Source organism: Ipomoea nil, unplaced genomic scaffold, assembly GCF_001879475.1.
Source record: "Ipomoea nil cultivar Tokyo-kokei standard unplaced genomic scaffold, Asagao_1.1 scaffold2975, whole genome shotgun sequence".
NCBI classification, from domain to species: Eukaryota; Viridiplantae; Streptophyta; class Magnoliopsida; order Solanales; family Convolvulaceae; genus Ipomoea; species Ipomoea nil.
This window is the reverse complement of record NW_017619403.1, coordinates 307,851-379,939: the sequence shown is the minus strand read 5'-3', so window position 1 is coordinate 379,939 and position 72,089 is coordinate 307,851. Positions and strand designations below refer to the sequence as shown.

The 72,089-nt window shown below is 37.7% G+C and overlaps 5 protein-coding genes and 1 long non-coding RNA gene across 6 annotated transcripts; 4 read left to right on the top strand and 2 right to left on the bottom strand.

Annotated features, from left to right (window-relative positions):
* The first annotated feature begins 32,133 nt into the window (after positions 1-32,133).
* Positions 32,134-33,362, top strand: LOC109163145 (mitogen-activated protein kinase kinase 9-like). Its single transcript, XM_019311889.1, has one exon. The coding sequence runs from the start codon at positions 32,205-32,207 to the stop codon at positions 33,189-33,191; it is 987 nt and encodes a 328-aa protein (XP_019167434.1). The 5' UTR covers positions 32,134-32,204; the 3' UTR covers positions 33,192-33,362.
* Positions 33,363-43,495: 10,133 nt separating this feature from the next.
* LOC109163024 (zinc finger BED domain-containing protein RICESLEEPER 2-like) lies at positions 43,496-44,862 on the top strand. Its single transcript, XM_019311746.1, has 2 exons — positions 43,496-44,749; positions 44,845-44,862. The coding sequence occupies exons 1-2, from the start codon at positions 43,496-43,498 to the stop codon at positions 44,860-44,862; spliced, it is 1,272 nt and encodes a 423-aa protein (XP_019167291.1).
* Positions 44,863-44,952: 90 nt separating this feature from the next.
* LOC109163146 (zinc finger BED domain-containing protein RICESLEEPER 2-like) lies at positions 44,953-45,842 on the top strand. Its single transcript, XM_019311890.1, has 2 exons — positions 44,953-45,547; positions 45,672-45,842. Exons 1-2 carry the CDS (start codon positions 44,957-44,959, stop codon positions 45,708-45,710), a joined length of 630 nt encoding a protein of 209 aa, XP_019167435.1. The 5' UTR covers positions 44,953-44,956; the 3' UTR covers positions 45,711-45,842.
* A 10,348-nt stretch (positions 45,843-56,190) lies between these two features.
* LOC109163147 (zinc finger BED domain-containing protein RICESLEEPER 2-like) lies at positions 56,191-57,088 on the top strand. The gene is made up of 2 exons (XM_019311891.1): positions 56,191-56,793; positions 56,918-57,088. Exons 1-2 carry the CDS (start codon positions 56,203-56,205, stop codon positions 56,954-56,956), a joined length of 630 nt encoding a protein of 209 aa, XP_019167436.1. The 5' UTR covers positions 56,191-56,202; the 3' UTR covers positions 56,957-57,088.
* A 1,306-nt stretch (positions 57,089-58,394) lies between these two features.
* Positions 58,395-61,382, bottom strand: LOC109163023 (probable leucine-rich repeat receptor-like protein kinase At1g35710). Its single transcript, XM_019311745.1, has 2 exons — positions 58,736-61,382; positions 58,395-58,634 (listed from the first exon to the last, which is right to left on the bottom strand). Exon 1 carries the CDS (start codon positions 61,380-61,382, stop codon positions 58,749-58,751), a length of 2,634 nt encoding a protein of 877 aa, XP_019167290.1. The 3' UTR covers positions 58,395-58,634; positions 58,736-58,748.
* Positions 61,383-67,557: 6,175 nt separating this feature from the next.
* On the bottom strand, positions 67,558-70,032 carry LOC109163148. Its single transcript, XR_002051204.1, has 3 exons — positions 69,958-70,032; positions 69,681-69,683; positions 67,558-67,570 (listed from the first exon to the last, which is right to left on the bottom strand). It is a non-coding gene; the product is annotated as an uncharacterized LOC109163148 (long non-coding RNA).
* Positions 70,033-72,089: the final 2,057 nt, after the last annotated feature.

Below are 72,089 nucleotides of genomic sequence, written 5' to 3'. Positions count from 1 at the left end.
CCTCAATCATGGTTTCAGGTATAGTTATTTGTCTCTTATGATCAGCACTTGAATTGCTAAACTTGAACCAACCATAACTGCAAATTAAGTTTGGTAGAAAACTAAAAAGATTAAGTACACCGATCACACTACAATATATATACCCCAGCCTATTGTTTGGGAGGCCCAACAGCCTGAACAAGGCAAATTATGCTGTGGAACCGTGTCCACCGCGGTTCCAAAACGGCGTCATTTTGGTGGAAAATGACGTCGTGTCAATAAAAAAAAAATATGTTTTTTTTTGTCGTTAACGGCGTTTGTCATCAGGTAGTCTATGTTCATAATTACTGAATTTTATGTGCATAATTTTTGAACTCCATATTCACAATTATTAAACTTTATATTCACAACTAGTATTTTTTTATCCGCGATGCGCAAAAAATAGGTGCCCAATATTAATACATTATATTAAAATTTTAAATTTATTTAGATTTTAGATTTTTAAATTATTCTAAATAATAATAATAATAATGTAAATCATTTTTATAAATTTGATATTTATATTTTAGGTAATAATTAACATATAACTCAAATATATAATGTGTATATATTATTATTAATGAAGAAGATAAGAAAATATATGGTGGATGAATGTGCATGGTAACAATAAACGGAAGTTATAACGGTAGGGGTATGTTTGTCCAAAATATTTTAATGTACAACCTTTATAACATAATGTACAAAAATACTTAACGGAAAAAACGGACATAAATGAGGGGTATAACTTTCATTCACACTTATTATGTTTTTAGATTACAGAACTCTTATGTTATAATTATAGAACTCTATGTTCATAATTTTATAACTCTATATTCATTATTCTTGATCTATATATTCACAACGTTTTGCTGAGTTGTTTTGACAAAAAAAAAAAAAAAAAAAAAAAAAAAAAAAATTTGATTGGTAGAGGAAAACGGTGGGGGTAGAGGAAAACGGTGTCACTTTCGGCACCGTTACTCCAAAAATACTAAACGGCGTCGTATTGGAACTGTGTCCATCTTGCAAAGTGGACATGGTTCCACGACATAACAATTGCCTGAACAAATACATATATACAATAGCCCAAGAGGTTGACACACCAATCATTATTGTGTGGATCATGGTCCACATAGCTATGTAGACTATACTATCAAATAATGTATATTCAGTACACAAATAATGTACTTTTAGTATATTAAAAATGTACATTATATTCAGGAAAAGTACATTATTTCGTATAATGTACATTCAGTACACGAATAATGTACTTTTAGTATATTAAAAATGTACTTTTTATTATGGTCCATACAACACTGTGTGAACCAATAATTTGCCGTTGACACACAATTGTTATACCATGGATCATGATCTACTTTGCATTATAGACCTTGGTTCAAAAATTATGTGTTTATAAATAAACTGAACATATAATATGTTAATTGCATATTATATGTCTGCAATTAACATATTATGTGCTTGTTAATGTGTCTGTAGTTGACATCTACATACAAAACTAATAAGAGTCAAAATTAATCACAAAATGGATTGAAAATTTCATTTTACCTTTTTTTTTTTTTTTTTTTTTTTTACATATTTATAAAAATGTCACGATACTTTTTAATTAAAACTTTATGGATTTTCAAAATAATACTTTTTCTACAAAACTATGTTATTCTTCACCTATTTTTTGTTTGAAACACTCACAATTATTTACAAAGTAGTATTTGTTCTATACTTTTTCAATTTTTTTCAGCCTAAATAATCAATGCCCCTACCACCAGAGTCCGATTAAACTTCTAAATTATTCAGCCCTTAAATTTTTTTTTTTGGAATAATCTTTTTTTTTTCAATTAAACCTGTATGGTTTAAAAAAAAAAAAACATTTTACCCTAAATAATTTTTCAAAATAATGTTTTTTATCCCCTAAAACTATATTGTTTTCTCTTGAATGATACGACGAAAATTTGATATATATTACATTTTTATTCAAGTATATTTTTCATCCATTTACTGTTTATATTGGACATTGGACAAGCGAGTTTAATTCATAATCCTTATTGATGGATATATTATACCCACGACCCGACCCGGGATAGCAACATGGACCCGGGGTACCATGGTGGAGCTCAAGAGCAACACGGATCCGGGGCACCACGGATGTGCCCAAGAGCAACACGGACCCGGGGCACCATGGAGGTGCCCGAGAGCAACGCGGACCCGGGGCACCACGGAGGTGCCCAAGAGCAACAAGGACCCGGGGCACCACAGAGGTGCCCAAGAGCAACACGGACCCGGGGCACCATGGAGGTGCCTGAGAGCAACGCGGACCCGGAGCACCATGGAAGTGCCCAAGACCAACATGGACCCGGAGCACCATGGAGGTGCCCCGACCCGAGCCGACCTACATGGAGCTCGGGTCGGGGAGCTCGGTCCTACCCGAGCTCGGCACCACCCGAGCTCAGGACCCGACCCGGTCCGCCCGAGCCCGGTCAAAGTGAGATCTAACCACCCCCCGATTTAGGGGGAGGCGGTTGGGGGGTTAGTTTGTATAAAAAACCCCTCCTTGTCCTAACAAAGGGCAATTCATTCTATGTTATACGATTATTACACACTTTGTCTATCGAATCTCTGTAATAGCCAAATACAACGACAATTAATATAATATACGGTCCCTAGCGACATTTACGACATCGTTCTATATTTCATTTATTATTTATTATATTACATTCTTATCATGATTTATTGATTCAGGTCCACCTCAGGTTAATTAAATCCATCATTGGTGCTCTTGTTGAGAGCTGCTGTACAAGCTTAAGCGCTCTCCCCATTATCATTCATCCACAGCGATGAAGAGATCGAGATCCAACTCTCACCACACCAACGGTTCCCGCGACACCCAGCTCGTCGCGAACGGGAACGGCCCCAACGGGGCCCCCGCCCTCAGCATCCAACCGGCCGCCGCCACCAGGTCGGAGGGAGATCTGAGGGCCCAGCTCACCAACCCCCGCAGTGGCGGAGCTCCACCGCCCGCCCCCCCTGTTCAGGACCTGGACCTTATCCGGGAGGGGATGGCGGTTTTCGAACAAGCATCCACAGGGTTGGCCCGAGTCGTGGCGGACCTCCGGGCGCGTATACCTGCCCAGGCGTCAACCGAAGGTTGCTTGCACCTCCCCAACCTCCCCTCCCACCTGGGGGCGCAGCGGTCTAAGCACCCGACCGCCCCAGGCACCTGTCACCCAGGGGGAGGTCAATTCACCCCGCCGGACGAACACACGGGGAGGAGGGGACTCACGACGCGACCGACGTCAGGAGGACGACGGAAGGAGGTCAAACCAGACCAGGCCCGCCACGGAGAGGTTGGGCAGCCAGGTGCCAGCCCGAGAGAGGTTGGGCCCGAGGCCTGCCGCTAATGAGCCTCCACCAGCAGAATCTTGCTCACGCAGGCAGGCACGACGACAATCAGCCTCCCGGAGGTCACCAGGACGGGGGACCCGAGTACCACCTCGACGTGCACAGGCCTCCCGGGTCGAACGATCAGGGGAAACGAATGGTAGAGCTCCGAGCTCCCATCGGGCAGAGGTCGAGCAGCTGCGGAGGAGGATGGATGATCTCCAAAAGAAAGTCGACGAGAGGGACGGATCTCCAGAGCCCCAGGATGTGTTGTCCTCTGATGTAGCAAAAATAAGATGTGAGCTCGGGTGTGTTATGTCGTCCTCAGGGGATTGGGGGTTATGGCACGCAATATGCAATCACAAGAAACTAGACACTAGCATAAGGAAATCAACAAGAAGCTAAACAAATCATAGCGAGATTGAGGCTACGGTAACTAAACAAAGTAACACAAACACATATTAACAAGATGTAAACACGAAATAAAGAAATAGGACTCAAGCTAGGGAGCATTATCATCTAGATGCTTTAACAACCTAAGGGATTAGGGAGAACAAGTAACCAAGGAATCAAGCGGGAATGCACGTAGGTATCCTAGTCTACGAACCATTCTCATGATTAATAAACAAGGATTAGAACAAGGAATTGCCCCACTTTCGTGGTGAATCAATTCCAAGTCCATCAAGCACACAAAGCATCTAAAGCCCCCAATTTCCCCTATTTTCGTAGGAAGAAATCGGGTCTATGCAAGGGGTGGCTTGGATTCATCACCCAACTCTCGTTGAGGCAAGGAATCCTCCAAAAACAAGCTAATGGATGTGTACATCAAACATTAACAAGATATAAATACAAAACATTCACAAACACATGAACCCTAGGTCGGTGTTCTTCCCCTTTTTTGCAATAATCACAAATCAAGTATCAAGATAGATAATACAACCCTAACTCAAGTCCAAAAACTAACTACTCATGATTAAATAGCATAAAGAACTCAAAAACATAAGCATGAAACATAAATCTTGCAAAATAAAGAGATAAAAGGAAGAAGAACTTATGTATTGAAAATGGAAGAAGAATCTTCAAATGTTGGAATCCAAGCTTCAAATCCAAGATTACAAGCTTCAAAAGTGTTAGGAAACATAAATCTAAGCCTAATCTAACCTAAAAATATGAAGGAGAATGAAAGGGAGAAGCTAGGGCTCAACCATGGGTCAAAAACCGAGCTAAAATGAGTGAAAAACGCAGTATATAAAGTTGCAGAGGGCTGGCCACGGGTGTGGCCACGCCCTTGGCCACACCTGTGGCCAGAAAGGCAGTTTACACTGCCCAGTGGCCACGGGTGTGGCCACGGGCGTGGCCAGACCCGTGGCCACAAGGCAGTGTGCACTGCCTGTGCACTGAGTCTGTCTTCTAGGTCATTTTTTACCTTCTAAATGTTTGAATTAGCATTTGGTGCTTGAATAAAAGTTGTAGCCCTTCAAGTTATATTTCCAATGGCGCAAGAATCACTTCATTTGGACATTCCTAGGCTGATATATGGTCCAAAAAACCAAACAGTGGTCAGTTTTGAATTGTAAGTTTGGAACTTCAACTTCAAGGATAATTTCGACCCCTGTGGCTTCCTTTTTAGGCTTTGATGTCTGAATATGAGTTGTAGCTCTTTGAGTATTCTTGTCCCATCTTTCCAATGGGACAAGAATCACATAAATTGGATATTTCTAGACCGAGATATGCCCCAAAAACAGAACAGTGGCCAAACCATGCGAGAATTTCAACTTGTTGACACTTGTTCCACTTTTTCCTTTGGTTTAATTTGTCCATATGATCAACACCATTGAAAACATCACTCTTTGGCTCCTTTGGAAGTGTTGCATCCATCTCCTTAGCTTCACATTGGCTCCCCTTGACTCCAAATGCATCCAACATGATCTAAAATCCTTCATTTCTACTCAAAGATAATGAATTGTGCATAATGGATCAAATGAACAAATAAAGATCATTTTGAACAACATTGTGACACTTCATAAGAAAAACAAGGCTAAATATGGGGTAGACATGGGTATAAATATGAACAATTATGCACTTATCATCCTCCCCGTTCGCAAACGCCATCATGGAGGAGCCCTTACCTCGAGATTTTCGTTTTCTCACCATTAAAGCGTACTCGGGGACCACAGACCCACGGGCACACCTGACTAGGTACAGAGCCGCCATGATGATCACCGAGGCAACGGACGCCATCCTGTGTAGGGGGTCTTCGCCACCTTGGACGGGCAGGCGCATGATTGGTTCGGATCCCTCCCGGCGGGGTCCATCTCCACCTTTGCGGACCTCTCCCGGCAGTTCCTATCCCATTTCGCCACCAGCATATAGCAGAAGAAGCAAATTGCCGACCTGTGTGATTTGAAGCAGGGGAGCTCGGAATCACTAGCCGAGTACCTCAGCAAGTGGAAAAAAGAGGCCATGGGGGCGACTTTGATGCGAAGTCGGCCATGGTAATTTTCCAGAACAACTTGAGGTCGGGCGCTTTTCACCAGGACCTCATCAGGTACCCCCCCCCCCCCCAGGACCTACACCGACCTGATGGACAAGGCAGCGAGGTACGCTGACGCCGAGGCTGCCGAGAAGAGGAAGAAGGAGCAGGAAGAAGGAAGAGGTTGAAAAGACAAGGCACCCCAGGAGGAGCGCAAGGTGCCCCGACCACACCGACGTGAGTACGCTGAGAGGCCCAAGATGAACCCCACACGCTATCTCACCCGCTGACACAATCTGTGGGTACTATCTTGGCGCACGCGGAGGACCAGGGAATCGTGGTATTCCCGAAGGAGGAGTGCATGAAGATATCGGCGAGGGGGGACCCCAACAAGTACGTGAGGTTCCACCGGCAGAAAGGACACGATACAGACGAATGCATCCTCCTAAAAAGACAAATCGAGCAGCTCATCCAAATGGGCTACCTTGGCCAATTCATTAAGAAGCCCGGCCAGGCACAGGAACAGGCCCAGGGCCAGAAGCAGGGCAACGTATGGCGGAAGGGGAGTGGCCAGGCGCCATCCACCTCGGCTCCTCCCCGCAAGAGGGACCACCACGACCACAGCTCCGAGGAGGAGGAGAAGACGACGGAGGACTCCCAGCCCCCGAAGAAACGGGCCATCTACGTCATCTTAAGGGGGCCCAAGGGAGGGGACTCGCCAGCCGAGCGGAAGAGGTGGGCGAGGAGCTTGTACGTGGGGGAGGTCACACGTTCCCCCCACGAGAAGAAGCCAAAGAGGGAGCCCATCACGTTCACCGACGCCGACCTTCCAGATGGGTCCCTCCCCCACCGAGACGCCCTGGTGGTCAAGCTGGACATCAACAACGTGGTGGTGCACCGGGTGCTCGTAGACACGGGTAGCTCGGTGAACGTCATGTACTACGACACTTTCACCCAGCTAGGACTCTCAAGAGAACAGCTGGAGCAGATACGGACCCCCCTGTCTGGGTTCACGAGGGACTCAATTGAAACGGAGGGGTCGATCAATTTGGAGGTGGAGATAGGCACCCCTCCTCACACCAGGAGGTGGGAAGTCGAGTTCTTAGTCGTGAAAATCAGCTGCGCCCACAACATCATACTCGGTCGACCCGCCCTAGAAGACCTCAGGTGCGTAATTTCCATGGAGCACCTGTGCCGCAGCTGCTACTTGAAGGCGTGCCGCCAGATTGTTCAAAAGGACCTCCAGGTACATACCATCGCCGAGAAGGCATTTCGAGAGGAGGAAGGTCGACCTCGGGCCGAGCCCGTGGTCGAGACAGAGGAGGTCATCCTCGACCTCAGCCGACCCGACCGGGTCGTGAAGGTAGGGGTCGGCCTCCCGACCAAGTTCCGGGCACGGATAATCAACACCATCAGGAGCTACAAGGAGGTCTTTACATGGGGTCCCGATGATATGCCGGGCCTCAGCCGAGACATGATCACACACAAGTTGGTCGTCGACCCCGCGGTCAGGCCAATCCAGCAGTGCAAAAGGTACCTCTCCGCCGAGAGGAGGGAGCTCGTCAAAAAGGAGGTCGACACACTGCTGAAAATTGGTCATGTTAGGGAGGTCACATACCCCACTTGGCTGGCCAACGTAGTCCTCGCCCCAAAGCCGCCCACCTGGAGGATGTGCGTGGACTACACGGACCTCAACAAGGCCTGCCCCATAGACCCCTTTCCCCTCCCCAACATCGATTAGCTGGTGGACGAGACTGCAGGTTGTGCCCTTATGAGCTTCCTAGATGCGTTCAGGGGGTACCACCAAATTTTTATGGAGGAAGCCGACAAGGAGAAGACGGCCTTCACCACGCCAGAGGGGGTCTATTGCTACAAGGTCATGGCTTTCGGGCTGAAAAATTCGGGTACCACCTACACCCGGATGGTGGCCAAGGTGTTCAAGCAGGTCCTCGGCCGCAACCTCCAGGCCTACGTCGACGACATGATCGTCAAGAGCACCGACGCCGACCTCCACACAGATGACCTTACCGAGGTATTTTCAATTATGCAACGCTTCAATTTACGGTTGAACCCCAAAAAGTGTACCTTCGGGGTGCACGGGGGAAAATTTTTGGGGTACATGGTCTCGAAGAGGGGCATTGAGCCCAACCCCGACAAGGTCAAAGCCATCCTGGACATGGAACCTCCGAGGTCCCTCCGGGAGGTCCAACGCCTCAACGAGCGGTTGGCAGCCCTGGGCCGTTTCCTTTCGAGGTCGGCCGAGAAGTCCTTGCCGTTCTTTGGAGTCCTCAAAAAGACTAATAAGGGCTTTGAGTGGCCCGAAGAGTGCCAGAAGGCGTTCGAAGACCTCAAGACGTACCTGATGTCGCTTCCCCCCCTGGCCAAACCCGTTAAAGGGGAGGTCCTATATCTATACCTGGGCATCTCGCAGGCCGCGGTCAGCTCCGTGCTGGTCCGGGACGACAAGGGGGTCCAGCGGCCCGTATATTACACGAGTCGAGCTCTACGGGGAGCGGAAATCAGGTACACACCCGTGGAAAAGGCCATTTTCACGGTAGATGTGACGGCAAAGAAGCTGAACCACTACTTCCAGGCCCACCCCGTGCAGGTCCTCACCAACCAACCGCTAGACGCAATACTGAGGGCCTCGAGGTCGGCCAGCAGGTTGGTCAGGTGGGCCATGCGGCTGAGCCAGTTCGACATTCAGTTCAAGCCCCGACCCGCCATTAAGGGGCAGGCGCTGGCTGACTTTATAGTTGAGTGCACTGCCCGGGAAGCAACGGAGCGGGTCCGGGATGAAGACGAGGAGTGGTGGACCCTCTCAACGGACGGGTCCTCCAACACTAAAAGCTGCGGGGGTGGAGTCGTCCTCATAACACCGGAGGGGTTTCGAGCCTACTACGCCCTCCGCTTCGCGTTCAAATTGTCCAAAAACGAGGCCGAGTATGAGGCACTCCTGGGGGGGCTCCGCCTCGCACTAAATATGAGGGTGGAGAAGCTCAAAATCCGATGTGACTCTAGACTCGTGGTGGGACAGGTTACAGGTGAATTTGAAGCAAGTGATGAAAGAATGAGGAGGTACCGGGACGTGGTGCTCCAGCTACTGGGGCAGCTGATCAATTACGAGGTCTTACAGGTACCCCGAGACCAGAACACAGATGCTGACATGTTATCCAAGCTCGCCCAAGGGGCCCCGGAACATATCTAAAAAATAGCCCGAATTGAAGATTTCAAGAGGTCGAGCCTGGACGCCTAGCCAGTCCTACATGTGCAGACCCAACCTCCCTGCTGGTTAGACCACCTCAAGGAGTACAAGAGGACAGGTGCGCTACCTCCCGACGAGGTCGACGCCAAGCTGGTGAAACGACGAGCCCCCACGTACGTGATCATTGGGGACACACTCTACAAGAGGTCCTATAACGGCGCCATGCTGCGCTGCTTGTACCCAGACGAAGCCAGGTCAGTCATGGAAGAAATCCACGAAGGGACCTGTTCAGCCCACCAGGGGGCCCGCCATGTCCCGGAGGGCCATCTTACGGGGGTACTTTTGGCCCAAAATGGCCAAGGAGTGCGCCGACTACGCCCGGAGTTGCAAGACCTGCCAGCACTTCCAAGTCGCCCCCGGCCGGCCGGCCACGAGCTACACCCCCATCAGCTCGGTCATCCCCTTCTCCAGGTGGGGAGTAGACCTAGTAGGAGCTCTGCCCATGGGGTCGGGAAAAAGGAAGTACCTCATAGTAGCAGTGGACTACTTCACCAAGTGAGTAGAGGCGGAACCGCTGGCAACCATAACAAGTGCCCGTTGCAAGCACTTTGTGTACAAAAATATTTTGTGCCGTTTTGGGGTCCCGATGCAACTCATCACCGACAACGGACGCCAATTCGAGGGGCAAGAGTTCGAGGGGTTCTGTGCAGAATGGCACATTACTCACAGCCGGGTGGCCGTGTGCTACCCTCAAGCAAATGGCCAGGTGGAAAATGCCAATCGCACCATTGTGGGCGGCCTGAAAAAGAAACTGGAGTCCGAGGGGGGAGCGTGGGTGGAGGTGCTCGACGCCATTCTTTGGGCCTACCGCACCACCCCCCGGAGGGCTACTGGGGAGACACCTTTTTCCTTAGCCTACGGTTTCGAAGCCCGAGCTCTAGCAGAGGTAGTCATACCTTCCCGGCGGGAGGAGGACTACGACCCTGACACGAACGAGGAGCACCATAGAATTGACCTCCACCTGATTGATGACAGGCGCGAAGCAGCTGTGATCCGAGCCGAAAACTACCAGAGGCAGACCAAGGCATACCACGATAAGCGGGTCCGGCCCCGCTATTTTCAAGTAGGTGACTATGTGCTCAGGCGAAGGGAGGCGAGCCAGCCCCAAGCCGGGGGAAAGTTTGCCGCTAATTGGGAGGGCCCGTACATTATAGCAGCCGTGGTCCGCCCGGGCAGCTACAAGCTCAAAACTCCCAAAGGAAAGATGATAGCCAGGGTCTGGAACTCAGAGCACCTGCTGAAATTCTACCAGTAGACCTACCACGTGAGAGGTGGGTCTTTGCGTTGTTATTCTAGGAGGACGACCATTCCCCTCCTCCAATAATTTCTTAGTGAGCGGCAGTAGTCGGAATAAAATCGCATGTTACGGAACACAGTGTGCGCAGGACCTTTTTGTTACAAAGTTGGTTCTCATGCATTTTCTTTCCTTAAAAAAAAAATTATGAAACAGGGGGGAACGAGCGCTCACTCATGTCTCTCCCCCCCCCCTGCGGACCCTAAGGGGGCACGAGGTCCGGCCCCGCGTACTAACCCCGACGGAGGACGCGCCCTAAGGGGGCACGAGGGCCGACCTCGCGTACCAACCCCGACGGAAGAGCCCGGTGGCACAGTCCTGTCGGACTGTGCCCGAGCAGCTAACGCGCACCCTAAGGGGGGGCACGAGGTCTAACCTCGCGTACAAACCCCGACGGAGGAGCCCGGTGGTTTGGTCCGACAGGACTGGGCCCAAGTGGTTTGGCGCACCCTAAGGGGGCACGAGGCCCGACCTCGCGTACAAACCCCGACGGAAGAGCCCGGTGGCGTAGTCCGGAAAGACTTAGCCCAAGCGGCTAACGTACCCTAAGGGGGCACGAGGTCCGACCTCGCGTACCAACCCCAACGGGAGAGCCCGATGGCATAGTCTCATAGGACTTTGTTGAAGAGGCTAAGACATGGGCACATAGCCAAAAAAAAAAAAAATAAAATAAAATTTAGGCCTAAGCTCCCAGCTCGGCACGCTGCCGAGGTCGACCTCGGCAAGTTGCCAAGGCCCACCTCGGCGAGTTGTCGAGGTCCACCCCGGCTGGTGCCGAGGTCCACCTCGGCTGGTGCCGGGGTGGCCAAAAAAAAAAAAAAAACACAAGTATTTCAAAGGAGGGCAGTAGCAAGTAAAAGGTGGCACCCATCACCGAGGCAAAGGCGCAACAGTCATAACATCCAAGTCTAGTACATCACCAAAGGAGAACAAGGTCGGCTACTTTGAGCTCGGGCCACGTGCGTGAGGAGGGTCGGGGCGCGGAGCAAACCGACCCGGGGGGAGCGGAGCAAGGAGGTGGAGTGGCCCAAGACGTCTCACCTTGGCCCAAGACACCTCGACTCAAGACGCCTCGGCACAAGGCACCTCGGCCGTGGTGAGTTCGGCTACATTCGCACATGGAGGTCGGGTCCGGATGTTTACTCTCATTCGTTGACTCCTACTCGCAACGAAGAGAGTGGGGGACTCATGATGGATATATTATACCCACGACCCGACCCGGGGCACCACGGAGGTGCCCAAGAGCATCACGGACCCGGGGCACCATGGAGGTGCCCGAGAGCAACGTGGACCCGGGGCACCACGGAGGTGCCCAAGAGCAATACGGACCCGGGGCACCATGGAGGTGCCTGAGAGCAACGCGGACCCGGAGCACCATGGAGGTGCCCAAGACCAACGCGGACCCGGAGCACCATGGAGGTGCCCCGACCCGAGCCGACTTACGTGGAGCTCGGGTCGGGGAGCTCGGTCCCACCCGAGCTCGGCACCACCCGAGCTCGGGACCCGGCCCGGCCCGCCCGGGCCCGGTCAAAGTGAGATCTAACCACCCCCTGATTTAGGGGGAGGCGGTTGGGTGTTAGCTTGTATAAAAACCCCCTCTCCTTGTCCTAACAAAGGGCAATTCATTCTATGTGATACGATTATTACACACTTTGTCTATCGAATCTCTGTAATAGCCAAATACTACGGCAATTAATATAATATACGGTCCCCAACGACCTTTACGACATCGTTCTATATTTCATTTATTATTTATTATATTACATTCTTATCCGGATTTATTGATTCGGGTGCACCCCGGATTAATTAAATTCATCACTTATATTGTCATTTTTTAAGTAGTAGTGATTCGGTTGCAATGTAGTATTGCGAGGTCTTTAAAAAAAATTGTAATTTCTATATTTTTAAATTTCGTGAATCAAACGCGATTGGGATAATTTCGTGCTTTAAGGAGAAAGTGCAAGTGCGCAACAGAAACGAAAATCAAAATTAGAAAATTAGAAAAAAATAAATAAATAATTTATCATCACGTGATCACCGAATCAAAGCTGTACAGCAAATAACGTCATGACTCATGAGCTTTGGCTCACCGACTATTTCTGGTGAGCACCGAACCTCTTATCACTATTATTTAAAAAAAAAAAATTAAAAATTATTTAATATTTATTTTCATATTATTGATTACACACATATATATTTTTAATAATTATATTTATTTATACGGAGTATTCAACTCTTAGCTCATAGTATGGGAAAACATTATTGTATATTCTACTTCTAGAACTTTTCGGATATGCATGATTTCATTGATGTGTAGTACTGTTCATTTATATTATTATATTTTATATTTATTTTAGTTGAACTTTATGTTTTTCTTTTGGGTTTTTAAGATTCATTTTCAATTTTTTTTTACAATAAATTACATTATTTAATTTATTTTGAACGAACTTTATATTCATTTTATTTCAATTGATTTGCATTTGTACTTGATGGTTTTTTGTTTAAGAATATTTTTTATTACACAATTATTGTGACTCAGGTATTATATGGTTTGATCTAATAAAAACTACTCGTAATAGGTACGCAAATTATGCTGTGGATTCGTGTCTACAATGCATTGTAGACACGAGTCCAAAACAACGTCGTTTTTAGGAAAAACGCGGTATTTCAATTTAAAAAAAAAAAATTGAATTGGTTCTCGCCGTTAACGGCGTTAACGACAGTATTCGTTTATGGAATTATGAATGTACAGTTATGGAATTATGAAATTTTGAACACAGAGCTCTGACATTATGAACTTACAATTATGAACATATAGTGATAAAATTATGAACATAGAGCTCTAAAATTGTGGACATAGAGCTTCAAAAATTATGAATTTACAGTTATTGAATTACGAATGTACAGTTATAGAAGTATGAATGTACAGTTATGGAATTATGAACATATAGTGCTTCGAAATTTTTTTTTTTTTTTTTGAATGCTACTAGCTCTATTACATTGTAGTAGCATTCACTAAGGCTTGAACTCACAACCTTCCAAATGGAAGTCCAACCCAGGTACCATTAGACCGCATAGTCCTGGTGAGCTTCAAAAATTATGAATTTGTAGTTGTTGAATTATGAATGTACAGTTACGGAAGTATGAATGTACAGTTATGGAATTATGAATACAGAGCTCTGACATTATGAACTTACAATTATGAACATATAGTGATAAAATTATGAACATATGCTCCTATAATGAAGTGGTCTGAAAAAAAAACTGAAAGATAATGATGCCACTAACGATACCGTTACCATGTCTACAATGCATGCTGGACACGGGTCCATAGCATAACGATTGTAATGGGTAATAAAGTAAGCCTAGCTAGGCTTGGGTTTTTCGTTCCCCTCCCTCTGGTTTTTGATATAATTAATGTGATAATTAAACTCTCAAATTTGTCATATATTTTGATGCATTTAGACCCAATAACTAATTATCCACTTAGAATAATCGGTTATAGGTTTCAGCGATCAGCGATAAGCTAACGGTTGCCGGTGCCATTGTTAGTAAAGAAGGCAACCGTTAGTCGCCTTCTCTACTGGAAAAGGCGCACCTTCAAGAAAGGCACCGGTCACCTTGCCAGTCGTGGAGAATATGATCGGTACGTAGTCACTTGTTGGTAAACGAAGGCAGCCAAATGTGAACTTAATATGTTATTGGTTTGGATATATTTCTAGTTAAGTTATATACATATATAAATTTGATTCGAATATCAAATGTAAAAGTCTTACATATTGGACTTAAAAGTAAAAATTATATTTATTCTATTTAAAGTTTAAACGAAATATATTTTAAAATATTTTAAATATAAGGTCTAAAAATCACCGGAAATTTATTAATTTTATTGCTTTAATCTAAAAAGGATAAATTTGAAAAAGTAAATATTAGTAAACAAGTTTTCTAAACAAAAAAATAAAGAATGAAAACTGAAAATTTTGGAAAATTGATTGCACCTTTCTCCACCTTGCACATACACTCCATTGACTCAATCGCTTCATTGTCTACGCCAACCAAGCATCGGGACCATTGGCTTTGACCCTATTATTCACTGAGCCCTCAATCAATGTAATACACCATCAGGCCAACCCAACAGGTCAAGGCTAAAGTAAAAACAAGAACCCTTAATATGGTCGTTAATGAACCAAACATTTGCAAACGGAGGTTGCTTGTGTTCGTTTATTAAGATTTTTAGAGTTTTCGTGTTTGTGATTGTTTGTTAAGGTTTTAAAAATCATGTTGTGTTCGTTTGTTACGTGTTTATACTGCTCATTAACGTTTGTGAATACGTTCACGAACGTGTTCGTTAACGTTTGCGAATACGTTCACGAACGTGTTCATTATGTGAACATGTTCCTTCATGTTCATGGACGCTTAATAACCAAACAGAAGCTCATGATCAAGATCACAACTCGTTCGTGATCAAGAAATAATCTATGTTCAAACACAATAACCAAACAAACAAACAACAAAACAACTATATATATATAACATTGGAAGAACTATATATATATAACATGCTCGCGCTCAGGTGCGAATTGGTCTTTTCATCAAACTAAAGGAATGCACCTCAACAATTACAAGAATGCACTGTACCTACTCCTAGCTTGGCCAAAGGTATCCACGCGTCCTCCAAGCATGCCTGAGAGTAATTGCAGTACATTCGTGTAGTAGTTGTGGTGCATTCATTCAGTAGTTCACATGTTCGTATGGAAATGCTAGTTCGCAAATGAACACACACACATATGTATGTATATATGTATGTATGTATGTATAGCATTATTTAGTTCAAAAGATTGTATGAGTTAATTGAAAATAATTAAAGAATAACTTTAAATTTTTGTCAACATATAATTTTTAACTTGGGCTAGCATTGGAGTAGTGCCCACTTATGGACGAAAAAATATTTATAACTTCATCAAAAAAAAAAAAAAAAAAAAAAAGAAGCTACGGCTCCCAACATTGGGACGAGCATGTACAACTTCACAAGTACAAAAAATATGAATATAATTCAGAGATATAACTTGTTTTGCCTCTTAAAGTTATGTTGCTTGATTTAAAGTCTTTTAAGTGTAGTGTTACCATTTAATTTGCTAATAATAGTTGTTAAGATTGCATTGCTTCTATGTTTTTTCGCTAACACCCTTTTAGCCAAATTCATTGCATAGGTATTTCTAAAGTTGTTTACCTCTCCTATATGATTTATGATTTATTGCACAAAATGAAGTTTATCCCGTATGCATAGTGTAGTGACAAAAACTTTCTAAGCAAATATATATATATATATATATATATATATATATATATATATATATACACTAGTAATTCACCCGCGCGATGCATGGAAAAAAATTATGTTATTATAAATATAAATAAAAAATAGAAAAATTAAAATATTTTAAATTATTTAATATAATAATATTTTTGAGCTTCCATTGGTCAAGTATTTATTATTTTTATAGAATACAAAATTACAATTAAAATTAAAATTATAATTTTGTATGGTTAATATAATCTCTAATTATGTGCATATTCAAATAAACTTATAGAGATAATTTACATATATAATTACATTGATTTATTCTTAATTGTATTTCATCTATATTATAATTTTCACAATACAAATAATAACTAAGATAATTACATTTGGAAAACAAATTTCAAATTTTGTATGTGTAAATTTAAACTCTAATTGAACACATATTTTATATGATTATATAATATATAGCTATTTTATTTTTCAAAAGTATATTTTTATATGATTATATAATATATAGCTATTTTATTTTTTAAATGTTGTGTTTTTTTTTTTTTTTTGGAATAAGGGTCAAATAGGCCATCGAACTGCACATAATAATGCAATTAGGCCACTGAACCTAAAAAAACAACAATTAGGCCACTAAACTTACCAATTTCTCTCAATTAGTCTAATTTACAAGTTTTGCAGGTTAGTAACAGGTTACCCAAAAAATTTAAAATAATTTTTTAAAAAATTATTATTTAAAAATAATAAATTATAATATATTAAAAAAAAAACTTTTCTTCGTCTCTGCCGGAGATGTCTCCATAGCCGGACGGAGAGAGTCTCTTCCTTAATTCTCGCCTTCCATTGTTAGAGAAGGAGAAAGCTCAGCTCCTATGGCTCTGCCCTTCAGTCCTCGTTTATTCTTTCTCCTTCCCTTAATGATGGCCTTTTACTTTTACTTTGGTCATGGAGAAGAAGATGAATCGCCCCTATCAAATTGTCCCAAGAGATTCACCTGTGGAAACATTGATTATCTGCACTTCCCCTTGGCTCCACACACGCACCTTCATTGCGGCTTAGTCGTAGTAAATTGCTATACAACACCTCCCACAGTCCAGCTCGAAACCGAGGGAGATGATTGGTATCAGTTTCTTCGTCTCCATGGGGAGACGAAGAAAGTGAAGAAAAGTTTTTTTTTTTTAATAATTTTTTTAATTTATTATTTTTAATAAATATTTTAAATTTTTTGGATGACCTGTTACTAACATGTAAAACTTGTAAATTAGACTAATTGAAAGAAATTGGTTAGTTTAGTGGCCTAATTGTTGTTTTTTTAGGTTCAGTGGCCTAATTGCATTATTGTGTGCAGTTCAATGGCCTATTTGATCCTTATTCCTTTTTTTTTTTTAATAATAAAGGATATTGTGGCATTAATTGTAACATTAATTATTTCCCAAATCATATAGCTTTATTATATAAAGGATATATATATATATATATATATATATATATATATATATATATTTGTACTTCTTTATTTTGTACCCTTTGCCAGGGTTAAGAAAAATTGATTTTCACTTAGGTAGCAAGTTATTAAAAATGTAGCCGGCCTTATATCCTTATAACGTACCAATTCAGTGTTGGCATTACCTACCACAATGTGCAGAGTGCAATTTCTTAGCATAATTAAATCGTCATGAATGATTTCCGCAGACAATGATGGAACACCAATAACAACGTTGCCATCCATCTCATCACAGCTACGCTCTCCCCTCCCACACTCCCATGTACAATGTTATTCCCTCCGTCGCAATTGAGAAGTGTTTGATAAATAGATGTTAGCTGATACCTGCTAGCAAATTATGTTAATGGACTTGACTAGTGTATAGCATTAGCTGATTGTAAGAAAAATGTTTGATAAATTAGTTATTAATTGACAGCTAATTACATACAAAATGACATTTAAGGGTATAGTTTATTTTTCTCAAAAAGCTTATCGAAAAAACTGTTTTGAACGATTTTTAAAATTTTAACGTTTTAGAACACCAAGCTGTTACAAAAACTTGATTAACCAAACACTCATATTGACTGTTTAACCAAGTCAAACAGCTAATAGTGGTCCAAAATTAGCTAATAAACTATCTTACCAAACAAAGCATTTATCTGTCATGTTTATTATTGATTGATCAAACTAATTCTTTCTTCTTTACTTATTTTCTTTGGTATTTTTTTATTTTTTTTTGTTTAGTAATACTTTTAATTTAGTTTCTAAATATATAAATTTTATATATTAATACAAAATTTAATATTATAAAAATTGTAAAAAATACCCCTACCTCTATAATATGCTAATTATCAATGTCACCCCTGAATTATGAGTGGTGTAAATGTTGCCCCTCAATTATCAAAATGGTGCACATATAGCCCCTCTCGTAACGGACCTGTGGTTCCCCACCGCTGTCCATCGCTGGTACTTCGAATCGAGGGAGAGAAAATACAACTAAATTACATATTTACTCCGACTTAACAGTGTCGTACATTAACGGGGAACCACATGTCCGTTACGGGAGGGGCTATATGTGCACCGTTTTGATAATTGAGGGACAACATTTACACCACTCGTAATTCAGGGATGACATTGATAATTGGCATATTATAGAGGGACTTATTTACAATTTTCCCTTATAAAAAATTAAATTAAAAATAACTTCGATCAAATTTTGTTAACCAAATCAGATAAATAAAATGAGAACGCAGAGCATTTGATATTAATGAGGCCAAGGATGATGTGACTTGTTGCCGACGGCGACGGGGACCTCAATTCCATTAACCGGCTGCTATGTTTAGTTACTTTGAGCATGGAATTCCAGGGGGAAATCGACTCCGTTCACTGAATCACCTTTTGGCCTGCAAAGCCGCCTCTGTTGATGGCGCTTCATTTCTCACGTTTTCAATAACAAAATCTCTGCTTATAATGAATGTACCTCCAGGCTCCAGCTTTATGCCTAAATTTGGAAATTTTTATCATGAGCGCACTTAATGGCTAATCTTGCAAATTTCTAAGAAAAAATTGTATATAAATTTATGCTCAAAGTTAATATATTTGAATTAATTCTACAGTTGCGGTGATGAAAACAAGTGGTCCAAAAGTCTAGGGAGAGACTATAGCAATCCAAGAATATTCAGGACCAGTAGTTATACTATGGACCAGGGTCCACCTTGTCAGATGGATCCGGGTTCAGAATACACAATTTATATGTTAAATGTTCACAATTGCATATATAATTTACATATTTAATGTTCATAATTTACATACTAAATATTCACAATTTACCTTTTACAAAATTGTGAACATTCAGTATATAAATTGTGTATTTTAAACACGTGTTCACAAACAGGGACGAAGCAAGAAATTCGATTGAGGGGGCGAAGAAATAGGGACGGATTCAGAATTTTTTTCAGTAAAGGCGAAACACTAAAACAAAAGAGATAATTAAAAAAAAAAAACACATCTCATTATTAATATAAAAGAATGTTATATATATATATATATATATATATATATATATGTGTGTGTGTGTGTGTGTGTGTGTGTGTGTGTGTGTGTGTGTGTGTGTGTGTGTGTGTGTGTGTGTGTGTGTGTGTGTGTGTGTGTGTGTGTGTGTGTGTGTGTGTGTGTGTGTGTGTGTGTGTGTGTGTGTGTGTGTGTGTGTGTGTGTGTGTGTGTGTGTGTGTGTGTGTGTGTGTGTGTGTGTGTGTGTGTGTGTGTGTGTGTGTGTGTGTGTGTGTATTAATTATTAAAAAGTTATTAAAAATGTGACTGTGTTGAAACCCTTGGAGAGGAGTCAAAAAAAACTGTTGAATCCAACTATAAAAAATATATTACTATCAAGATTTAAACTCCTACCCTTTAGCATAACTTAACATATGCTTAACCAACTCATCTCTTGTTGATATTTAATAGTTTTATTTTACTAATACTAACACATATACTATATATACATATATACATATGGGGGTCTAGGTGGGGTGAGGGGGGGCAGCAGCCCCCGCCCCACCTTTGGCTCCGTCCCTGTCCACAAAATAATTTGCCAGTCAGGATTCATATGGCCTCCGCCATGGGTGAGGTCAAGCCAGAGTGAACAAGCCCGTAGGACCTTGTCACGTGAAATTCATTCAATATGCTTAGCTTGAAGACTAAAGCTAGTCACTATGGAGTTGATCCGCTAGAGAAGCTTGAAACAGTTATTGAATTAAAAGAGGTTGAAAATAATACAAATGGTAAGGAGTAGGTTGGTTGAACAAGTCTATCGACTTGTCAAATAATGCCAAACACCATGGTTGATCTAAACGTTTTAGCATTCCTCTCAATCATATATTTAGGCTTGCAAGCCCATAAAAGTCATGAAATTTAGTAAATATGCACAGTTGCTATGGAGTTGTTGCTATACTTGAAACACTTGAACCAATTGCGGGACTAAGGATGTGTGTTAGTTGGACATGTCAACTAGGTTGAGTGCTTTATTTAAAGCCAAAAATTTTTCATTGAAGGCGTAAATGATTGATATTTATAAAAGAAGAGAATGCCCAATTGAACATATAACTTGTAGTCCATTTGTGGGTAGATCTTTTGTGTGCACTAGCATTTGACCCTGTCTGCTGAGTCATTGAGTCATCGTGATTTACATCATCTCAAATACTTTGTCGAGCCGGCTTGTGAGAGACCATTGGGGTTGGGATTCGAAAGTAATTATAATCTAGTCATTGAAGTGCATATTCCAACTAGATCCTCTTGAATCCAACAACAAAGAACTTTGGCATTACGATTAGCAAATAAAACAATTAATAATTGTGCATAATTGAGATGCCAACAATATTATTGAATAAAATGTTAGAAATAATTAGGGAAAATTATAAAAAATGCCCCTCTATAATATGCCAATTATCAATGTCACCCCTGAATTATGAGTGATGTAAATGTTGCCCCTCAATTATAAAAACGGTGCACATACAGCCCCTCCCGTAACGGACATGTAGTTCCCTGTTAGTGTACGATGTTGGAAATGGTGAATAAATCGATACACAAAAAATATATATATAATATATATTTGTCCCAAAAAATGGAATTTAATTTATAGAAAAATTAATTCCAACCAATTTTGATACGAAACCAAAATTACATATATATGCCGCGTATATATGTATATATATATATATATATATATATATATATATATATATATATATATATTAACCAAATAGGGATTTATTTTATCAAAATAATCCCACCACAACTAGTACGAAACTAGTATACGGGACTTAATTTCCACGAAATTAATCCCACCACAACTAGTACGAAACTAGTACAAGGATTTAATCTATCCGAGATTAATCCTATCACTTGGTCCGAAACCAAGAACAAAAATAAACAAGAGACGGGTTTCTAACCTGAGGTTTAACCCAACGCGAAGAAATAAGAAGAAGCAGATGAAGCCCAAGTCGTGTGTACACACACTCTCCTTAAAACCGATTCGCCGCCTCCCGAGGGTGCTGGGATCGTTGTGGCGTCAGTCTCCCAGTATAAAACAGACTACGACTTTGGCGTTCGAGCATTCCAACCCAAAGCCCGACGAACTAGAACACAAGTTGAGCACTCTGATGTTTTACGGAAGATGTTGGTAGAAACTTTTCTCTTTGAAACAAAGGATGGGCATAGAGAGAAGTGAAAAATAAGGATTTTGATTTCTCAAACAGAGTGAAAACAACAATCTGCCAACATCAGGTATTTGTAGGGAAGAGTGGAGTTAAAAGCTTATAATGGCACATTAATCCAACATAAATTCAATTTTATAATTGAATTATAACGTTCGAAACGGTCGTACTTATTATCGAAATAATATCAACGGTCACGAACTTAATACGCGATTAATTCGTACCGACCATAACGACCCGTTTCAAAATATCTGAGTGACCGAGAAGTCCGTACAAACCCGAAGGTTTAACGAATTGGGACCGGAAACCACACCCGAGTGGTCCGCAAGCACCGAAACGGTGCAGCACGAATCAATGCATATAGCATTTGATTCATGCTGGAAGCACCAAATTGGTGCAGCACGAAAGCTCACACGAAAGGAGCTAAACTCCATTTCACTAATTAAGCCTTCCAAGGCTTAATTAATACAAAAGCTTCATTCCATTCATCCATGCATCATCATAGCACGAATGCATCCCAATTCAATTAAGCTTTTCAAGCTTAATTACACTTAAGCTTCCAACCAACTTTCGTGCAATGCAACGAAAGCTATTAAAATGCTGATTTCTAATTAGCATTTAAACTTAAGTTTTTGACTTCTTTCAAATAGGTTCACTTTGAGAATCAATTTCTCATTCACCTATTACCCATTTTGAGCGTACATTATATCAAATTCTTCGTCTCACTACGAAGAACCCGAATCCACTTTGACCCGACCCAAATCGGAAGTGGATCCCACATATATTTGTACCACAAAATAATCACTCAAAATGCCATTTTTAGCTAAAAATTCCAACATACGACACCGTTAAGTCGGAGTAAATATGTAATTTAGTTGTTTTTTCCCTCCCTCGATTCGAAGTACCAGCGATGGACAGCGTTGGGGAACCACAAGTCCGTTACGGGAAGGGCTATATGTACACCATTTTGATAATTGGGGGGCGACATTTACACCACTCATAATTCAGGGGTGACATTGATAATTGACATATTACACCACTCATATTATAAAGGTTATAATTGTATAAGGTATTCACCGTGATAATTAGTGATGTGTAAATGCGAAATTACTAGGTGAAATTACATCCCTCTCATTCTGTTTCACATTCCTAAAGGGATTTCTATTCATAAAAGGAGGTTTTACATTCCTAAAGGAATTTCTATTCCTAAAAGAAAGTTTCTCATTCCTCTTGAAAGAGGGTTTCTCATCATATCTATAAATACCCAAGAAAACTCTATAGATGATTAAGTTTTCTAGTCTCTAGTTTTCCAATCTCCATAGCATGGTGATTAAGGCATACTGAAACATCATTCTTGATTTATTCAATTTAGATAGTACATCTTCAATGGAATCGAGTAAGTTCTATATCTTTTCTATTTAATTAAAAATCCATATATGATCATGAGCATTATTTAGTTGATTAATTTGATTTACATGCGATTCATTGTTAATTGTGCTTTTGCATTCAAGTTAAGTTCTATCTTTTTTCATTTAATTAAAAATTCATGATCATGAATATTGTTTAGTTAATTAATTTAATTTATAATTGTGTTTCTGCATTCAAGTTATAGCGCAAAAAGGTTTAATTAACATAAAATTTATAGAGATGTTTGCATATTGAATTGTAATAATGTAGAGTATTAAAAATAGTATTAAAACAATAAAGAAGATGAAGAAAGGTAATACATTCACATTAGATAGAAAAAAGAACTTAAAAAGCAAAACCCTCCAAAAGATAGAAATTACAAAATTAAAAAGAACTAAATAAGTGCCCAAAATTAAAATTAAAATTTAAAATTGTGGATAGGTATGTAGAATATAATTAACTTCTTATATATTTGGTTAGGTATGCCTTTTTTTTCATAGTATACAAAATTAAAATTAAATTTAAAATTTTGTATGGTTAAAATAATCTCTAATCAGGTACATATTTAGATAAATTTATAAATGAAATTTATATAATTAAATTGATTTATTCCTAATTTTATTTCATATAGATTAATATATTTTCAATAATATGAATAATAATTAAAGTAATTATATCTTTTTAGTACATTAAAGGAATTGTATTTAAAAATCAAAAGATGTAAATTTTAAATTTGTATGAGTAGATTCAGACCACAATCGATGTAAAATATTGCGGCCTCATAATCCGTAAAATATTCATGCATGATTATTTTACGAGATCTGTAAATAATAATATTGAAATTGCACTATAAATACTCTCGTAATCGTTAACAATTCTACTACCGATTATTTTATGTTCTTCTCTATTATTTCTCCTTATCGATGAAAAATCTCTAAGACTCCGCTTGATGCGTTGTTATTTGTCCAGAAATATCAATGCTCGGCGATCAACCAACAGACTTTCGAATGCTTATTTCATGACTCCCAGGTGAATTTCTCATAATCGTTATTCTAGTAATTTAATGATATTTAGAATTTAAGTACCTATACCTCTTTCCAAATTCTCAACAATATATTGTTTGCCAAATAATTTTATGCCCACAAAACTTACTATCAGTAAAAAAAAAAAAAAAAAAAAAAAAAAAAAAAAAGTACTTGACAAACAATATATTGTTATACTTATTGAAAGAGTTTTCTATTTCTTACCTCTGAGCTCTTTTTTTTTTTTTTTTTTTTTTTTTTTTCCTTTGGGTTTGTATCATAGCACGTCCCAACCAATAATTTTCTGCAATTAAAACTCACTATCAGATAATTAATTTTGTTACTAAACTCATTATTAATAAAAAAAAAAATACAGAGATTGGCAAATATAATATTGTTATATTTACTTATTTATATATATTTCCAGTCTCCATGAGTCTTGCATATATGCTTCTTCAATAGGTCGCATGTAACCCGTAATATGATAAAATAAAACAAAATAAGCATGCACTTAAGGTTGAATATTAATAATTGACTTTCAAAATATGATTGTGCAATAATAACTTTTCAACATATTTTTCTTAGGGAATTTGCATCCATTTACAAATTCTTAAAGAGTTTGTCGAAAAATTCAACAAACTCTTGAAGGAATGGAAAGTCTATGATATTCACAATTTTTTTGTGAAAACGTCTCGCATGATTTTTAAGTCGTGCGACCACAAGTAGATTATGAAAGCGAACAACGACATTTTGGTTAGCATGACGGATCAAAATGAATTCTATTTTCCCAAACACATGTTCAAATTCAAGGATTTTGTGTCGTTGAAGACTCCCGAAAGTGTTGATAGCAATCATCTAATTGATAATTTTTTGTTCTAACACTACTGAAAATTAGGGAATTTCCGACCACATGAAAGTGATCTTAAATCAAGTTGATACCAAAAAGTGGTCGGAAATAGCAACAAAGGTTTTTCCGGACACTAAAAGTGGTCGGAACAAGGCTTTTGACTTGATTTAAGATCACTTTCAGGTGGTCGGAAATTTTAGAATTTCCAGTAGTGTAATTTCTTTTATATTGGGTGTTTTTTGCTAGTTGACAGTCAAGAATATAATATTAGTATATCAAAAAGAAAAAAAAAAAAACACTCAATATAGAATGAAATTAGAACAAAAAGTTACCAATTAGTTGATTGCTATCAACACCTCCGGGAGCCTTCAACGACACAAAATCCTTGAGTTTGAACATGTGTTTGAAAAAATTGAATTCATTTTGATCTGTCACACTAATCAAAGTGTCGTTGTTTGCTTTCATAATGTACTTGTGCTCGCACGACTTAAACCTCATGCGAAACGTTTGCACAAAAAATTGTGAATATCATAGACTTTCCCTTCCTTCAAGAGTTTGTTGAATTTTTTGACAAACTCTTTGAGAATTTGTAAATTGATGCAAATTCCCTAAGGAAAGTATGTTGAAAAGTTATTGCACAATCATATTTTGAAAGTCAATTATTAATACCTTGATGACCCGTTTGGTTCACGGAATAGGTCGGGAATGGCATAGCATTCCCAGTAATAGGCCTATTCCTTTGTTCGGTAACCATTTCTATTACCAGGAATAATATTCCTGGTAATAGCCTATTACCTCAAATAAGGTAATAGTTATTACTAGGGCCCCCTGGTATTAGCCTATTACTGAACGCTCAGGAATAAATTTTAGAATCTATTTTCTTTTTTACCCCTTTCTTTAACCTACTTTTTTTATCCTATATATAAATTTATCCTATTTCACCACCGTCGCCGCCACCACCACCATCACCGCCGCCGCCACCACTACCACCCCAGCACCACCACTGCCACCACCACCATCGCCGCCGCCGCCACCACCACCACCGCTGCCAGAACCACCGGAATCACCACCCAGCAACACCACCGCCACCACCACCACCACCACCGCCACAACCGTCGCCGCCCCCACCACCACTGCCACAACCGTCACTGTCACCGTCACCACCACCACCGTCACCCCACCACTGCCACCACCACTACCACCCTAGCTACCACCGCCACCACCACCATCACTACCACCGCCACCACCACCACCACCATCGCCACCATCACATATTTTTATAAGGGTATTTATGTCTTTTAAAACATATTTCATTTCTATTCCTTAAATCCACCAAACACTGTAATATAATTCCTAAAGTCTATTCCTTCCGCGAACCAAACAATAGAATACAATTCCTATTCTATTCCTTGCCTATTCCATTCCTTATGGAATAGCATTTCTATTAACTCAAAATTCATTCCGTGAACCAAACATGCTGTGAGTGTATGCTTATTCTGTTTTATTTTATCCTATATGCGAGCTAGGCTTATTAGGGGGATTGAAAATATTTATTTTATCCTATATGCGAGCTAGGCTTATTAGGGGGATTGAAAATATATATATAATAAGTAAATAGACATAGCATTTGGGAGAATGTAAGAACCCCCCTCACTTTGAGAGGTTGCTCCCACACTGCCGCTGGTGAGACTCGATCCTTGGTCATTCTTCCAAAATTTCACATCTGTAACCAATTGAGTTGCCCATGCAAGTATGTTTGTCTGTATTCTTATTTTTACTGATAATGAATTTAGTGGCAAAGGTAATTATCTGATAGTGAGTTTTAATGCCAGAAAATTATTGCTTAGGGACGTGCTATGATACAAACCCAAAGGGAAAAAAAAAAAAAGGCCATGTAAGAAATACAAAACTTTTTCAATAAGTATAACAATATATTGTTTGCCTCTTTACTGATAGTAAGTTTTTTGCGCAAAATTATTTTGCAAACAATATATTGTTGAGAATTTGGAAAGAGGTATAGGAACCTAAATTCTAAATATCATTAAATTATTTGAATAGTAATATGGATTAGGAGAAATTCACCTGGGAGTCTGAATAAGCACTCGAGTGTCTGTTGATTGACTGCGGAGCGTTGGTATTCCCGGGACAAATAACAACGCATCAAGCGGAGCTATATAGAGCTTTTCCTCTTCTTAGGGGATAGGTCGGAGGCAGAGACGAAAATAGATTCCATTAGTCAATGATAAGGAGAAATAGCGGAGAAGAACATATAAAATAATCGATAGTAGAATTGTTCGCGATTAGGAGAGTATTTTGTGCAATTTCAATATTAATGGTAGAATTGTATTATGGATAAGAAAGTATATGTTTCATGTATAATTGTATTAAGGTTAGGAAACTATTTATATTATAATTAATTTCAATTAATATTAATATTTGGAGATTCGGTAAAATAATAAGTAGAATTGTATTACGGATAGGAAAGTATATATATACTGTAATTTTAAGAAAGTATAACCGGGGTTCAAATTTATGACCATCCAATTAGAATGGTAACGGGAATACCATCACAATACAAGAATAGTTGGCATTATTTTAAGGGAAAATCAACAATTTGGTCCCTCAATTGTTAGCGAAATATCAATGTAGTCCCTTAATCGCGTAATCATCGATTTAGTCCCTGAAAATAACTGTTTTTAGTTGATTTAGTCCCTCCGGCCGTAGCCCGCCCAAAATCCGGCGATAGCTACGATTTGCCATGGATAATTTAGTCATTTCTCTTTTTAGTCTTCTTCCATTGTTCTCTTTAGTTTCTTTAATCTTCTTCTTCAACTAATCTCCTCAAACACTCGGATTTAGAGAGCTTTCATTTTCGCTGCTGAGTTCATCGTCTGTTTCTTTCCAGGCATCAACACTTTTAGTAGAGCATGGAGAGCAGCCTGCCCTTATACTTGAATGGGCCAGTGAAATTCGTTGAGCCTTCAATGGAGTTTCGGTTTCTCTGTTGAATTCATCATCTGTTTCTTTCCAGATATCAGCACTTCTGTTAGAGCAGGGAGAGTAGCCTGAGGCTCTACTACTTGACTTGGCCAATGAAATCCTAAGAGACTTTTGTGCAGGACTTCCATTTTCAGTGCCAAAATCGCATTCGTTTCTTTTGTTTGACTTCACTAGAGAAATTCTCTTTAACTTTGAAGAGGGACTGATGCTTATACAATCAAATTCAAACACATTTTCTTTTAAATCAGCATCTTTTGGTCCCGGTTGACATGATTGCATCACCATATCTATGACTCCCTGGTTCTCAACCTACATCAACAAAATACTAAAAATTTCAAAGGATTGCTGCTACCTGTGATAATGTGATATCATAATTTTTATTTTTATTTTTGAAAAAAAATATTGGCTTGTTAATTCTACCAACCTTGTCCCAAAGTCCATCTGAAGCTAAAACAAGATATTGCACATCTGCAGTAAGGCACATTCTCTTTGTGTCAGGCTCGGCCACTACCTAGTCCTTCAAATGAGCATCTCCAATGCTTCTGGAAACCAAGAGTACACCATGAACTCTCCAAGCTCCTCGTGATTGTATCCTTCACAAGAAAGTAACTTTTGTGAAATTCAACAAACACATCACTATCATTAGTAAGACGGGAAACAGATAATAAAGGTACAGACAACTTTGGAACGTGTAACACATTTGACAAACGTAATGGTTTTGACGCAGATGGTATATTAGCATGCCCAACACGCGAAATTATCAAACCTGTCCCGTTACCCACGCGAAGAACGTCACCACCGGTATAATCTTCAGATTGAGACATCATGGACGGGTCCGGGGTGGCATGCGCCGTGGCTCCGGTGTCGGGGAACCAACCTGCCGCTGCCGTGGAGACTGTCGCCGACTCATCACCGGACACCACCATGTTTGCCTGGGGCTGCGGCATCGGAGCGTACCGCTTGTAGCAGTAGAAGGCAGTGTGCCCTTGCGCACGACAGATCTGGCAGCGCGGCACGCCACCACGTCTTCCACGCCCTCCGTTTCCGCGGCCACCCCGACCACGATTCTGGTTGCTGCGACCATTACTGCCGGAGCCGCCTCGGCCACTGTCACCTCCACCTCGGCGTCCTCGTCCAGCGAACATGGCAGTCGGCGGAGTCATGAGTCCAGTGTCTGTCCCGGCCGGAAATTCGTCGGAGTAGATGAACTCCTGGGCGCGCAAGTAGTCCGCGATTTGAGGGATCGTCACAGGAGTACCTGTCGCCGTGAGAGAAGAAGCCATCGCTCGGTATTCGGGACGCAATCCTCGGAACACGAACAAATTTTGTTCGTCCAGGGAGATGGGGCGACCGGCATGTGCTAAATCTTCCACGAGCAGCTGCGCACGGCCCAAGTATTCGGCTGCAGTACTGTTCCCTTGCCTGAGGGAATGGAATTGGCCGAGTAAACTGAGACACCTCGCCCGTGTCGAGCTCCCGAGTGCAGCGCCTATGGATTCCCAAATGGCGCGTGACGTAGTTTTCCCGACAGCCAGGTGCATGACTTCATCGGAAAGCGACGAAATAAGCAATGAGAGCAGCGCCTGGTCTTGCTTCACCCACGCTCGGTATTCGGGATTCGGAACCGGCGCAGCAGTGGTGGCGGCGGACGTGGATCCATCGGAGACCGGAGCAGCCGGCAGTGTCGGTGGAGGGCAAGGAGTCTCGCCGTCGACGTACCCAAGAAGTTCTTGGCCACGGAGGAAAGGCACCAGTTGCGTTCGCCAAAACAGGAAGTTGCGATACGTCAACTTGATGGAGACAAACTGGTGCGCTCCTGACAGGGAATTTGCTGTGGGGTGAGGGAGGGTAGGATCGCCGGCGGATACTGTTCTCTCGGAAGAGTTAGTAGACATGGTGTATCGCCGTCGATTTTGGGGGAGGAGTTTTCGATCGGAAAATAAAATTGATCGAAGAATGATTGAGAGGAGAGAGAAACCCAACCCGGCTTGATACCAGATGAGATAAGGATTGCAGTTTTCAATTCCAACCCAATAGAGATTACAGAACAGTATTCTAAATACACAGCGTGAACTAATCCTATTAACTAGGAAAGCCATAATTAACTAATCTAATACAAAGACTAGTCAACATAATTAATAGAAATAATAACATAAATAATAACATCTCTAACACTTGGTGAATCTCAACGTAGCCTCCCTATACCAGAAGCTCAAAGAAGTTGTGATCAGCAAACACTGCTCTCCTATATGTTATTAGTTCAAAGAACAGTTTTGATGCAAGAAAAGAGGTACCTTATCCTCGATCCTTCTCCGCTCATCCTCTTGTCCAACTCTATGATCTCTCGTAAGGACTTCAGCTACTCCACTCCTACAAAGAACTGCTCTGCAGTCCCCTAAATTGAAAACTATGATCTCCAATCCTCTCCTTCAATCAAAGCAGCGACGCAGCGGGCACTCATACTAAAGAAACTAAAGAGAACAATGTAAGAAGAAGACTAAAAAGCGAAATGACTAAATTACTCATGGCAAATCGGAATTATCGCCGCATTTTGGATGGGCTATGACCGGAGGGGCTAAATCAACTAAAAACAGTCATTTTCAGGGACTAAATCGATAATTACACGATTAAGGGACTACATTGATATTTCGCTAACAATTGAGGGACCAAATCGTTGATTTTCCCTTATTTTAACTAGGGCTGGGCATTTCGGTTCGGTTTAACCGAACCAAACCGAACCGAAGCGGTTTGGTTCGGTTTGGTTTCAAACCGAAAAACCGATCGGTCCTAAGATTTGAGAAACCGATCGGTTCGGTTTGGTTCGGTTTAAAACCGAACCAAACCGACAAACCGATCGGTTTTTTAAAAAAAAAATAAAAAATATATATAATATATATAATAACTAATAATATATATAAATAAACTTTAATATAATCTAACATTCTAAGATCTAACCCTAATTTCCAGTTCACCCTTACCAGTTACGACAACACTTCACGCCTTCACGTATGCCATCGGTTTGATATGTGAAAAAGGAGATGTGCAACAAACATCAAATGAGTTGGATATATACTTGATGGAAAAGATTGAAATGCCAACTCCTAATAGATTGGGTATGCAATTTGATATTTTGTCATGGTGGAGGAAAGAAAGTATGAAATTCCCAATCTTGTCACAAATGGCACGTGATGTTCTTGCAATGCCAGTTTCTAGTGTTGCATCAGAGTCTGCTTTTAGCACTTCGGGCCGTATTTTAGACCAATATCGGAGTTCTTTGACACCGTATATGGTAGAGGCATTGATTTTGACACAAGATTGGTTACGGTCTTCACTCCAATCTGATTCAACAGTAAGCCTCGCTCAAATATTGGAAGAAACTCAGTTTATGGATATGCTTGCAGAAGGTAAGTTACAATTTTATATTTTTTTATGAATTTATGTATAGTATATACTATATTAGTTTATGCTTCAATATTTTATTATTTTAACTTGTTTTTGAACCTTTTGTTTTGTTGTACAGAGATTCGCAAATCAATAGGGCAACGTCATATTGATCTGTGACCGTGATGATGGATGAACAACTTAACAACCTATGAGTTTGGAATTCGTTTTGTTATGTTGATTGTTTTTGAATTGTTATGTTGGTATCCTTTATTTAGATATTAGACTTTGGATTTGAGTTATTGATTCATGTTTGTAATGTTTGAACTTTGAACTTTGGATTCTAATTTCTAAGTATGTGATGTTTTGGTAATTAGATTGCTATTAGTATGGGATGTTAGTATTTACTATTTAGTAGTATGTTTAAACTTTAAATTTTTATTTTGTTATATAACGTTTATATTTTAGATGTGGATTATGTGAATAGGTATTGTTTGGTAATTGGTAGTATGTTTGGAAAATTATGAAATGTTGAAATTTGATGAATGTAATTCTCGTAAAGTCTTAAACCGAACCGAAGACCGAACCGAATTAAATCCGAACCGAAACCAAACCGATTGAAACCAAACCGAAACCAAACCGAACTACAATGTTAAACCGAATGGTTCAACTTTTTCTAAAACCGAAAAACCGAAACCGAAACCGAAACCGAAAAAACCAAACCGAAAACCGAAGTGCCCAGCCCTAATTTTAACATAGAAAGTAATTTCAAATTTTAAAGTAAAAATCTTTTCCTATGATGAGTGGAAAAAGACAATTACAAATATAAAAGTCTTTTCTTATGATGAGTGGGAAAAGATTTCTATTTATCCATATAGATATAGTTGTTATGAGCTAATTTTTCTTAAATAAAACTTATAAAAGTAATCGAAATTCCAGAGTGAGACAAAAACGTCGACGTAAATATCCACTTCACATACACTTTATGGGTCCCACGCTATCGTTCCCGCTATCCTCTCACCTTCCTCCTATGAGCTCTCTTCTTCCACTTATATAAACCTCTCCGCTTTCTTCTCCGATTATCTCTCCCTCGGCTCACGTGTTTCAAATGGCACTCGTGCGAGAGCGCCGCCAGATCAACCTCCGCCTCCCTCTGCCGGAACCCTCCGAGCGCCGCCCGCGTTTCCCCTTCGCCGCCGTCGTCGGCCAGTCGTCGTCCGCCGCCGCCGCCGCCTCCTTCGCGATATCGGACTTCGAGAAGCTGCAGGTGCTGGGGCACGGCAACGGGGGGACTGTGTACGAGGTGAGACACAAGCGGACGGCGACGGCGTACGCCTTGAAAGTGGTGCACGGCGACAGCGACCCCGCCGTGCGCCGCCAGATCCACCGCGAGATCTCGATCCTCCGCTGCACGGACTCGCCGCACGTGATCAAGTGCCACGGGACCGTCGAGATGCCCGGCGGAGACATCGCGATTTTGATGGAGTACATGGACGCCGGAACCCTAGATAGCTTCCTGAAGAAATCCGAGAAATTCGAGAAATCCTCCTCCGCCTCCGCCGCCGCGGAAACCTCGCTGGCGAGAATCGCGAAGCAAGTGCTTCTCGGCCTGGATTACCTCCACTCCCACAAGATCATTCACCGGGATCTGAAGCCCTCAAACCTACTGGTAAACCAGGACGGCGAGGTGAAAATCGCCGATTTCGGGGTGAGCAAGATGATGTGCCGGACGCTGGACTCCTGCAACTCCTATGTCGGAACCTGCGCTTACATGAGCCCGGAGAGGTTCGATCCGGAAACCTACGGCGCAAACTACGACGTTTACGCCGGCGACGTCTGGAGCTTGGGGCTCACTCTAATGGAGCTCTACATGGGCCACTTTCCCCTGCTGCCGCCGGAGCAGAGGCCCGACTGGGCGACGCTAATGTGCGCCATATGCTTCGGGGAGCCGCCGAGCTTGCCGGAGGAATCTTCCGGCGAGTTCAGGGATTTCATTGATCGGTGTTTGCAGAAGGAATCCGGTGAACGGTGGAGCGCACAGCAACTGTTACAGCACCCGTTTGTACGGGATATTGAATTGAAATTGCAACAATAAAAAAGTGTTTGAAAAAAGTGAAAAAGTGAAATTTATAGGATAGGGAGTTCTGTTGTAGATATAGAAAGGGATTTTTTGAATCTTTGGATTCAGTTCAATGTATATTCTCTTTGCCCTGAATCTTTTGTGAAGAATGATGAGAAACGATTTTGTTTCACATCATTTTTCCTTATAAATTTGGAGATTAATTTAACTTTCAAATTGCATTTATATGATTTAAAAGATGGAGAAAATTATTCTCATGTTTAGTGCAACTTTCAACTTAAAATAAATTTTTGATCTAGTGGTCTAGTGACGCAAATGGCTCTCTTATTGATATTGACTCTTCTCCCAAATGGGAGGAGAATGGAGTATTGACTCTTTGTGCTGCATATTATATTGTAATAGAGTCAGTAGTACTAAAAAAATAAATAAATAAATCCTATTCATTCCATTACGAATGATAACAATACTATTTATCAAAAAGAAAATATTTATCTCACATTGAATAATGCAATTGTAATACACAATTACTACTCCCTAATTCTTAGTTTACAAATTACAAAGAAGATAATGATATTTTAGAAGGAAGAAACAACAAACAAATTAAAGAATTGTGGTGATCAAGATTTTTTAAAAGTATAAATCAAATATTAACAAGTTTTGAAGATCTCGTAAATATTACTCCGTAATATTTTAATATGGTATATTGCACGTAAACTCTATGGTGATAGACCTTTTGTTTTTGTTTTTGTTTTTGTCTTTTAACATGTCAAAATTTGTTAAGAAACATTTTTGTGTTGGTTCGTAATTGATTAAAAGTTTTTGAAAAAAAATTCCAAGTTTCATAACTAATAAAAAATTCAAAAACTAGTTTCAGTATTTTCAAATCATTTTTTTAAATTATAACCCAAATAAAATATTTTTCAACCCAAAAAAACCATTTTGAAGATATGTACCTTCAAAAAAACGTATTTGAATATTAGTGAAGATAAATTTGTATTGACTAAAAGTGTTAGTGTGGCGATTCAAACATTTTAACCCCTCCCCCTAACAAACTTGTTATCCATTCTTCCAACAAATGCGAAAAAAAATAAAATAAAATAAAAATGCACTACTTTCAATAAGCAGCAGACTTGGTTTTCTCTATGCTTAAGCATTCGCAAAATGGTGGGGAAGAAATTAAGAAAATGCTCCACATAATCTAAAACTACTTTGATAAAACAACAAAGTTGTGATAACTGCAAACTTGTACACAAATACATATAATTTCAGATTCTAATGTATAATATGCATAATCTATTCTGAAATAGTTTGTGTGTATTTATGTTGACGATTGTGTATATTCATGTTGATTTGTAGGTTCTCATCACGAAAAGAGAAATTTTCATTTGATCATTAGTATATATATATATATATATATATATATATATATATATATATATATATATATATTTGAATTCAAATGAGGACAATTATATTATAGAGGACTGTGAGGACAGACGTGTGTGTCATTAGCCTGTAATAGAGCCTCGGTTCGAAACCTGATGTTTACATGTATTCTTGTGTGCCTGATATTAATTTATTATGTGCCAATTATTTGTCCGCACAGTCCTCTATATATTGTTGTGCTCATTTGAACTCAACCCTATATATATATATATATATATATATATATATATATATGAAATTTCCATTTTCTTGTTTTCTCATTTTTATGTTTCCAGTTTCCATGCTACATAGCTAAAATGATGTCATTAATTAATTCAAGAGAGGCATTTTTTTTTTTTTTTTGCCAAACACTCCGTGCTTTGTCACAAAAGATCTTTCTTGTGTGGTTTAGCTCTCCTATGTAATTTGTGAAGTATTATACAAGAGTAATTAAAATTTTCAAGTGTACATTATATTTTCAAGTATAATTGCAAGTTTTCTCTCATCATCCATTTTTTTTTTAAAAAAAAAAAAAAGGAGAGAGAGGTGTTCTTTAAATCAAGGTTTTTATTTAAGTTTTAATTTTCGAAGCTTAAAAATATGATTAAGAATATTTATTTATTCCAAGTTAAATACATTATGCTTGTAAACTTTTATTTTTCTACTTATTAGAGATATGTTTTTTGATTTATAAAAAAGTCTGCCATCACTATTTGAATTTGAATATGAATTATGCAATCACTATTTGAATATAAATATGAATTATGCGTGAAGTTCACTCTATGATCCTAATGCACAAAAAATGACAATAAAATAAATCAACTTAAATTGCTTATAGTTAATTAAGTCAAACCATAAATATGATTTTTCAAAGCATAAAAATAAATTGTGACCTAGGTAGACTTGTAGTAGCCTCCAGCATCTCAAGGACTGGGCTTTGCCCTCCCAAGCTAGGAAGCAGAGGTTTTGGTTATTCGAGAGACTCTTAGCTCGCTCAAAAGACTGAACTATGATTAAGTTCAAGTGGAATTCGATGTCCTAACTGTGGTTCAATCCCTCAATTACGAGAGTCGTCAAGCCAGGCATCTTCTTTCGATTTTATTATCCTTGATGTTAAAGATTTACTGAGTCAATTTACTAATGTTGCAATCTCTTTTGTTAAACCTTCTGCGAATTGAGTTGCTCATTTATTAGCTCGGAACTCCATTTCTAATGCAAATCTTAAGAAATGGTTATTTAACTTTCTAACTTTATCTGTAATTCCCTCTGTTATGATCTTTCGTATGAATTTGTTTCTTAAAAAAAAAAAAAAACAAAACAAAACAAAATAAAATGTGACAATCAAAATGTTACTTTCAAGTACGTGGAGTTGCACCGATTTTTTAAAATTGATGACGCCACTGCTTATGTCTGAACTATTTGATCGGATTAGCGTACCGGTAAATTAGTGTTACATCATTGCTTGATTGGAATCCACCCAGAAGCTACTCTTTATCAATAATGGCAAGTCATTGTTGTATAGCAGAAATTGTAATGTATAATGATAGAGACATAATAGTAAAAAATAAATAATAAATAAATACTAGAAGTGATAGAATCTCTATTATATTGAAATAATTAAATATTATCGTAATATTTCTATTTATATTGTAAAAAAAGGTAATTAAGATTATTTAGTTACATATAATGTACAAAGTTATACAACGATTGGTGTAGAACCATATAAAGAAAATGTTTATTTATAATCTTTACACTATATTTGAGAGTTATAACGGTACATTATACTTTTATTTATTTAGTCATCAATATTAAAAATCATTAAATATCAACGAAGTTATAACAATGTAATGTTAATTATGTGAAGAGTTAATTCTATTTTTAGTCTTAGATTTATAGGTGACAGTCTACTTTTAGTATTTTTTTTATCAGAAATTCACATTTGATCCTAGTATATTATATTGTGGCATGACCATTATTTTTGGTCCTCTATCAACAAAACAATTTTAACACCATGAAATACAAAGACATTTCAGTCTTCAAATACAGATTTTTTCAAAAAAATAAACATAAAATATAATGGGGTCAACTCATTTTGTATAAAAATAACCGATATGTCTTTGCATTTAACGATTTCGTTAAAGAATGACAAAAAATGGTCATACCACAATAATACTAGAACCAAATGTGGATGTTCTGATACAAAAAGAATTAAAAGTGAGCTGCTACTTATAAGTCTAGGACTAAAAATGGAATTAACTAATTATGTCAAACAAAAATTCCGTAAGCGTAATTTTGTCGAATAAGAATGCATTATTGTATAACATTTGAATAACAATTTATACATTTATTAGCATAAGAAAAAATAGACAAAAACGTTGACGTAACCCGAATTGACACACCAATTTTTATTACCCTCATTTTTGTTTTATTTTTCTCATATTAATTATCTAATTTATGTTGAAACAATTACATTTACAGGGCGTTTGGTTGGAGGGAATTTAAATTCTCTTTTTACCTTATTCTAAAGGTCATAAAATTCCTTAGTTTGGTTGGAAGGAATTGCAATTCCATGCAATTGCAATTCTCCCATTTTCATGGAATTAAAATCTCATGTCCCTCTTAGGATTTTAAGAAGAAAAAATTTAGTGATGAGACAAAATTATCTCTCTTTTTTTAACCTAAAATTAATACCACAACAATAATGGACATTTTGAACTTTATACTCCTTATTCCTTTCAATTCCCATGTATACCAAACATTGAAATTGAAATTCTCAGTAATTCTAATCCTGTAAACCAAACACTGGAATTTAAATTCTCACTTTATTCCCAGTAATTCATCTCCCATGGAATTGCAATTTCTTTCCTACGCAATTCCCCCCTTCAACCAAACGCCCTGTTACATGCACCAACTAATTTATGTGGGGCATTTCATTTTCTTTCTTATTCTCTCAAAAGTTTAATCTCCAACCACAAGGGTTCGATAAAGCATTTGAGAGAATTTAAATCATGCACGATGACTCAATGGCTCAGCAGACATGACTAAATGTCAGTGCGCACAAGAGATCTGCTTACTTTGGACATAATTACTACACTGTCACTGTCGAGGTTCAAAACTTGTTCTCTTCTCCAAAATACTACCCACTGAACCAGTGAACTAAACCCGTACAAGCGACATTTCATTTTCCTTACAAAACACGTGGTATATATACTAGTACTATGTAATTAAAACCACGTTTGAGCAAAGGAAACTACTAGGATATATAGGTCGAAGATTTGGACTTGCATGAGAGTTGTCGAGCTTGACTTATATTTTAGCATTTTACCATCTTACTTTTCAAGTTTCTGTGGGCTATTGGCCTAACTTGACTACTTTAACCGCTCTCAATCTCAACCACAGCTACGTAGAAGCCTCATATCTCACACATTTAATTTAATTTATTACACCCATTAGTTATATGAATAATACTCTCTAGTTGCGGCTATATTTTGTCTGACTTATTACATATTTGACATGTATGTGTTTGTCACGTACAAGTTAAGTGTAGAATTTTGCTATATTTCGTTAAATTTGGAACTATCCAATCAATATTGATTTGCTTGATTCAAAATGACATTTGGGTGTTAAATACTATGGAATGGGGACAAAAATGTACAAAGTAGGAAATGAATAGCTATCCAATGAATAATGCTATTTTCCCTTATCAACTCTCATGTTTACTTTTTAACATGATAATAAAACATTATATTCATTGGGAGCAAATTCAAATTTTAGTTATCGACAATTGTAACATTGTCACGTTTTATCTTATTCTTTTAATTTTGTGTCATTGCATTCTTGACTTTAATTTGTTTGTTACAAATAGTTGTCTGTTAAAATTTATATCGTTCAACGGTTTAATAAAGAGGATTAATCATAAGTTCATTCAATTACAAGAGTTTATAAGAGAGGAAGTTAAATTAAATGTTGAGGCAAGAAATTAAAGTTAAATAATTGAATTACATGTGTATAGTATTTGTTAAATGTTAAATACTACAATAGTCACGGACAATTGTAACATTGCCACATTTTGTTTAGTTTAAAAAAAAAAAAAAAAAAAAAAAAAGAGTTTGGCGAACTATGTTAGCCCTGTTTGGTAACATAGTTAACTTATCATCAGTTAATTTTGATTTATTTGACCACTATTAGGTTGTTTGACTTTGTTAAATAGCCAATATAAGTGTTTGATTACTTAGCTTTTTGTAACAGTTTTATTGCTCCAAAATGCTAAAATACAAAAAAGTCGTTTTGCATGTAATCCGCTATCAGCTAACAACTAATTTACCAAACACTTTTCTACAATCAGCTAATGCTATCAACTAGTCAAACTCATTAACCCAATCAGTTAACAGCTATTTACCAAACACCCCATTGTTTCTCATTTATGACTTATTTGATGCGAAATACATGCATCATTGGTCTATTGTCAACAAAACATTTCAGTTTTAGTTATTATGATATCAATTTTAAAATCTAATTAGAATATAAAAGATTATCAAGAAAAATTAATTGTATTTACTAAATGCAAAATCTAATCTTTTCGAAACACAAGACATACTAAGTTCAGTGCAGTTTGCCAAGCACCTTGTGTTCAGATAGCATGTAATGACCTCTTTTATGTGGGAGGTCATGAGATTGAGCCTTAGTGGGGGCGTTGTTGACTCCGTTGCAACGGCCAGTTTGATGTTGTTTATTTTAAAAAAAAAAATTAATTTAACATACTCAATTATTAAATTTATTTTTTATTTTTATTTTATTTTTATTTTTTATATTAAATTTATAATTATCAATTCAATTAAATTTTCATAATTATCAATAATTATATTATTAAATTTATAATTATCAATAACATTGGATCAATTTTATAATTATGATTACAATTACACTTATAATTTTTGGAATGATAATAAATAAAAAAATCATTAAAATATAATATAGTAAAATAGCGTGGCTCTACAAAATATTGAGAAAAAAAAACTTAAAATAAATGGAAAGAATGATTTTTGTGATTGAGTGAGATAGTGGATGATGGGATGAATGTTGTGACCCATAAAAAATTGAAAAAAAAAAAAAACACAACTGATGATGAGGATGCTAAATCTTTTGTAACAAATTTTATCAGAAATGATGGGACTTGATTTGATTAATATGTGATACGATTTACCAACTAATATTTGAAAAATGTACTTCCCTGACCAAGTTTTGTACATTACATAACAAGGGCCATTTCTGTTGCCCAAATGGCAGCACATTACATCAACAACAGGATGTACAAAATTGTTGCATCATTGTGATAATTATAGTCTATAGATTTGCCAATTTGGTACATACGATTGGGGAAAATAGCATTTATCATAATTTTAAATACCAACAGTCTTAAATATATGAACTTAAACAGTTGTAATCTATTAAATCTCATTGCTTCACAGTTGTTCACAATTCACAACTTCACACAAAACAATATAATAATAATAATAATAATAATAATAATAATAATAATAATAATAATAATAATAATAATAATGTTTATTAAATTATTAGAGGGATGTTGAGCCGTTACACTCTCACTTGGCTGTAATCAAGTGCTTAATCATAATTTATAGTGAATTTTTAAAAAAAATTATAATGATTGGATTCCAACTAAAGCAATTATACTAATTATTCCAAAAGGCTGAACCCCAACCCTAAGGGCCCCCCACACCCCGGCCCGACAGAGCGAAGCAATTATACTAATTAGAATTATTATCTCTAGCAATTAAAAAAGTATAATGCCGGGTTAAATTGATGTAGTCTTTATCATTCCGCTAAATGAGTTTGATTTAAGGGAAATTTTATACGAGTTATAATGGTGTGCTTTACAAATTTATAGTTTATGTTTTGTCAAAGATATATACTAAGAGAAGAGTACAACATGCAAATAATAACGCACAGCTTTGCAAAGACACGATATTACAATTCAACACATTATATATAAGTTTTTCTTTTAGTATTTTAATGTGGTTTCTAAATATATAAACTTTATATATCAAAACTAAATATTATAAAAAATAAATTCGTAGATAATTTGAATATAAGTTTCATTAATCAAATTAAGAAACAGTTTCTGATAGTTTGTGGTTTACAAAATTGTATAATGTGTTTTTTTAGAAGTAATAGAGGTCCTCTTGATGTTGCACTTTATCTCCAATGATCAAATTATAAGGGTTACCTTTTACTCTTTTAGACTCGATCTTTTGATTTGATTGCGCTCGTACGGACTTAACTCACTGGTTTAATAAGCAGTATTTAGAAGAAGATATTAAAATTTGAATTTCGACAATAACAGTGTGAGAATTATGCTCAAAGTAAGCAGATCGTCATCACACCGTGAGTTGAAGATTTAATCTTTTGAAAGAAAAAGATTCTCTTGATTGCGATAAATAAATAAATTTGCTTTAAACAATACAGGGAGCTTCAGGGTAGATTCCAATTCTTTTATCCGCCCACAGTCCACGTACTACTTATGTGCTAATCTAATCCAATCGTTACAAATTAATTAGCAGTCACGTCAAGTGTAAAACAGGCAAATTATTGATATGGCGTCAGGTATAAAATTTTGGAATACATGTAATAGAACTCTGACAACAGACCCAACAACAGTTCCGAACGCAGCGTTGCAACGGCATGATCCTTTGGTAGGGGAATGTGTATGGTGTTAGTGTTCCGCAAGGGTTAGGGTAGAAGATTTTAGTGTAGTAAATGGTGGGGGGAAATAATTAGTGGGCATGAAATTCCTAAAAATACCCAGTTTTAAACAGTTGTTAAAGAAAATTTCACAAAAGGATTAAATTGGCTACGATTGAAATAATTGAGCGAACGAATCTGCTCAAATTGGAAACCAGGGACTACATTGCATATATGCTAATAATTGGTGGATTAAAAGTGCGATTTTTTATTTTTCCAGCTTATTCGCCTGCGCAATCATTATATCATGGACCATGGTCCACCATGTAAGATGGATTACTGACATAAGGTACATTTTTAATATATTGAAGATAGAGTATTTGTGTCCTGAAGATGCATTATTTAAAAATACATTATTTGTAATACACGTATCTTTAATATATTTAAGTGATTTATCTTAAAGGTAGACTATGTTGTATGTTATAATAATTAAGACGTACTATTATATTCGTGGGCGTCTTTTTCTCAAGTTGCGTATTTTGGGTTTAAAAGCATGCTTGCTGGCCTGGTTAAAGATAATCAAATCATCAACCTCAACTTCCTTTTTCTACGAAAGATCGCATCTCAATCTTGTGGAAAAAGTCTATGGACGTCAACTTCTTTTAGCGCACAATTTGTCTCTCTACTTGCTCAATTTATTCGAATAAGACAAATATATTTAATCACTGCTTCATATTTTCAATTGCACTTTTCGTTATATTTTTGAGGAATTATTAAGTTTTATAACTCACTAATATATTCTATTATTAGGAGTTCTGATTTCAAGATTTTAACACTTAAATAAGGGTTATACAATCCTCATTGATGTGAGCTGTAATCGTTCACTATGTATAGTCTCGGACTTTCGGGTAGTTGAGTATGTTGTCAGAGAACGTTCCCGAGCTAAGTTATCTTATATAAGTCTAGGGGTGGGAATAGGTCAGGCCCCTACCAGGGGCCTATGGCCTGGCCTGTTTAGGGCCTGGCCTGGCCTGGCCTGTTTAGTTAAAAGGCCAGGCTTAGGCCTAGTTAATAGCCTATTTAGTTAAATAAGCTTAGGCTTATATGTGAAAGCCTGGCCTACGAGCCTGCAGGCCTGGCCTGTTTATGTATATAATATATATAAAATATATATTTAATATTAATTATTTTATATTATATTTTATAACTAATATTTTGTAATAATTACAATATAACCCAGTATATATATATATAAGTATAAAGTCAATATCTGATAACCCTAGGACTGTCTGCGTTTGTGGCTTTGTGGACACAAACTGTCCTGTACTCGTTTCTTCCCCAAAAATCGAAATCTTCGAATCGACTAACGCGACTCCGGCGAGGCTGCGGGCGGTGAGGCGGCGTGGCGAGGTGGCGACCGGAGTTGGACAAGCGGCGACCGCAGTTGGACGACTCAGACTGCTTTTCTGCTATCTGCTTGGTGGCGACCGGCGATCGGAGGTTAGTTTTATTAAATATACGTTTGTTTGTTTAATTGTTTATTGAAGTAGACACTCAGACATGCGTTTCATCACCTGTTTATTGAAGTAATATGCATACTGCCTTGACTGTTATTTAATATACACAGGCCTGAGTGTTGTTTAAGCAGAAATATGTGGCCACGATTATCAATTTATCACACACACTCTGACAATTATCAGAATAATAAAAACCAATAGCATGAACCCATACACGTAATAAACCTATTGAAAGCAAAGATCAAGTAATGAATCTGCTAATTAAAGGACACAGTGATTGTATATGGTCAACAAAGTAATTGACAGTAGTTATTATTTAGTTCAAATAACTAAATAAATAAATAACTAAATAAATAATGTTATGCACTTATGCACTAATAAATTGATTAGTTATACACTAATAAGGAACTGCAAGTCTGCAATGAGCAATTTAATTAGTTTATTACTATAAACAATTATTACTCAGTTTATTGATTAGTTAAGCAGACTAATAAATTGATTAGTTATAATATTAATTATTATAAACAACTAAACATAATTAGTTTTTTTTTTTACTATAATTAGTTTATTACTATAAAGTTTATAGTTTAGTTGTTTATAATAATTAATATTAGATACTTAGATGTTACTTTGTTTATGTGTTTTAATGGCTGAATAATTATAAAATTATATAGGATGACAAGTAACAATACAAATGAATCTATTCCTGAAGAAGTGAATGTGCAAGTTACAACTACAACTCCATCAATTTCTTCAAGTCAACCAATTGAAAGTAACAATTCTGAAGAAGTCAATATGGTTGATAATGATTCAATCTTAACAAAAAAGCGGAAAAAAACATCTCCGGTATGGAATGATTTTGAAGAAATTGAACTTGCTAATGGTACAAAGAAAGCAGTGTGTTTGTATTGTAAGGAAAAATACTCTACTGGTGGAAAGGGTGCAAGCACTAGCCATCTTAAGAGGCACTCAGAGATTTGCCTGCAACGGAAGTTGCATATCTCTCGAGAAAATAAACAAACAACGATACAATTTCGGCCGCCTAGTGAATGTGGTGGTAATCCCTTTATTGTTCCTAATGCTAAATACTCCAATGAAAAGATGAGAGAGATTATTGCTAGTGGAATTATGGTGCATGAGCGACCATTTAGCATCGTAGAGGATGACATGTTCATGTGGGCTTTTGAATATGCAAATCCAAATTTTAGAAGAGTCAGTCGTAAAACAACAAGAAGTGATTTTTTGCAATTGTATGAAGCTGAAAAGAATACTTTGAAAAGGATTTTGAATAATGTGAGTAAGGTTAGCATTACAACAGACATGTGGAAGTCAAGTCACCAAGTAGTTGAGTACATGGTTGTGACAGGTCATTTTGTTGATGCAAGTTGGAACCTTCAGAAGAGAGTTTTGAATTTTGTCAAAGTGCCTCCTCCTCGACGAGGAACAGATATAGCAAATGCTATTTTCAAGTGTTTGAGAGGATGGGGCATTGAGAATAAAATATTCTCAGTAACTGTTGACAATGCATCTTACAATGACTCTTGTGTTAGAAGTTTGAAAGAAAACATGTCATTGAGCAGTAAGTTAGTACTTGATGGTCAACTTTTTCATGTTAGATGTTGTGCTCACATTCTGAATTTGTTGGTGCAAGATGGCCTTAACACTATTAAAGATGTCATTCATAATGTTCGTGAAAGTGTGAAATTTATAAATTCTTCAGATGCAAGGCTAAAGTCATTCCATGAAGTTGTTGAATTAAAAGGATTGAAAGAAAGGAAACTTATTCTTGATTGTCCAACAAGATGGAACTCCACATTCTTGATGTTGTGTACTGCAAGTAAATTTAAGCATGCATTTTCAGATTACAATGAAAAAGAGCCCCATTATAAGTATGCACCATCATTTGAGGATTGGGACAAGATTGAGAAGGTTTGTAAACTTTTGGAGGTTTTTAATGATGCAACTCATGTCATCTCAGGTAGTGATTACCCTACTTCTAACTTGTATCTTGCTGAAATTCAAAGGGTGAAAAAGGTTATTGATAATGCAGCTGAGTGTTTTGACATGTTTATGCGTGAGATGGCAAAACCTATGAAAGCAAAATTTGACAAATATTGGGGGGAGTATAATTTGTTAATGTCTATTGCATGTGTTTTAGATCCAAGGATGAAATTAAATGGTATTAAGATAACTTTTCCCTTATTGTATAAAACACCAAGTGATGTTGAAAAGAATGTGGAGAAGGTGAAAAGGGCATTAGAAGATTTATATCTTGATTATGTGAACTTGTATAGTCAAGATGCTTCTTCTACTAGTGGACATAGTGAAGTCAATGTTGAAAGCAGCACTTTGGTTGATGGTGGACAACAAATGGATAAAGGGATGCAAGAATTATTGAGTATGGTCTACCAAAGTCAATCAATTCCTCTTACGAAATCAGAGTTGGAGACTTATCTTGAGGAAAATCTTTTTATTCCTTCTTCTACTTCATCCTTTTGTGCCTTGGCGTGGTGGAAAAATAATAGTCCAAAGTTTAAAGTTTTATCAAAGATGGCTTCTGATATACTAGCTGTTCCTATTTCAAGTGTGGCATCTGAATCCACATTTAGTGCCGGGGGAAGAGTCATTGATGAATATCGTGCTAGCTTAAATGAGGAATCTATTGAAGCTCTTATTTGTGGTGGGGATTGGCTTCGTAACAAGTACGGGCTGAAGAAAAAACAAAAGGTAAGAATGTACTTGTTACTTTAATATTTTATATTATTTTATATTACTGCTTGTTACTTTAATTATGAGAACTTGAACTTGTAATTGACTTCATTATTTATTCTCAATTTTTTTCATTGTGTAGGGAGATTCTGGACAACAGGAGATTATGTTGAAGCCATGACTTGTTTCATTTTATGTTTGAATGCTATTGTTGTTATTATGTTTAATGTTTCATGTTTGTATTGTGAACTTATGATTTCTGTTGTTGTTAAACTTGTGAGTTGTGAATTTGTGATGGACTTTTGTATTATGGACATGTAGACTTGATGTTATCAAACTTGTATGGTTTTTGTATTATGAACTCGTACTTATTAAACTTGTAGGTGTTGTTTGACATTTTATTATAAAATATGAACTTAGTTTTGTCATTTATGAATATTGGTTGATTCACTTGATTGTAACTTAATAATATAATTATTTTTTATAGGTATATTCATATATATATAATATTTAAAAGGCTTTAAAATGTAGGCTTTAAATAGGCTTTGAGCCTATTTAAATAGACTAAAAGCCTATTTAGAACCTATTTTGAAGCCTTTTTAAAAGCCTTTTTACTAAATAGGCTTTTAAAAAGGCTTCAGGCCAGGCCAGGCCTACTGTAGGCTCAGGCTTGAGCCTAAAAAAAAGCCTACATACAGGCCTAGGCCCAGGCCCAGGCTTTAAGTTTTCCTAACAGGCCCAGGCCTAATTTTAAAAAGCCTGGCTCGGCCTGGCCTATTTCCACCCCTATATCAGTCCAAAACTTCCCCCTCACTCCCCCCCTCAAGTAATCAATGTGCTTTATATAGAGGGCTGGGGGACACATGTTGAGGGTTCGACATGTCGTTCACGTGTCCTCCATGCACTGGTCACGATAACGGCAGTCCAAATGGCCTTATGTGGCTTGAGGTTCCTAGCATTTGTATTATTATGACATGATCGGGTGGTTCGATAGGGCTGTGTTTATCTTTTATTGCGAGAGACTCAGTGCTTGGGATAACCTTCCCGATCATATGAGCTCGGGAATCCTATCCTGGGTGCGAAGCACGACGCAATTTCAAATAATCATACAGGGATTATATTTTGATTAGGCTTAGGTTGGGCAGAATTCAACACGGTGTTAGAAAAAATGCTTGTAATCTGTAATACATTTGAAATACAACAAAATACAGAAAACAATAGGGAACAAAAACTGGATCATTTGATATCTTCAGACGTGTAATCACTTTCCTATAAACTTTAAATCTCCCTCTATAAAAGCAACAAGGTTCAAGATTTAATCTTATGGGATACAAGAAGATTAATGAAATTCTCAAGTTGCTTTGTTTGAGAATTTCCTGTTGAGATGTAGAACTGTGAAATATCCCAGTGTACTGCAATTTTGCTTTTGCATATCTCTTTTTCAGATGATTCTCCAAATATTTATAGATGCAAATAAACCAGTTTGGAGAAGTTACCTGGAAGTTAATTATTTGAATTTAAAAATTAACTTCCATAAGATATATCTTAAATGATATATTTATCATAGGAGAATATTAATTACATAAATCATGTTCAACATGAATATATATGTAATTATGAACCTTTGAAAGGTTGTGAACCACATGCAAATAACTGTGCAAATATATATATATATATATATATATATATATATATATATATATATATATATATTATAATTTTCTAGCACACTTTTGCATGTAAGTTTGAGAAATTGGAAGCTTACGTGTTGTATAATCATTTTCCAAATGAAACACACAATTCCCCTATATTGGGGAATAATCTCCAATGTTGGGGAATAATTCCCAATGTTGGGGAATAGACAAAGACTTCCAGCAAACTCATTTTCCGGTTAACTTTCTATCAAACTAAAATAATATTTATAACTCCACAACTCCAAATATTATTTAAGCTTTCATGGTAGTCCATCTGAACCATTAATCTCCATTACTATATAAATCTCTAACATTCCTCCTCCATTTATATAGTAAAATTAATACTGTACCAAGATAAATCCAAAACTCATGCATAAATGAAAGTGTCTTAGATATTGAACTTTCACATAGTATTATATGCGGTACATAAATTCGGATTGCAGTGATGGACGAACCTTGAATCACGCAGTCTCTTTGAATAAACGTAGATATAATACACACAAGTTTTACAGTCATTACAACTCACTGTAACTTGACACTATTAAGGCCATGTGTCCGTATCCATTAATGAGCACGTACCAAGTAAAGCCCAAACATGTTTGAAGCGGCCACACTTCATGCTCACAGAGGCTAATCTTTTATATCATGCACTGCACCTTGCATTTTTTCAAAAGATCAGTTAAGAGTAAAAACTCATCCCTACAACAATACAGAACCAAGCATCACTTTTCCTTGGGATATAATTTTTAATTATAACTTTTGATGCTTGCAATCACAAAATGAAGTACTCATCTACATTGAATTCAAGGTCTAACGTAATAACTTAGACGTGAGTTGAACTTTCCTTCACTTGTAATTAAATAATTAGGCTTTCCATATCCCTTCTGATGTACCATGTCCTTTGCAAGGATTCTTGCAAACGGAACCGTTAAAACCGGGACTGTACCAAGTCCAGTGCTACAACACCATAACTTAGGAGCTCCCGCACATAGCTATATCTCATGCCTATGTGTCTTAACTTGCCATTATAACTTATTGTTATATGCTTTGGCCAGTGTAGTAGCGCTGTCACAATGCACTAAAACTAGTGACATCGGTTTTAGCCAAACCGGAATCTCAATAAATAAATTCCTTAGCCAATTAACTTCTTTGCATGCCTAAACCAATGCAATAAATTCATATGCCATAGTTGAATCTGAAATGCAACTTTGGTTTTTAGAAATCCAGGAAAAAACACCTCATCCAAGCAGATAAACCCATCCACGAAGTGGAGGAAAACTCTTCCTGATTAGATATAACCGGCATCATAGAATTTTAATATTCAATCAATGAACTTGTGAAATAAAATATTTGATTGATTATACCGGAACCCACTTTATAGGTTCCAAGTCAATAAATATTTATTTCCTGCAAATTCCATAACTAAGAATTTCAATCACCATGTAATTGAATTCATTAACAGTGGAGAATTGATAATATCTCTCTCTAGGGTTTCATTCTAGAGTTCTCTCTCTTTTCCTACTAGGGTTTGCCTAGGGTTTTTTTTTCGGAAACAACAGCATTTATCCGGCGATCTTGTTCTCGTCTCTAGCGAACGCCGACGGTGGGAAGCTATGGAACGGCAGCGGGGGTCGGAAACTGATGTACGGGCAGTGTTCGATGTGAGGGGAGTATGGAACGGCAGGTTCATGCGGGTATGCATGGGCGCGGAACTGCTGCGCGAGAGGGAAGCTTGGAGCGTCGTGTATATGCGACGGTGGAGGAGGGGGGAGTTGCTCGGCGGGATGGGGCTGTGGGGCACCAGATGCAGTCCGGAATTGAGGAGGAATTGGTGGAGGGGTATGCGGGTATCTCCTTGCTCGATGAGGAAGAGATGTTGGTACCGGTGGGGGAGAATGTTGCGCCGGTGACGGAGATGCAGGGCCGCACGTTGGTTTTGGTTAGAAGGTTCCTGACGCGTAAGATGGTGAAGCTTGAGTTTATGCGAGAGGTGTTGGCGTCCGTGTGGCAGCCCGTGTGTGGTGTGCAGATTTCTGAGTTGCAACCGAATTTGTTTATGTTTGTTTTCTATCACCAGACGGATTTGCAGCGAGTGATAGATGAGGGACCATGGTCGTTTGATAACCATACATTGGTCTGCCGGCCAGTGGAAGATGGGATGATGCCGAACGATGTGTTGCTTGATTCGGTTGATATGTGGGTCCAGGTCTACGGGCTCCCGATGGGCTATACATCCATGGCCATACAGGAGCAGGTTGGTAATTTTTTGGGGGGTTTCCTGAAGGGTGATGAGAGATTTGATGATCGCCCGTGGAAAACTTTTTATCGGATCCGTGTTAGTATTCCGGTAGATAAACCCTTGCGCCGAAGGATGAAGTTTGCGAAACGGGATAAGTCTTGGTGTTGGGTGACTTTCAAGTATGAAAGATTACACAATTTTTGCTTCTTTTGTGGCTTGCTTGGCCATTCATATAAGTTCTGTTTGCAGGCTCGGAATTCGACTCTCACCTTAGATCAGTATCCTTTTGGGGTGGAGATGAAGGCAGGATTACCTCGCGGTCCTAGGCCGGTGGGTAGTTCGTGGCTAGTTCCGGTTGGGGGTAAGAGGGAGGAGGTGGCCGAGGAGGGGAGTGGGCGGGGTCCTACGGGTGGGGTGTTTGGGGCGGGTTCTACGGTGGAGGGGCGGCCGAGGGATGGGGAAGGGGTAGTGTGTGGACCGAAAAGACGTAGGGAGGAGGGGGTGAGCGTGGATCTTATGGGAAGGGAGGGTGAGGGAGTGGTGGAGAGAGTTGGGGAGGATGTGGCCATGGCAGACATTTCAAAAAACATGTTCTCGGCGGGTTCTGGTTCCCAGACCCGCCCATCCCAATGAGTACTTTGAGCTGGAACTGTCGTGGCTTGGGTGATCCACGAACAGTTCGAGAAGTGCTGGATATGGCATCCAGGAAGAAACCTGATTTTATTTTTCTTATGGAAACGAAAGTTGCTAGAGATCATGCTGAGCGGTTGCGAGTGAAGTTAGGGTTTCAGGGGTTATTCTATGTGGATAATAGGGGACGTAGTGGAGGGTTGGCGCTGTTAAGGAAAACGAATGATACAGTGAGTCTAATAGGTTACTCTCGTAACCATGTGGATGTGGAGATACGAATGGACGGTTATGCGCCCTGGAGAATGACTGGTTTTTACGGTTTCCCGGATCGAGGTGATAGAGTGGAGTCTTGGAATCTTTTGAGACACTTGAGTTCTCGGTCTACGCTGCCTTGGATGGTCTTGGGGGATTTCAATGATCTGCTTTACCAGTATGAGAAAAGGGGACGTTGCAGACACCCGGAATCGTTGTTGAGGGGTTTTGGTGAAACACTAGATGATTGTGGTTTGATACAGATCCCTATGATTGGTTATCAGTTTACTTGGGAGAAGGGGGAGGGGACGGAGGATTGGATTGAGGAGAAGTTGGATAGAGTGGTAGTAACAGATGAGTGGCGAGGGGTGGTTGAAGGAGCCCGGGTCTATAATGTTCTGACTAGGAGATCGGATCATTCGGCTCTCTTCCTGGACATACGGCCGGGGGGGGGGGGGATTCCGTGTGGGTCCGCGACATTTCCGCTTTGAGATGGCCTGGTTGTTGGATGAGGGATGTAGGGAGGTGGTGGAGGAGGCATGGGGACATGGGGTGGACGATTTGCAGGCCAGGATAGAAAGGTGTGGTATAAAGCTCCAGAGGTGGGGTGGTGACCGTTTCCATAAATTTGGGAAACGGATTGCTAGTCTCAAGAAACAGTAGTTCAGCTGTCGTGGTCGTGTGAGTCCCAAGGCGTTGGCAGATTTCCGCCGCCTGGAAACTGAGTTAGTGCGACTGGAGAAGCAAGAGGATGTGTTCTGGAGGCAGAGGGCGAAGCAGCATTGGCTTCGTGGGGCAGATGCAAACACTCGTTTCTATCACAGGTATGCTTCTGCCCGAAAACGGAAAAATACTATATTACGCCTTAAGGATGAGTTGGGAGGGTGGGTAGATGGTGATGCTATGAAGGCAGTTATAATGAATTATTTTGATGATATTTTTACTGCTAACCCTGATGTGAGTAACGGAGTGGACTTTTTCGCCTCTATCCCTACTCGTGTTACTCAAACCCATAATGAATGGCTAAATCGGCCGTATGACCCGGGGGAGGTCAAAGATGCGTTGTTTGCTATGTTTCCAGACAAAGCTCCAGGACCGGATGGAATGAATCCGGGTTTTTATCAGAAATTCTGGGACATTGTGGGGCCGGATGTGACTAGTTGTGTGCTGCAGTGCTTGAATACAGGGTCCTTGCCTATCGGGCTTAATGAGTCGAATATTGTGCTTATCCCGAAAATGCAATCTCCCGAGATGGTCACGGATTTGCGCCCGATTGCTTTGAGTAATGTTGTCTATAAGATTATTGCCAAGGTAGTTGCTAACCGTATGAAGCCCCTGTTAGGCGATATTATTTCAGTATCGCAGAGTGCATTTATTCCTGGCAGGCTGATTACAGACAATATCCTAATAGCTGCCGAGGTTGGACATTTTCTGAATAGGAAGCAATTGGGGAAGGTGGGGTGGGGAGCTCTGAAGTTAGATATGGCAAAAGCATATGATAAGATGGAGTGGGCATTTCTGAGGAATATGTTGCTGGCGCTGGGTTTCCAGGGAAGTTGGGTTAATCTCATTATGGAGTGTGTCACCACTGTTTCGTACAATGTTATGATTAATGGGGTGTCTGGAGGACAATTGACCCCATCTCGCGGACTCCGGCAGGGGGATCCTTTGTCAACATATCTGTTCCTTATCTGTGCGGAGGGGTTATCATTGTTGTTACAACAGGCTCAAGATAGGGGTGATGTCCACGGTCTGAGGGTGGCAAGAGGAGCACCTGCCCTCTCACATCTTTTGTTTGCGGACGATAGTCTCTTGTTCTTTAAGGCAAATGTTGATGAGGCCCAGGCAGTAAAACGGTGTCTAACTGATTATGAGAAATTATCTGGCCAGACGATTAATTATAATAAGTCGAATATTTGTTTTAGCAGGAACACCCAACAAGCGGATATAAATTTAGTGGCAGCAGAATTTGGTGTTCACCAGGCACAGAATTTTGGAAAGTATTTGGGACTGCCAGCGTTTGTAGGGAGAAATAAACGGGCGGTGTTTGCTTATGTGGAGGATAAGGTGAGATAGAGAATAGGCTCCTGGAATAAGAAACTTTTGTCTAGAGCAGGTAAAGAAGTTTTACTCAAATCAGTGGCGCAGGCAATGCCCACGTTTACTATGAGTGTTTTTTTGTTGCCTGACTCACTATGTACGAACCTGGAGCGTATGATGAATAGATTCTGGTGGCGGAACGGAAGGGATGGAGGAGGAATCCACTGGCTAGCCTGGGATAAAATGAGTGTACCAAAGAAATATGGGGGCCTGGGTTTCAAGGATTTGAGAGCTTTTAATATGGCTATGTTGGGTAAGCAGGGATGGAGATTTTTGACAGAGCCCCAGTCTCTAGTGGCGAAAATTTACAAGGCCAGGTACTACCCAAATACGGATTTTTTGAATGCCTCAGTTGGGAATAATCCAAGTTTTCCGTGGAGAAGTATAATGGCTGCCCAGGGACTCATTAAAGGGAATATCAGGCGGAGAATAGGAAATGGAAATTCCACATTGGTTTGGGGTGATCCATGGTTGGCGTATGATCCTGAGCCAAGAATTATTACTGAGAAGCCTCCACATCTGGGGGAAGTAACAGTTTCAGGGTTAATTGATCCGACGACGGGTACCTGGGATGTACCTTTGCTTAATGAATTATTTTATACGGAGGAAGTGGACAAAATTTCGGCCATCCCAATTAGTCCTGCCTATGAAGATATGTGGTATTGGCATGGGGACCCCAGAGGAGTTTATACGGTAAAAGCGGCTTATCGAAGTTTAATGGGGACCATTACTACACCCCAAAATGGATTCACATCTTGGAATAAAATTTGGAACCTGAAAGTACCTCCCAAGTGGAAAGTTTTCTTATGGAGAGCTGTGAGAGGAGTATTACCCACCACCATGAACTTATATAATAGGAGGGTAGATGTACCTTTAGCATGCCCTTTGTGTGCTCTAACCTCTGAAAATATTTTGCACTCATTAGTACAATGTGAATTTTCTAAATGTGTGTGGAATATTTCGGGATTTATTGTGCAGAGTACGGTGGATGATGACTTTGGTGTGTGGCTTGAATTACTGCTCCAAAATATTGATGACAAACAATTTATTTCTATGGTGGCTAGGGGTGGGAATAGGCCAGGCCCCTACCAGGGGCCTATGGCCTGGCCTGTTTAGGGCCTGGCCTGGCCTGGCCTGTTTAGTTAAAAGGCCAGGCTTAGGCCTAGTTAATAGCCTATTTAGTTAAATAGGCTTAGGCTTATATGTGAAAGCCTGGCCTACGAGCCTGCAGGCCTGGCCTGTTTATGTATATAATATATATAAAATATATATTTAATATTAATTATTTTATATTATATTTTATAACTAATATTTTGTAATAATTACAATATAACCCAGTATATATATATATAAGTATAAAGTCAATATCTGATAACCCTAGGACTGTCTGCGTTTGTGGCTTTGTGGACACAAACTGTCCTGTACTCGTTTCTTCCCCAAAAATCGAAATCTTCGAATCGACTAACGCGACTCCGGCGAGGCTGCGGGCGGTGAGGCGACGTGGCGAGGTGGCGACCGGAGTTGGACAAGCGGCGACCGCAGTTGGACGACTCAGATTGCTTTTCTGCTATCTGCTTGGTGGCGACCGGCGACCGGCGATCGGAGGTTAGTTTTATTAAATATACGTTTGTTTGTTTAATTGTTTATTGAAGTAGACACTCAGACATGCGTTTCATCACCTGTTTATTGAAGTAATATGCATACTGCCTTGACTGTTATTTAATATACACAGGCCTGAGTGTTGTTTAAGCAGAAATATGTGGCCACGATTATCAATTTATCACACACACTCTGACAATTATCAGAATAATAAAAACCAATAGCATGAACCCATACACGTAATAAACCTATTGAAAGCAAAGATCAAGTAATGAATCTGCTAATTAAAGGACACAGTGATTGTATATGGTCAACAAAGTAATTGACAGTAGTTATTATTTAGTTCAAATAACTAAATAAATAAATAACTAAATAAATAATGTTATGCACTTATGCACTAATAAATTGATTAGTTATACACTAATAAGGAACTGCAAGTCTGCAATGAGCAATTTAATTAGTTTATTACTATAAACAATTATTACTCAGTTTATTGATTAGTTAAGCAGACTAATAAATTGATTAGTTATAATATTAATTATTATAAACAACTAAACATAATTAGTTTTTTTTTTTACTATAATTAGTTTATTACTATAAAGTTTATAGTTTAGTTGTTTATAATAATTAATATTAGATACTTAGATGTTACTTTGTTTATGTGTTTTAATGGCTGAATAATTATAAAATTATATAGGATGACAAGTAACAATACAAATGAATCTATTCCTGAAGAAGTGAATGTGCAAGTTACAACTACAACTCCATCAATTTCTTCAAGTCAACCAATTGAAAGTAACAATTCTGAAGAAGTCAATATGGTTGATAATGATTCAATCTTAACAAAAAAGCGGAAAAAAACATCTCCGGTATGGAATGATTTTGAAGAAATTGAACTTGCTAATGGTACAAAGAAAGCAGTGTGTTTGTATTGTAAGGAAAAATACTCTACTGGTGGAAAGGGTGCAAGCACTAGCCATCTTAAGAGGCACTCAGAGATTTGCCTGCAACGGAAGTTGCATATCTCTCGAGAAAATAAACAAACAACGATACAATTTCGGCCGCCTAGTGAATGTGGTGGTAATCCCTTTATTGTTCCTAATGCTAAATACTCCAATGAAAAGATGAGAGAGATTATTGCTAGTGGAATTATGGTGCATGAGCGACCATTTAGCATCGTAGAGGATGACATGTTCATGTGGGCTTTTGAATATGCAAATCCAAATTTTAGAAGAGTCAGTCGTAAAACAACAAGAAGTGATTTTTTGCAATTGTATGAAGCTGAAAAGAATACTTTGAAAAGGATTTTGAATAATGTGAGTAAGGTTAGCATTACAACAGACATGTGGAAGTCAAGTCACCAAGTAGTTGAGTACATGGTTGTGACAGGTCATTTTGTTGATGCAAGTTGGAACCTTCAGAAGAGAGTTTTGAATTTTGTCAAAGTGCCTCCTCCTCGACGAGGAACAGATATAGCAAATGCTATTTTCAAGTGTTTGAGAGGATGGGGCATTGAGAATAAAATATTCTCAGTAACTGTTGACAATGCATCTTACAATGACTCTTGTGTTAGAAGTTTGAAAGAAAACATGTCATTGAGCAGTAAGTTAGTACTTGATGGTCAACTTTTTCATGTTAGATGTTGTGCTCACATTCTGAATTTGTTGGTGCAAGATGGCCTTAACACTATTAAAGATGTCATTCATAATGTTCGTGAAAGTGTGAAATTTATAAATTCTTCAGATGCAAGGCTAAAGTCATTCCATGAAGTTGTTGAATTAAAAGGATTGAAAGAAAGGAAACTTATTCTTGATTGTCCAACAAGATGGAACTCCACATTCTTGATGTTGTGTACTGCAAGTAAATTTAAGCATGCATTTTCAGATTACAATGAAAAAGAGCCCCATTATAAGTATGCACCATCATTTGAGGATTGGGACAAGATTGAGAAGGTTTGTAAACTTTTGGAGGTTTTTAATGATGCAACTCATGTCATCTCAGGTAGTGATTACCCTACTTCTAACTTGTATCTTGCTGAAATTCAAAGGGTGAAAAAGGTTATTGATAATGCAGCTGAGTGTTTTGACATGTTCATGCGTGAGATGACAAAACCTATGAAAGCAAAATTTGACAAATATTGGGGGGAGTGTAATTTGTTAATGTCTATTGCATGTGTTTTAGATCCAAGGATGAAATTAAATGGTATTAAGATAACTTTTCCCTTATTGTATAAAACACCAAGTGATGTTGAAAAGAATGTGGAGAAGGTGAAAAGGGCATTAGAAGATTTATATCTTGATTATGTGAACTTGTATAGTCAAGATGCTTCTTCTACTAGTGGACATAGTGAAGTCAATGTTGAAAGCAGCACTCTGGTTGATGGTGGACAACAAATGGATAAAGGGATGCAAGAATTATTGAGTATGGTCTACCAAAGTCAATCAATTCCTCTTACGAAATCAGAGTTGGAGACTTATCTTGAGGAAAATCTTTTTATTCCTTCTTCTACTTCATCCTTTTGTGCCTTGGCGTGGTGGAAAAATAATAGTCCAAAGTTTAAAGTTTTATCAAAGATGGCTTCTGATATACTAGCTGTTCCTATTTCAAGTGTGGCATCTGAATCCACATTTAGTGCCGGGGGAAGAGTCATTGATGAATATCGTGCTAGCTTAAATGAGGAATCTATTGAAGCTCTTATTTGTGGTGGGGATTGGCTTCGTAACAAGTACGGGCTGAAGAAAAAACAAAAGGTAAGAATGTACTTGTTACTTTAATATTTTATATTATTTTATATTACTGCTTGTTACTTTAATTATGAGAACTTGAACTTGTAATTGACTTCATTATTTATTCTCAATTTTTTTCATTGTGTAGGGAGATTCTGGACAACAGGAGATTATGTTGAAGCCATGACTTGTTTCATTTTATGTTTGAATGCTATTGTTGTTATTATGTTTAATGTTTCATGTTTGTATTGTGAACTTATGATTTCTGTTGTTGTTAAACTTGTGAGTTGTGAATTTGTGATGGACTTTTGTATTATGGACATGTAGACTTGATGTTATCAAACTTGTATGGTTTTTGTATTATGAACTCGTACTTATTAAACTTGTAGGTGTTGTTTGACATTTTATTATAAAATATGAACTTAGTTTTGTCATTTATGAATATTGGTTGATTCACTTGATTGTAACTTAATAATATAATTATTTTTTATAGGTATATTCATATATATATAATATTTAAAAGGCTTTAAAATGTAGGCTTTAAATAGGCTTTGAGCCTATTTAAATAGACTAAAAGCCTATTTAGAACCTATTTTGAAGCCTTTTTAAAAGCCTTTTTACTAAATAGGCTTTTAAAAAGGCTTCAGGCCAGGCCAGGCCTACTGTAGGCTCAGGCTTGAGCCTAAAAAAAAGCCTACATACAGGCCTAGGCCCAGGCCCAGGCTTTAAGTTTTCCTAACAGGCCCAGGCCTAATTTTAAAAAGCCTAGCTCGGCCTGGCCTATTTCCACCCCTACGTGCACAACATAACGTTCCAGCTGGGTGTGGAAGCTGGGGCAATGTGCTGGTTTGCAAGCAAGTGTTTTATTTTTGGGCTGGTTCTGTATCATGGGTTTGTATTAAATTTGTATGATTTAAAATTATACTTTTCTAGAGTAATTGGGTTTAAGTTTTTTAGGCTTCATTTGTATGTGTAGACTTTTAGTAATTTAAACTTTTTTGAAAATGCTCAAAGTATTTGCTGCGAAAGTTTTTAACTTGCCTTAAACATGGGAAAGGATAAACGTTATTCCAGTACTTAGGTGTGGCCAAACTGGCAGCTAGCTCAGCTCGGTGCTGGTTTGATGTTGGTGACTTTACTTTAATATCAACACTATAGTCTTGTTGTGATAAACTACCTCTAATTCCATTACATAGCGATTTTGTTGCGAACAAAAATTGAATGTCTAACTAAATTTAAAGTTTTGGGGATTTAAAATCTAGCCCTAAAATAGACTTTGACTCATCAAAATCTAATTACATATTTTTTCTACCAAATATAATTATTTTAGCCATATTTTGTGATGTTATTTCTGCTGATTGAAATCGTTGCATGGTAAAATAGCGTATAGGATAGTAGTTTTATTCCAATGTTGTTGGAAACAACATGAATTTTTAAGAAAAGATATTTATTATAGAAACTCGGAAAATTATACTAAGGACCATGATACAAGGTGGACCACTTACATTAAATTCATTTTTAATATACTGAAAGTTAATTTTTAATTTATTAAATATTCATTCTTTGGTAGTATACTTAAAAAAACAACTTTAATTTTCGCACAACAAAAAGTAATATTAAATATATTAAAAATGAAACTTCGATATATTTAAATGAACTTTATTTCAATAGTCCACCTTACAAGGTAGGCTATGGTATGATGATATATATTAGAACCTCAATATACACAATACAGAACAAAATAGAATTACATGACTTGAAATATGAATACAAATACACATAATTGAACTTTATTTAGAATGACATGGATCGGAGGTACTTCAATGGCCTTCGTACTTCCTTCAGCTCAAGGAGATGAGTTGATCCTGTTTTAATGCATTACCATTTACTTATTAATCTTTATTGCTAAACAAAAATATATTGTAATTTCAAATGAAAATTTTAGAATTTATCTTAAATATATTACCTTTTACTTCAATCTAGCTAACTCCCATGCCTCTCTTCAATTTGGCTCCATAGATTACAATGGCAGTGCAAAACTTCTCTTTTTTGTCTTCTAAAAATTGGAAGTATGCATGTCTCCAAGAACGCTTGAGTATTAAGGTTCCGCATACTCCCCAAAAACCAAGAATGAATCCAAGTATCAAACTCACAAAGAAGTCAAAGTCCCAAATAATCCATCCTTCATCTTCTTCAATTTCATCAATTCCCCCTTGTTGTGGAGCATTTCCAGGTTCATCTCTATGACAGTTTGTTGGAAGTGGAGGCCCTCGTAGCTTTGAATTTCCCTGATAAGCCTCTGTGAATCCTTGCAACTGAGTGCCGAGTGGAATACAACCAGACAAATTGTTGTTCGACAAGTCCAAGTGAGCAAGAAATGATAAACTAGCAAAGCTCATTGGTATTGCTCCAGAAAGTTGATTGTTTGAGAGGTCGAGATTCTCTAGCGACCTCATCTCACCAATCTTGTTTGGGATGGATCCAGTGAGATTGTTTCTTGACAAGTTTAGTGAATTAAGGATATGCAAATCAGTTATCTCAACTGGGATTTCTCCAACCAATTTATTGCTTGAGAGATCTATGAGCTTCATGAATTTGAGATTCTTACCATACTCCACCTCTGTACCCTTCCATATAAGCCATTCATAATCAAAGAAAGATTCGTCGAGGGAGTCTTTAATCCCATAGGGTTCATGAGAAGCTCCAGAAGTCTCCACGGTTGGCATCCATTCATCATAGTCAGTCATTAATGAATTGAAGCAAGTTGGAATGGAACCAGATAAATGGTTTGAAGACAAATCCATTATTTGAATGGATTGAAGTTGGCATATGTTAGTTGGGATTGATCCTTTTAGTTCATTTGAATTCAGGATAAGGATCTTCAAGAATTTTAAGCTTTCCCCGATCGATGCAGGAATACCCCCAGTTAAATAATTATTTCCAAGATCCAAAACAAACAATGAAGTGCAATTTTTTAGAGACTCAGGAATTTCCCCATAAAACTTATTGTTTCTCAAATGTAGTGATTGCATACTATTCAAGTGTCCTATGGATAAGGGGATTTCACCAAAGAAGTTATTATTTGCCAAGTTTAAACTAACCAAATCATTAACTTTCGCCAAACATTCAGGAAACTTCTCCGTAAAAAAATTGTTTGAAAGGTCAAGTAGAAAAGAATTATTTGTACACAGAACTGAAATGGTTCCAGAAAGCTTGTTTTTGGAAAGGTTCAGTACTGATACTGCCGAATAATTTTTTGGTATATGACCTTCTAGCAAATTGCTGCTAAAGTCTACTAGATCCACAGTTGATTGAATGTTTGGTAATTTTCCATAAATTCTGTTTTGAGAAGCACTCAAATGCCCTAACTCGGATAGGTTGGTGAGCCATTGAGGAATGAGATCTGAAATCCCATTATTTGAGATATCAAGAGTATCAAGTTCTGTCTGTGTGTGGAGCCAATAAGGAAATTTGGGGCCCAACTCACAAGATCTGAGGCCTAGACCTCTTAACTGAAATGGGGGAATCCAGTGGGTTCCTAAATTCAGTGTCAAAGAGTTATCAGACAAGATGAGCACATCCAATTTGCTAAAATTAGAGAAGCTGATTTCAGATATGGCTCCATCCAAAGAATTTGAAGAAACATCTAGAAATTTGAGATTAGAGAGGCGGCCGATGTTACTTCCCATTAAGTTTCCATGGAAGTGATTATTGCCAATTGCAAAAATTTCTAAGGACAACATTTTTGACATGTCAGGCAGTGAACCAGAAAGTTGATTATTCTCCAAGTTTAATTCTCTTAGGGAATTAAACTCTCTGGTATCATCCAGTGATCCCACAATTTTGTTATCACTCAATCTCAAAATCTCTATCAATTTCTCCGAACCTAAAATGAGTTGTGAAAAGTTGAAAGACAAAGAGTTGGAGGATAAATCGAGAATTTTCAACTTGTTAAGATGCCTCAAATTCAGTAGGGGAAAAGTTGGGGGAGTTGGAAGGTAGCAGGAATATAGGCTTAGTGTTGTGAGCAAAGAAAGGTTTGAAATTGAGTGAAGCCAATCTGAAACAGAATGAAGGTCTACCCCATCCATTTTGAGATACTCCAAAGAAGAAAGATGAGAAATCCATTCCAAGGTGTCGACTACTTTTAGTTCATGAAAATTGTAGTTGCCAAGGTCAAGATATTTCAAAGTGGAAATATTTCCCAGATGAGGAGGAACATTTCCAAACAGATAATTATAAGAAAGATTAAGATAGACCAAGTTGTTGAGAGAGCCAATGAAATTCGGAATTGTTTCAAATTCATTGAAACTAAGATCCAAGAAAGTGAGAAACGGTAAATGAAGCAAGGAAGGGCTGATTTCACCTTGTAAGTCTTGACTCCCCAAATGAAGAGCAACAACATGGCCTGTTCTGTTATCGCAGCCAATTCCTTTCCATTTGCAGCAGTCATCATCATCTCCCCATGAGGAAAGAGAGCCGAATGAGTCAAAAGTAATGCTGTGTTTGAAGCTTAGAAGAGCTTTACTCTCATTCTCAAAGCAGCCATTTGAATATTGAATAATAATCAAAAGGAACAGAAGCCACTGAAGATAACAACCACAAATCCTCATCATCAGCTTTAATTGGAGGATTCAAGATATATAATTGATTTAGCAGTATATTATGTATAAGTTTTGTTGTATGCTCTACGACTACTGCAATTAACAACTATATATATATATATATATATATATATATATATATATATATATATATATATACTAGTTTTTTACAAGATAATGCTTAATGTTTTTTTTTTTTTTAAATAAGTACTTTAAAGTATATCAATGCAAGATTATATTGGAATTATTCATGCATAGATAATTGAATGTTGAATTTGCGTATTTAAATAGGTAATTCTAAGTTTACAAATGCAAGATAATATAGTCAAAATTGATTATAATTGTCAATAAAAAATAATTTAAAATTAAAAAAAAAAAAAAAAAAACAGAATTTCAGCCGCCACCAGCTTTCCTTGCCGGATCAATTGACAAAGTTTATCATAAATTCCAAGGAATATGGATCGTTTGTGACAAATTACGCAAAAGAATTGGTCTTCTATTCACTTGCGGGTCTTCTTGGAACGACTTATAGAAAATTAATACGTGGACTCTAAGTTCTAATGTTCTATTTCTAAATTTTATTTATTTTAAAATTTTTGAGATAGACATTTCTCTTGTGGGTGTTATATATCTAAGTTTTACTCATTTTAAATTTTTGAGATAGACATTTCTCTTGGACTCACATGATGACAATAACTTAAAGTTGTTGTCATATTAGAGAGTAAAAGTGTGAGATTAGAATTTGAAAGTAGATTTAGTAAAATTCCAAACTATATTGGACAACAAAGAAATGAAACATCGCCTAACTTTTACTTTTCTACATATTTTGTCTTCTTTTCTTTGAGTAGGAATATATATATATATATATATATATATATATATATATATATATATAGGGTTGCATTCACATGCAAACCCCCTTAAAATACAAACTAGTGGACAAATATGGGCCATAAGATTAGATTAGATTAATGGTTGAGATTTAAGAAGAAAAATATATAGTAGGATCCTTAATTAAGAATAAAAGGGCAATTAAGACAATTGAATGGTAGTCTAATTACAGTAAAATTATTATTTTGATATGTAACCTAAATTAAAGAATAGTAATTATAGTAGGAGTAGACCAAAGCAAAACAGACCTACAACCCACGGTAAAATTATTATTTTGAATGGTTGAATTATTGGTCTGTTTAGATTCCGCGTGTGTGCACGAGTTTAGATTATCGTGTGCGCATCGGAGAACTGGGCAGATTTAAAATAGTAGTAACATGTGTGCATGCTTTATACTGTAAGTGTGCACAGTTGACCGCAATATACAATACGCACATAGTCACACAGTCTGTTCTTAATTATATACGTTTGTGTTATACGTACCAGATATGTGTGCACTATTAACTCTAAAAAAAAATGATGACACTGCAGGTAATACTGGACGCATATATATGAGTTATTGAGCCTTACTTTTGATGATTGCGGTCTTATTTAGTCTTTCGTTGTTGGGTGCACACCTAAGTAATTTTATGTGCATGGATGAATCCCTTAGTTTTTTGAATTTTTACTGATAAGCGCGGTGGGACAAAAAATTTGACTTTTATTACTATTTTATGTGTACACTAATAACCAAACAATATTGACTCTGCAGATACAGACTTGTCTCTATACCATTTACGGGAGTGGACAATAATAAGAGGTGCGTTATGTTCAGGCCAGGCCACGACAGCCAGAATTGTTCAGACAAAATAGACCTATCAGACGAATAGTCCCTTATGGTTTAAAGCAATACGAATACTAACTTCATTTGAAGTTGAATTAAATACTCGTCAAACTTTTGAATTTTACCGATCGTTGGAAGTTAGTTTGTTGCGCCATGCACACTGTTTTACGCCATTGTGCACCCACGTTTTTTATTACTAAGCCTATAAGCCAATAGTGAACTACTCAGTATTGTTAAATTTATTTATTTAGTTGTGCACACACATAATTTATTTAGTTTGTTGAGCTATGCACATTATTTAACACAAATGTGCACCCACGTATTTAAAAATTAAGCGTATACGATAATATTGAACTAGTCTGTTTTAAACTCTACCCATGGTTGGTAATTATTTAGTAGAGCTTTGGACACTATATAACGCCATTGTGCACACATGTTTGTAATTACGAAGCCTATAAGCTAATAGTAAACTACTCACTTATGTGGAATTTATTTAGTTTTAACCCATGGTTGGAATTTTTTAGTTGTGCACGCACATAATTAAACCCAATGTGCACTCATGTATTTAAAAACTAAGCGTATAAGAGATTTTTGAATTAGTCTCTTTTATGAAATTTACCTATTCAGTATCCATGCACATAATTCAACGCAACTGTTCACACACGTGTTTATTAACTAAACCTACAAGTTAATAGTTCAATAGTCAGTTGTGCACACAAGTTTGTAATTACGAAGCCTATAAGCTAATAGTGACCTACTCACTTATGTGAAATTTATTTAGTTTTAATCCATGGTTGGAATTTTTTTAGTTATGCACACACATATTAAAAACTAAGCGTATAAGAGATTTTTGAATTAGTCTCTTTTGTGAAATATATCTAGTTTGTATCCATGCACAGAATTCAATGCAACTGTGCACACACGTGTTTATTAACTAAGCCTTCTTAGCTTCCTAGCTCAGCTCAGCTCCCTCTACTTTTATTTCAATGGGCATGAATCTATCACAATATTCTGGCCGGCCGGCCGGGTACTGAAATAATACTGGAGAGAGAACATTTCAGTTGGTTGGTCTCACCATCATCAGTGAGCCTGTGGTCCTCGCACTGCACGCACTTGCGGAAGATAGATAGAATGGTAACCAAGCTAGGAAGGGGAAAAGGTGGATTTGCATTGGTTGTAAGATTCAACTACCACACTTAAAATAAAATAAAAAATACAGTGCTCAAAAATCAAACCATATGTTTCACATTTTTACTCAAACATCTTATTCCATCTGCCAGAATCATAGGTCCCCATTTCATTGTGCATATAGTTTGGCATTTTTTCATTATTTGTGAACATAGTCTGGCAGAATCAATGATGAGTACGTAGCTCAAAAAGTAGCAGTAGTTTTTATATATTTTCTTTCAATTTGTGGAACCCATATATCCAGAATTGAAACACATTCACCCTCAGATCAGCAGTTACAACACTATTTGCAGTGCATGCGCATATATAAATCAAATATATATTCTTATAATGGTTTCCAAGAGCTGAGAAAGAGATTAAACAATATAACAATATGACAAATGTCCGGAGCTGAATATTTTGTGGCAAAAAAACACAACAAAGTGGTGCTGCTTCACATTGAAAGCAAATATGAAAAATGGCCTCGTGCAATCATTGCTAAGGTAAGTGAGGTGGGCTGAGAGTTTTAAGTTGATGCTAACTTTTAAATTGAAGATAGCTAATTGGCTGCATAAAAAAATGAAAAAGTAGTAGAACCCAACAATACATTTCCAATATGAAAAAGAAGCGAGGGTATCAAACATATGTACAGCTCTCATCCAACAGTAGAGAGTTACCACATTGAAAAACTTACTGAACAATGGTTCTCTACAAGGGATGAATAGCCCCACCATCTATTCATCGGGTAGAACGCGTGGGATTGCGATTTTCCGGGTTGGCTGTGGTGACAGATGAGGATCCATCTGATGGTAAGTGCCAATTCCCAGTGATGATCACAGATGCCCACTCTGTTGTGCTGTTGCATAAGAAGGTTTTGTACATTTTGCTGGCCATTGTTGAGGGGGTGTATAGTGTTTTTGCTTCTAATTTCTTAGCTAAACCATACAGATCAATATATACCAATATAATCCAAAACTAAAAACATGGGATTTTAGTTTCTTCAAAAAAAAAAAAACAGAGAATGCAAGAACAACAACTCTCCTACTGCTTACACTCTACTCTAAAACTGGAAATGGAAATAGCAAATAAACAACGAAAGAAAAGAACACCCATTTACATACTGGGGAAAAAAAAAAAAAAAAAAAAAACAACAAACACATACTCTAAAATTCCACAACAGGAATACGGTTGCCTCGGCATCAGAAAAACCAAAGAAAAAAGGACTAACATCATCTAAGAACAATATTTACACCCATACCAATGAATTACTTCAATGCACCATATAAATAAATAAAAAAAAAAACACTAGATAAGGATGGAGAAAACAGACGTAGGGAAATAATCAAATACAAAAAAAAAAAAAAAAAAATCAAAACACAGATAACTAAACCTATAAACCATGCAACAAATCCCCAAAAATAAAAAACCCTAGATCCCCAATTCCGGTTAAAATCCGGCGAACACACCAATCCACCACCCACAAAACCCCTGCCATGCCTACAAACAAACAAACCCCCAACAAAAGAAGAACAAAACAACAAAAAACATAATAAACAAACCAAAAAAAAAAAAAAAAACCAGAAAACGCAAAAGGAACACATACCTCGGCCGTCAGCTCCCACCGGTGGTCCCCGCCTCTTAGTTGCGCCGCGGTCCCCACCAACTACCATGGCTACGTGGAAGTGAATACCGATAGACGAATCAGCGAAATCAACGCGACAATCGGCAGTGTCTACAATGCACGGATGGAGAGCGAGAAGCGGACAGACGATAATGAAGTGTGATGCGCGTGGAAGTCTCTAGACTATTTTGACTAGGTTACAAACTTATGGCAAAATACCACAAATAACCCACTTAAAATAAAAACCAAGCAAACTTACCGTAAAAACCAAATGTCCACGCGGAGCAATCAGACCCCTCCAATCTCATAATCCAACGTCCCTAAATTGTCCACAGGTTTGTATTTTAAGATGTGTTTTCACCTGAATGTAATTCTATATAATATATATATATATATATATATATATATATAGCTATCAAAATACGACTAGAATTCATATATTTTGTCTCCTTTCAAGTGCATCGCCTAGTATTTGTCCCGTGCGATGCACGAAAAATATGTTATAAAAATATACCCTATATGAGGTTTATTCATATACAAGGTTGCAAAACTCGGCCGCCTAGCCGCCTAGCCGCTAGGCGGCACCGAGCCTTAGAGTTTTGGCCGGCAGCCAAAACTCGGCCGGCCGCCTAGGCGGCCTCGGCGGCCAAACTCGGCCGAGTCGACCGATTTTGTTCGATTTTGATCGTTTTTGACCGTTTTTGACCGATTTTGTTCGATTTTTACCAATGTCGTCTTTCATTAATTATTGATTTTAATATTATTATGACGTTATGACTTATAAACTATCATTATTTCATTTATTTAGATGTGTTATTTGAGTGAACGTTGAAAACAACCTCATTAAAATTGTCGAACTACAAGTCTGTCACTATTTTTTAAAATTTTTTTGGTGCCCGCCTAGCGCCGCCTAGAATCCGCCTAGGCGCTAGGCGCTGCCCGGCCGCCCGACTAGCGCCTAGCGCCTACTGCAACCTTGTTCATATATAAAATTTTTGTTATTTAATAATTATTATGTGTGAATTCCTATGATAAAATTATGAACATAAATATATTTACAATTAAAATAATATTTAAGGTGGGTGATTATTACAAATCTTAAACTATATTAAAATTTTAGTACATAGTATTTAATATTACAAATGTTTAAGAACTTAGTAAACTACAATAGTAATTGAATTACAATTTTAAAGTCACCACTGATCAAATTTTTTAGACCTTTGAGATTTCTAACTCTAGATGTAGTAACATACAATTGACCTTTAAAGACCAAACAATTATTTATAAATATAAATGACTATTAATCATCATCACCATTTAAAAAAATAATTGTAACAATAATTGCTCACCAAACCATATGACTATATTATAATTAAGATTTCAATTGTTTTTTTAGAGTTAAAAATGATTTTCAAGTGTTAACATTTACTTTCCTTATCTGGTTTGTCATTCACTTTTGTGTTCTTTTCCCTTTGATATTTTATAAATGTCAGAATTAAAAATTAAAAAAATAATAATAATAACAAATTAAAGACACTTGGCGCGCACCTTGCGCCTACAGCGGGCGCGTAGTTGGCGGCCACTCTGACTTTTGAAACACTTTTTACTCTTTTTTTTTTTTAATAATATGTCAGAATTTATTTAATTTTTTCATTTTCTTTTTTCACCCACATTTTTATCTCTTTCCTAATCACACTTACAAAAATTTGACAAAAATCGCAACGGAGATCAACTATTAAGACTCTGTTTGGCAGAGCTTATTTAGGAGTTTATAGCTTATTTTAAGCTACTAATAAGCTATAAGCTCTGTTTGGTAATGTTCCCAAAATAAGCTCCAAGCTTCCTAACTTTTTTTTTTCATATTTATCTTTATTATTTTAAAGAAACGACATAAATTACCCTTCCCAATTAAAACTCTTTTCTCTTCTCCATTATTTGTAACTTTCACCGCAAATATTATTATTATTATTATTATTATTATTATTATTATTATTATTATTATTATTATTATTATTATTATTATTATTATTATTATTATTATTAGGTTTGCAACAATATTACTACTTCATTATGAGATGCTAGATCATGATTATGCTAATAATTTTATTTCAAAATGTTAATTTTTTTTAAAGATAAAATGTTAAATTTTAATATATAAACAAACTAATTTAAATTTTATGAAGATGTCTTTTTTAGTCTTTTTACATTTATCAGCTTATCAAAAAGCTAATTTTATCAAACACTTTCAATCATAACAGCTAGCTTAACAGCTCTTCAGTTTTCAGCTCTGGACTTGTAGCTTTTCAGCTTTCAGTTCTTTTTCAGCTTTCAGCTCCTAACTTATAACTTTTCAGCTAAGTTTGCCAAATAGAGCCTAAGGATGTTCTAAAGACGGACATTCAAAAATGTCTGCATAATACATAATATTATTGACTTAATTGTATGTTCATAGTCTAGTCAATGGCGGTGCGCCCACTTGCCTGAAATGTAATAATGTATTTGGATTGCCACTTGCCTGAAATGTATTTGGATTGATACTCCATACTTTCAATTGTCATTGAAAAAGACCACAACACAAAAAGCAAAAAATAAGTTATTAATAATGTGGACGTAGATATCCGTGACTTGCTGCGTCAAATGTCTATGGTTACGTTTTGCTACGTGCATCGTAGTAAAAATATGATGGCTCATTGTTTAGCCAAAAGAGCTCTTAGTTATATAGGAGATAATAGAATTGAGTTTTTTTTTTTTTATTTTTATTTTACTAGTATTTTTTATGCGCGATGCGTAAAAAATAAGTGCCCAATATTAATACATTATATTAAAATTTTAAATATATTTAGATTTTAGATATTTAAATTATTCTAAATAATAATAATAATGTAAATCATTTTTATAAATTTGATATTTATATTTTATGTAATAATTAACATATAACTCAAATATATAATGTGTATATATTATTATTAATGAAGAAGATAAGAAAATATATGATGGATGCATGTGCATGGTAACAATAGTGGAAAAGATAACGGAAGTTATAACGGTAGGGGTATGTTTGTCCAAAATATTTTAATGTACAACCTTTATAGCATAATGTACAAAAAACTTAACGGAAAAAACGGACATAAATCAGGGATATAACTTTCATTCACACTTATTATGTTTTTAGATTTTATCCCCCTTGTTATGTGAGTACGCTTCTATGTAACAGTTCTAGTTCTAATTAATATATTTGGTTTGGTTGTTTTCAAAATAATAATAATAATAATAATGTGGACGTAGAAATGGATGCTCTCTAAGTGTGCAATACTATTCAGTCGGATGACTTTTATTCCTCGTTAGGTTTAATTATTTCTGATATTAAAATAAGCTAATATGCCATTTGCTCATTTATGCTTCATGTCTGTTAAGAGATTCGCGAATCAAGCTATTCATGTATTAGCTAAAGAAATTGGTTATGTATCAGGTCTCGAGTTTTGCATCGGTTTGCCGAGCCCCTGCGTTTTTTGTTTCCATTATTGTTTCTGATTTAATGAATTGATTCCCTTTACTTAATAATAATAATAATAATAATAATAATAATAATAATAATAAAAGTAGATTGACAAGTAACAACACAAATAATAATAAAAAAATATAAATAAATGTGGTGTTTGGAAAATGACATATTTACTAATTTTTAATGAATTTGTTTGATTTTACCCGTTTGAATTAGCGAAATAGCTAAAACTATTGTTTAATATAATCAATAATATTTTTTATTGCTACTGGCTCTATTACAATGTAGTATATGTTCATATACTTTCTCAGCCTATTGAAACATAAAGAACCAATAACACCTTCATTGAGGCTTAAACTCACAACCTTCCAAGTGAAAGTCCAACCCGAGTACCATTAGATCACACAGTCTTAGTAAATAATTGTTAGAGTACTGGGAGAGAAAAAGAATACCTCTTGAGAGTTCTTCCTCTTTCTGTCTATCTTTAGGGTTAGTCAACCTCCCCTTAAATACTAGCTTGATCTAGACTGATATGGTATGCTAATATTCTAGTTTCCTAAAATATAGGATACTCAATCACACAGAATATTCTATAACACTCCCGCTCAAGTTGGAGCAAAGACATTGATCATGCCCAACTTGTTACACAAATAACTGACTCGGGTTCCAGTAAGGGCCTTCGTGAATAAGTCCCCAAGTTGTTCTCCTGTCTTCACAAATCCTGTGGAGATTAACCCTTGTTGTATCTTCTCACGTACAAAATGACAGTCAATCTCTATGTGCTTAGTTCGTTCATGGAACACCGGGTTTGATGCAATATGAAGAGCAGCTTGGTTATCACACCATAACTTTGCAGGAATTGGAGCTTTGAAACCAGACTCATACAAAAGGTTGTGTATCCACATTACTTCACTCGTTGATTGTGCCATCGCTCTATATTCAGACTCTGCACTCGAACGAGAGACTACATTCTGCTTCTTACTCTTCCAGGAAACCAGATTACCTCCAAAGAAAACACAATATCCAGTTGTTGATCTACGATCCTATTTGGAACCTGCCCAATCCGCATCAGTAAAACACTCAATCCGAGTGTGACCGTGATTCTTATACAAAATTCCGTGTCCCGGAGCTCCCTTTAAGTAACTCAAGATGTGCTCTACAGCTGCCCAGTGATCAATAGTTGGATATGACATGTACTGACTCAAAACGCTAACTGGGTATGCAATATCTGGATGGGTTACGGTCAAGTAGTTTAGCTTCCCAACCAATCTCCTATACCTCTCAGGATTTTCAAACAATTCCCCTTCCTTTGACAATTGCAAGTTCGGTGTCATGGGAGTATTGCATGGTTTAGTACCTAGTTTTCCTGTTTCAGAGAGTATTAGTACCTAGTTTTCCTGTTTCAGAGAGCAAGTCAATAACATATTTTCGTTGGGAGAGTAATATACCTGTTTTGTTCCTCATAACTTCAATACCCAGGAAATACTTTAGTGGTCCCAAATCTTTCGTTTGGAATTGACTGTGAAGAAATGACTTGAGAGACAAAATCCCTTCGGTGTCGCTCCCTGTAATGACAATGTCATCTACGTAAAGCACCAACCAGATGATACCTGTTTTGGACCACTTGTAGAACATGGAATGATCCGATTTGCCTTTCACCATCCCAAACTTCTCAACAACTTGACTAAATTTTCCAAACCATGCACGTGGACTTTGTTTCATCCCGTACAACAATCGCCGAAGACGACATACTTTCCCAAACTCCCCCTGAGCAACAAACCCAGGAGGTTGCTCCATGTACACCTCTTCATGAAGACCCCCATGCAAAAAGGCGTTCTTGATATCAAGCTGATGCAAAGGCCAATCATGAATGGCAGCCATTGAGATGAGTAACCTGACAGAAGTAAGCTTAGCCACGGGAGAAAAAGTGTCAGAATAATCAACTCCATAAGTTTGGGCATATCCCTTAGCCACAAGACGAGCCTTCAATCGAGCCACAGACCCATCAGAATTAACTTTGACAGTAAACACCCATTTACAACCAATAGATCTTTTACTCGCAGGCATAGTGACCAACTCCTAAGTACCATTGTGATCCAATGCGTTCATCTCCTCAATCATGGCATTTCGCCACCCAGGATGGGACAAGGCATCCCTAACAGTCTTAGGAATGGAAATAGACTCAAGGGAAGCAATAAAAGAACACGAGGCATGTGACAGCCTATCATATGATGCAACAGAGGATATAGGATAAGTACAGGTACGTTTACCTTTCCGGGTGGCAATCGGACGGTCATCAATTAAGACTGGATCTGATGACATAGAGGTGGTGTCAGGGCACAGAGTCTGTACCGAGTCTGGAATGGGAGGCGGTGCCGGTACGAGTGTGTCAGGTCGAGGTCGACGAGAATACACTTGCAAGACAGGAGGGGTAGGAACAGGGGAAGGAACAGACGACGTTACCGTATACATCAATATATCATCCTCCTCCCCCTTACGAACAGCATCGGGGAACAGATTATATATTTTTAGGTACCCCTTGAGTTTCGGGTCCTTGAGGGTTAGATGTCAGCTTTGGAATCCACATGAACCTAGAGTTTCCTCGACTCATCCTCGGTCCTTTGTATCCATTAGATGTACGGTAATCATAATGGATCTTGGCAAATGTTTTAGCATTATATCTCTCGTGAAAATATTCTTCAGGAGGATTTT

Excerpts from the sequence above, each read along its gene's own strand:
- LOC109163145 (XM_019311889.1), top strand. The coding sequence starts at position 32,205 with ATGGCACTCGTGCGAGAGCGCCGCCAGATCAACCTCCGCCTCCCTCTG.
- LOC109163024 (XM_019311746.1), top strand. The coding sequence starts at position 43,496 with ATGACAAGTAACAATACAAATGAATCTATTCCTGAAGAAGTGAATGTG.
- LOC109163147 (XM_019311891.1), top strand. The coding sequence starts at position 56,203 with ATGTCTATTGCATGTGTTTTAGATCCAAGGATGAAATTAAATGGTATT. Across the intron at positions 56,794-56,917 it reads GGCTGAAGAAAAAACAAAAG|GGAGATTCTGGACAACAGGA; the intron begins GTAAGAATGTAC and ends TTCATTGTGTAG.
- LOC109163146 (XM_019311890.1), top strand. The coding sequence starts at position 44,957 with ATGTCTATTGCATGTGTTTTAGATCCAAGGATGAAATTAAATGGTATT. Across the intron at positions 45,548-45,671 it reads GGCTGAAGAAAAAACAAAAG|GGAGATTCTGGACAACAGGA; the intron begins GTAAGAATGTAC and ends TTCATTGTGTAG.
- LOC109163023 (XM_019311745.1), bottom strand. The coding sequence starts at position 61,382 with ATGAGGATTTGTGGTTGTTATCTTCAGTGGCTTCTGTTCCTTTTGATT.